The sequence below is a fragment of the Lepus europaeus genome, chromosome 8 (assembly GCF_033115175.1).
Source record: "Lepus europaeus isolate LE1 chromosome 8, mLepTim1.pri, whole genome shotgun sequence".
In the NCBI taxonomy this organism is placed as follows: Eukaryota; Metazoa; Chordata; class Mammalia; order Lagomorpha; family Leporidae; genus Lepus; species Lepus europaeus.
This window is the reverse complement of record NC_084834.1, coordinates 119,919,037-119,979,984: the sequence shown is the minus strand read 5'-3', so window position 1 is coordinate 119,979,984 and position 60,948 is coordinate 119,919,037. Positions and strand designations below refer to the sequence as shown.

The window sequence follows — 60,948 nt, the reverse complement described above, 5'->3', positions numbered from 1 at the left end:
TTCCAGACATAAACGTGCTCTCGGCTCCAAGCTTAAGGCTGACGCTCCTGACCTGCACTGCTCTCAGACATGGCTGGGAAGACTTCCGACCCGGGCCTCAGCCCTGGATTTGCATCTCCCTCATTGCCAGACAGGAACCAGTCTTGGTTGTGGCTGTGCCTGCTCTGCCCGTGGCTGTCCTGGCCACCCTGTTCCCTCTCTCTCTCTGGCAGCACAGGCAATACCCTGTGTGTGCAAGTTTTTAGTACCTGTTCGCGTGCCTGCAGCATTCCCACCTCCACCCTCCCTTTTCCCAGAAGGTGAAGTTAGCCCCCAGCCGGGGGTGCGGGCAGATGCTAACCCCTAAGCGCAGGGCAGTGCATGTGTGACGGGCTGTCCTGTTCCCAGCCTGGTTCACTGCTCATTTGTTTACAGAAGAAATGTTTGAGGTAGAGGAAAAGGAAGCCTGCCAAGGATGTATAAGGGACCTTGTAAACATCTGCACTCTCAATGACTGGTAGCGACTCGGTTTTAAAGAACTGGAAGTCTGGGCCAGAGAATAGAGAACAACTTGGCAACTACTACCAGCATCAGCCCGTGCTGGACGGGCAGGGCAGACACAGGCCAGGGCCTTTCTTGTATCCATCCTCCTGGTCTTTCTTACCAACAGATCCCTCATTTTTCTCATGTAGTGAAGTGCCCAAGTGCAAACATTCACTTTCTGGACTCCCTTGCAGCTAGGGATGGCGTGTGACCAGCCTCTGGCTGACAAATGCAGGGGGCATCCAGGAAACCTTTTCAAAGAGAAACTCTTAGAGCTTGCCCTTGGCTTGCATATTCTCTCTCTCTCTCTCACCTGAAAAGTAGACCCAATATCCAAGCATCCACCTTGCGAGCAGAGTGGGAAGATGCATGACCCTAGGTCCTTAACAATACTAGAGAGCTGCTTTAATGCCCCAGGATGCCCTAGTACTGATATCTTAATGCAGAAGCCATCAGCTGAGCAGACAAACAAAGCAAGCCGATTTGGTTAATCCATTGCACTCAAGTTACTGTGTGTGCCGTCAAACAGTCTTAGCTGATGGGCCAGTTAAGACATCCAGTGTGCAGGGATTGCAAGTGGGTATAGATCCATCACAGCGCCCTTTGCAACAGTGAAGCGCACACCCTCCTGTGTGCACGAACCACTTGGGGACCTGGGTGAAGATGCAGACTGCGGCTCAGTGGCTGCGGACTGTGGTCTGAGGATCCGCAGCTCATGCTACTGAGGCTGGGCCTGGGTCACACCTTGGGTAGCAAGCCCCTCCCATCAGCCTTCCTGCCTCTGTTTCTCTTTGAAACACTCATTACCCAGGTACAAATCCACAGAGGACTCTGTGTGTTTTCAACAAAAAGGTTAGTTTTATTTAGATTTATCATTGTAGAGACCAAAAAAAAAAAAAAGGTAGTTCATTTGACGTAGCAAAATAAATTTAACAAATGCATTTAAATAAGATAAATGGAAGCCTTTTATAGACTTTTTCTTTTTTTGCTTGTTACTTGCTTTTCCGCCAGCTGGGGCACCTGCCTTCTAACCTAGCTGGGTTCTTCCCAAGTTCACGCAGCTGCCAGCCAAGGACCTGTGTTATGGAATTTGAGTCACTCAGACAGCCCTGTGCATTCTCCCTCGATCATCCAGGTATGAAATGGAACAGAAGGAAAATGACTTAGGTAACAGATTCGGAAGAAGTATCTTCCCCTCTCTGCCATGTCGCCTTTCCAGTAGCGGGCTGCCTGCATGGCTCCAGGATGGGTGGAGAGAGCAAACACGACAACCGGGAGGTGAAGGTCACAGGAGGTGCAGGTGGGTCTCCCTGCACCGGCCACAGGACCTGCAGGGCCAAGCCACGCTCTCCATGGGGGCTCTGCACACTGCTCCCCAGCACCACTTTCTTTTCTAGTTCTGTACATGAACAAGACACCGTATTGTGTTAAACAGCAGGACAGTTAGCCAGGGGACACACAGCGCTACATTGCCAAACCAAAGCAGCCTGGTTAAGCCGGGGAGAGGGGGAGCACTCGGTCTTCATGGAGAGAGGCTGGACGCTGCCCAGGCCCCGCCGTCCACTCAGTCCGTGACGGATCTGCACTCAGAGGGGAGCCCTTCCGACCGCCGCCACTGGGCCAGGCGCTGCTTAAACCATTTCTGCAAGAGAAAAAACGTGCAAAATCGTCCGTCACACACTGAAAGCCCAGCATGGCCATTCTCCTAACAGGTAGCCCAGCTGGAAGGGAGGAGAGCAGGTCCATGGAGACTGACCTCACGGGGACACTAAGCTTTCCTGTCTCAGGACCTTGGCACATGCTATCTCCTATACTTAGCCTGCTCCATCGTCTATCTGATGGTCTCTCACCATCAGGACTCAGCTTAAACAGAACCTTCTCTGGGTCCCCATCCTTCTCCTGCTCTCTGAGCACTTTGTTCTGTCACAGAACTGGAGTATCCGCCATGAGTTGCTTACGCATTCGCTTCTTTTTCATCCCCTAGGACGTAAGATCCCCATGGGAACAGAGGCTGTTTTCACCTTGTCACCATTGCTTCCTGAGCCCCTAGCTCAAGGGCTTAGGAATGTGAGATGAGTCAATGTTTGCTGAATGAGAAAGCGGGCATCATCTGGGTGCCTCAGGCACGTCTTAGTGGCTGCTGTATTTACCCAGGGTGCGGCTCTCACTGCTCATCAGGAGCTGAGTTCTGCAAGCACCCCTCGGGGGTGGATGGAGGAGGCCAGCCCAGTCCCTGCTGCTCCGGGGCCCCTGGGTTACTCGGAACCTTGCAGCTCCGTGGTGACCCAGATGGGATGCTTTAGCCACGGGACCTTGTGAGGCTTCAAACACTCTGGTGTGCTGTGGTGCATCCTGGGTAAGTAAACAGCTTCCTCTGCTACGCTACAGAGGTGATCAGAACTGCTGGGGTCTGGACCCGTTTGATCAGGAGGCAGCTGGGAGCAGCAGCAGCCAGCGGAGGTCCACCCTGGAGGGGACGAGCCTGAGGGCTCTGTGAGAAGCTGAGACACCCCTCCCCCCACCATGTGTCTAACCTTTTTTTTTTTTTTTTTTTTGGTTAGGCAGAGTTAGACAGTGAAAGAGAGAGAGAGACAGAGAGAAAGGTCTTCCTCCCAAATGGCCACCACGGCCGGCGTGCCTATCCGGAGCCAGGTGCTTCTCCTGGTCTCCCATGCGGGTGCAGGGCCCAAGCACTTGGGCCAGCCTCCACTGCCTTCTGGAGGAGGAGCAACCGGGACAGAATTCAGCGCCCCAACCGGGACTAGAACCTGGTGCCCCAACCGGGACTAGAACCGGGGGTGCCGGCGCCACAGGCGGAGGATTAGCCTAGTGAGCCGCGGCGCCGGCCCCAACCTTTTGCCTGTTGAGATGCACTTTGAGGATGGCGGGATCTGCGTTCACAGGAGCAAGCAGGCCCTTGGCCAGGAAGCGGACGCTGAGGGCTCCGCAGCCCCAGACCCCACCAGCAGGACGCTCCACTACAAACAACGGGCTCCGAGGACTTGAAAAGTCCCTGAAACAGGGCGTGTGCCCGCACACGTGGAAAGCAACAGGTCCACAGAAGGTCTTACAGTCTCCTCTGGGTTTTCTAAAATTCGCTTCTTCTAGAGGCAAGGAGAGGAGGGGCCGGGAAGGAGGCAGAGAGAACACTTGTGTGAGACGCCCGACCTGGCATGTGGGGGCAGAGGAAAGGCTAGACCGGCCCCCCCCTGGCAAGGGCGCATGTCTGCCCAGAGGTGGCTGCAACCTCGGAACAAACAGTGGGGCCTGGGCGCCAGGTCGGGAAGAGCTCTCAGCAGAGACTGAAGGAGCTGCCTGGGCGCTGAGCACAAGCCAGGATCAGGAGAAAGGGAGGGAGCCCAGGTGTGGACCAGCTCAGAGAGACAGGCGCAGAAAGAGGCTACCAAGGAGGGCAGGGCTGCTGAGGGCGCTCACGGAGGGGCTCGCGCCTCCAACCTGCTCTGCCTGGACACCACAGCTTCCACTGTGGCCTGCCCGCCACACGGGTCACATCATCGTCTAGACGGCACCTCCGTGCTGCAGGACGGCAGCAAAAATGGGCATGGAAAGCCAGGGCAAGGGCATGCAAGCCGGGACGACCATCATGGGAGGCAGCCTGGAGACGCCTCAAAGAACTAAAACCAGATCTGCCCTACCCCAGCCATCCCACTCCTGGGACCACACCCTAAGGAAATGCAATCAGCATATGAAAGCTGGACCTGCACTTCCGGGTTAGAGCAGTGCAGCTCACAATAGCTAAGATGTGCAATCAACCCAGCCTCGCGGGCTGAGGACTGCACGTGGGAACTGTGTATGCCCACAATGCAGTACTATTCAGCCACAAAAAGAATAAAACCCTGACATCTGCAACAAAACGATACAACTGGAGATCGCTATGCTGGGTGAAATAAGCCAGACCCAGAAAGACAAATGTCACGTCCCTGGGGTGGGAGCCACCCGAGATACGGGAGGTCGCTCTTCTTCAGGTCACTGCCCCCATAAGTGAAATCTGCCATCCAGACAGCACCCCCGACGGGAAGGACCCCCTCACGGCCCTAACTCGGGCGGCTCCCACCCCAGGGTCGTGGCTGAAGGTGGCGGCTTTTCTCCCGGGCCCCACGTGTCTGTTCGGCTCACCCTGGTTCTGCCTGGAGCCAGTACGGCTCCAGTCTGGCTAATGAGGCAGCTCCACGGGCGCTTCAAGGTCTCGGAGGTCTGACTGAATAGGCTCTCCAGTGACTGAATACATGGCAGGGTTTTTAAGGGCTGACTGATTAAATCCTAGAGGGGGAGAATCTCACTTTCCATCAGGATTCATTAACAGCAAAATGGTTGAGCGGGGCCCATTCAAAGGAGCTACCCCCGTTTCTCCACTCCCGAGTGGGGGCAGAACACTGATAGGCTGTTTCCAAACGGAGCTCCAGCATGGCCCACGCTTGTGAATTTGTGTGGGGGCGGGGGTTCGAGAAAGCCTCAATGATTGTCTGCAGATAAATATTGTAAGCGTCTGCATCAGAATCCAGCAAACCAGCTGCAGCCCCGCAAAATCTTGAAAGCCCCCCCCGCCCCCCGCCCCGTGCCTTCCCTCTCACTCCCATCCAGGCCGACTCCCACCTGGCTCTGCCCCGCGTGGGAAAGACATTCAGCTCCTGCTTCTTCTAAATGAGAGGCCTCATTACCCTTGCTTGGAGATGGAGATGTATTTCCTAACAGTGAATGGATGATAATTAGAGACTGGGACAGGCAGGGGCTGGCGCGGAAGAGCGGTGTCCTTGTCCTTTTGTCTAGTGACTAACGTGTCATTCTTTGCAGGGGGAGACCTCGAATGTTCTTTATTCCACCAACACAACAGCCAACAACGAAATCCACTGGGTTCTGGGAACGAGCCCAGGACATCAAGAGGAGATAAAAAAAATACTGGAAACCTCTAAGAACCAGTGCCAGCCGCACTGGGCCTGCATTGTGTGTGTGCGCGCGTGTGTGACAGTAGAACACTCTAGATCACTGTGACCTCCCGGGAGACCGATGAAAGATGTCCTCCCCAGCCCCTCTGACCCCGACTTCAAAACAGTAAGACTCGGGCTGGGGTCTGTGAGGTGGCATGGAATTGACATAGAAGAGATACTGAGCTTGGCACTGTGGGAAAAAAATCCATCCTAGGATCCCAGCAGATACAACTTAGAGAGTCACCTCCATCACAGCAGAGAACTCTGTCCCCCGGTGGGGCCGCTGCAGAGGGGTCAGCCACGCACCCATGCCGTCCCCGCCCTGGGGCTGCTCCCCTGCTCGTTACTAAAAGTATCGCTTGTTCTAGGAAAATTAAGACGGCGGTGCATCTGCAGAGGTGCGTGATGGGAGGCCTCTGTGAGGAATACGTGGTTTGGTGAGCCCTCCTCATGGGCAGGCGCCACACAGGCAAGGAACAGAGCCAGACACTGCTCCCAAGCAGGCCCAGTAGGCCGAGGCCACCGTGGGTTTATTTAAGGGTCTCTCTCTGTAGGGCCTGCTAGGAACAGAAACAATTTTCTGATCGCCTGAAGGTTCATCCGTGGGCATTTTATCTCCCAGAAGAGACCTTTAAACCACAGATGCTGTGGGAGGAGATGAAAGCGCACATCACTCCCATCCCGCGGTACCCGGGGGCGAGGGGCAGCGGGAAGGCGGGACCGTTCCGTGGGAGTGACAGAGGGCAGGCGGCCCGGGGCGCCCAGGAAGGCTCTGGCTCAGGCCCCGCTCACATGTCTCTCTCTCAGGCACTGGGTTCCCGAAGCTTCCCTGAACAACGGGACAGGAAGACAGAGGGGCTGGCAGAGGCGAGGCCGACAGAGGGAGGAAGAAGGTGTTGGCCGTGGGACAGGAAGAGGAAGCCGGCCCTGCCACGAGGCTGACTCACCCCACACCACCTGCTGTCGGGGCTGGGGGCTCCCTGTGGTTTATCTGAGGCCCACAGAATAGGATGTTAGAAGAGGCAGGCCCATCAGTTCCTGGAGGAGCAGGTGCTCTTGCTCCTGCCCCACCTGGCTCTCCCCTTCATCTCTAATGGCAGGGGATCTCCAGGGAGGCGGAAGATAGGCAGGAATGATGGTTGTAGTGCAAAGAGGAGGTGCAAATGGGGTGTCCCTCCTCTGTGGTGTGGCACCAGCCCACCAGGGGCGCCGGTGCCAGCTGTGGGCTCTGGTGAGCTGTTTACCCTCACTGCCAAACACTGAGCTGACAGCACACGGCTGTGGCAGACGCACGACTCCACACGCGGCTGGTGCCTGGTACGAAACCCGGCAAGCCCTGATCACCGCCAAGGTCAACGTGATTACTTTGTAGCACAGGGAAGGGCAGGGAGCCTCAGGCTGAGGAGGTGCTGCACTGCAGGGGCTGGCCAGTTTGTCAAAGCTGAGCTGTCTCTGCCATCATTCCTCTTAGCAGTGTGGGGTTTAACCTGCACCTCCCCGGGGGAGCTCCAGGGAACACGAGCTGCCAGGCTTGGGTTACTGTCCCTCACCCGCCACAAAGGGCTGGTTCTGGTTGGTCAGACAAGCTCTTGCATTTGCTAAAACCAGCCATGTCTGCCTTTCTAGCCGACCTGAGTGCGAGGATTTCCTCTGGCCAAGTTCTTCAAAGGGCCTGGGGCTTCCTGGGTGAAGACTGTGGGGACTTGGGCCAGGGTCCCTCCTCCCAGGGGCCTCCACCCGGGGACCGCTCCTGCTGGAGACCGCCAGTGCTGAGCTCCCTGCTAGCGGGATCACAGGTGTGAAGTGCTTGGGGCTCCAAGGAGGATGCTAGATCCCTTCCACGTCCTTGGTCATGCTCCATCAATGGTCTTTCCACGGCCAGAGGGTAAACAGGAGTCAGGGTTTAGACATGGGTGAAAAAAAATTAAATAAAAAAGACTGAGCCCTGCACGTGGGGCCATGGTCACGGCAGGGTGGCTCTCTCCTCCGTGCAGGAATAGGCGCATCAAAAAGCAGATCCGTAAGCCAGCGCACCACGCTGGGGAAGCCAGGGGTCTACTTCCTCGGAAAACCCCCTGAAGACCCTCCAACCCTGCCCAGCCCGGGCGCTTACCAATCTGAACCGATCGGCACAGCGCCACGGTGGGGGGAGCGAGCGCCCGAGGGCCCGCGCTGCCCGCCGCAGGTTCCCGCCTCGCCTGGCCGGAGGACCGGGCGTGTGAGGGCTCCCCGGCGGCTCCGCGCCCGGCGAGGAGGGCGTGCGGAACCGGGGAACGCGAACCCGGAGGCAGGAGAGCGCCGGAGCGGGGCGCAGGGGGCGTGCGGGGGCGAGGCGGGCAGGTGCGCGGGGTCCCGGAGCGCGCGGAAGCGGGGCGCCCGGCATCGCCCCGGGCAGGGATCACGCCGGGCCGGGCGGCGACCTCACCTGCGTCTCCTCCTCCGACAGGCCGGCCTCCGCCGCGATGAGGCACAGCGTGGTGGGGTCCGGGTGCTTGTTGACCTTGTTGAAGTTGTACTCCAGGATCTCCACCTGGTCCTCCGTGGGGCCGCTCGCGGGCTCGGCAGACATGGTCCCGGCGCTGCGGGAGAGCGGCGGTGAGCACGGGGGAGGCGCGGGGCCCCGGGCGCGCCCCCACGCGGTGCGCAGCGGGGCCGCGCCGTGCCCGCCTCCCGGGGCGAACCCGCCACTGCCCCGGCCCGACCTGGGGGCGGCAAGGAGGGGAGGGGGCGGAGGCGAGTTTGAAATCTCCCGGCGATGCACAGGGCAGGGTCAAGGGCGCAGAGTGTGCTGGGTGACAGGAAGGAGTAACTCCGGATGACAGCCACTGGTCGACTTTAAAACAGCCGGAGGGGGGATCCGGACCCTCCCAACAGTAACATAATACAGGAGGGGGCTTCAAAAAGTTCACAGAAAAATAGCATTAAAATAAATGGACTTTGTTGCAAAAATAAAGAAATCCATGCATAATATGTGTCTTGCAAAAGTTCATGGAGAATGTGTATTGTGAACAAAACTATGCATGGATTTCAAATTTTCCTGCACCAACATTACATTTTTTTTTAAGATTTATATATTTGAAAGAGTTAAAAAAAAAGTCGAGAAGACAGCCTCCATCTCCTGGTTCATTCCCCACATGGCCACCATGGCCAGGGCTGGGCATGAGAAGCCGGGAGCAAGGAGCTGCTTCCAGGTCTCCCACATGGGTGTAGGAGCCCAAGCACTTGGGCCATCCTCCACTACTTTTCCCGGGCCATTAGCAGGGAGCTAGATCAGAAATGGAGCAGCCGGGACTTGAACCAGCGCCCATATGGGATGCTCAGTTGCAGGCAGTGGTTTTACCCGCTATGCCACAATGTCGGCACTCAAAATAACCTTATCTTTTAATATCATGTTTCCTGAACTTTTTGATATGCCCTCGTCCATGAGGTGATAGAATGCCCAAATTAACGCTTTTCTAATCATGTTTTGAAATGTCACACTGTACCCCATAAATATGTATAAATACTGTGCGTCTGTTACAGTTATACGCTCATTTGAAAAATAAAGCTTCCTCCTGGGAGAGGCAGCAACCCCGGGGAGACTTGAGGGGTCACTGGGGTCGGCTGCAGGTGCAGGTGCACCACCCACCCTCTGCATTCAGAGTCGGCAGTGGGTTAGAACAGGGGGCCCTGGCCAGGGAGAGCTGCGCACCCCGCACTTCCTCCAGACAAACGACCCTCAGCACAGAAGTTATCCTTCAAAGTCCGAGAAATGGGGGCAGCACTGCGCATGTCTTTCACAGAGAGGCCGACAGGCCGGCAGAGGAACCATCACGTGAGGCAGGGAACTGGGTCTCGGGATAAATGTCCACCTGCAGGGCTTGTGTAGGCCACTCTGTAACCCCCTCCTCCAGACCTCAACCCCCCTCTTCCTACCTAAGCAGGAACCCCAGGCCTGCAGCCACCAGGCCAACAGCTCCCCTCCCCCTGCCCCACCTAGTCTGTGTGCCTCTAAGTGAGGGCTCAAGAGGAAGCCACAACGCAACCAAGGAGGATCAAACCCGACTGTCTTTTCAAACCTCAGACTTCAACTGCAGTTGCACTAAAACTTAACTCTGAAGTCACCAAGTGGGCCCACCACAAGCTTCCCGGTGAGGATGCACGGAGAGAAAGCTAAAGTCTTTAAGCTAGTCTCGGCTGTGCAGTGGGTCCAGGCCAAGAGGGGACATCACATTGGTTGGTGGCTGTAATGACCGCAACCTCATTCCGCCCAGTCCTGGGTGGGTTTGATGTGGCTGGGCCTGGGCTGAGCCGCTCCACCGTTCACCTGTGGACCGGACTCAGGGCTGCCACACCTTTGCTGCTGCGAGCTGCACCTTCCACTCCCTGCACACATGTCTTCGCCTTTCCTCTGGGTCATGAGAAAGGACTTTCAGGCAGGAGAGAGCCGGGCTCAAGTCCCTTGGCCGTGTCCCCTTGAGACCCTGTGTTTTAGCAAGTGCTGTGCCCCCAGCCTGCAATCTGTCGCTGTGACCCCTGGCTCGGCAGGTGCTAAGAAGGAAAGCAACGAGCCAATCAGAACTGCCGTCTACTGTGGGCAACCCCAGTGTCTTTGACATAGAACTTGAGAGCTGGAAGGACAGGCAGGGGCATGGCCTCTCCAAGGCACACCCACAGCTGCTCACTTTCCTAAAAGAACATGGCAGAAGGGAGACGGCTGCCTTTGCTTTTATCTCCTTGCCCTGCAAAAGTTCCATCAGATTCATACTTAACACAGCTTTGCTGCCTCCTCCATGAAAACTTCTATACAATTCTCAGTCATGAAAACTTCTATACAATTCTCAGACCTCTGTAAATAGATTAAAAAAAAAGATTTATTTCTTTGTTTGCAAGTCAGAGTTAGAGAGAGAGGGAGAGAGAGATTTTTCATCTGTTGGTTCTCTCCCCAGATGGCTGCAGCAGCCGGGGCTTGGCTAGGCTGAAGCCAGGAGCCAGGAGCTTCTTCCAGGTTTCCCGTGTGGATGGCAGGGGCCCAGGTACCAGGCCATTAGCAGGGAGTCAGATTGGAAATGGGGCCGCTGGGACTCCAACCAGTGCCCATACGGGGTGCTGGCATTGCAGGCGGTGGCTCTCCTGCTGTGCCACAACGCTGGCCCCCAGACACTGATTTCTACACTGGACTCAGACTTCAGGACTGCTACGCATATCCTTTCCCACCCTTTCCCCCATTCATTGCTAAGACAAAACCAAAGGGCTGCTACGGTTCTTGCAGTCGTGTTTTACTTTATTAGATTTCTGCAGCTCCCTGTCGCAGGACTTTGCATGTGGTTTCATGGGCAAGTCCTGGTTCACTGTCAAGGCCTCTTTGGGTTACGTGGCTGCAGGCCATTGGTCTTGGCCGCTAGGGAGGTCTGGGGGAGGGGGAGTATGTGCAAGCACCTGTGTCTTTAAGGTGCTCCAGACAAACTCATGTGATCTCTGGAAACCAGGGTGAAAGATCTCGGCATCCGATGTGTCTGTTACTCCTGTACCAGGCCTGGCCTCTGTTTTCTCAGCCCTCTTGGGTTGGCAAATGTTTGCTGTTACTTTGTTTCTTTTCTCTTTCCTGAAGGAGTGCCTCACTCCAACTCCCCGGGGGGGAACCTTGACCTTAACTTCTCAGCTGTTTCCAGTAAGGAAGGCCTTGTCTTCAGCAATGTCTCTTAAGGTGGCCTAAACAATTTCAGATGAAAAGAACTGGACACATTCTATGGCTGCTTAAACTTGACTCCCAGCAGGAGTTTTACTGTTGTGGTCACACACAGTTTCTGAAACATTTCAAACAGTGCTGTCCCGTGCTTGTGTTTTCTTTTTGTGGTTGTGGGCAGCCACTGTTTTCCGTAGATTTGATGAAAACTGCTGGCTTTGATCTAAATTAATGCCAGTGCCCGAGTAGACGGCTGGGTCAACTCACAGCCTTACTTCTGTCCTCTGCATTTGATTGGAAAGTGTCTACCTGTGTAACTGGCTCGCAGAGAGAGTTGTCAAGTGGTAACAGTTTCCAACTTTTTGGTAACCAAAAAACTGCCTTGGGCTCACATTCCCCGTCTTCTCCTCCCTCTCCCAGCCACTCTGGCCTCTTTGAAATGCCAACTGCCACAGAATCAAGAGAAAAAGGCTGTCAGAGCAGGGGCTCCCCATAAAGAGTCCCCAAAGGGGAAAGGACTGGCCTCAGGGGACAAGGGGAGCCTGCTCCCCACTGCCTTGAGTCTGTGCTGTTTTTATGTTCCCTAGGATTTCCCTGGAAGCAACAGGCTCTTGAAGCATTTTGTATTTTCCCAAGTGAGTGAAAGGATGTGTAGCCCTGCCCCGGGAGACTGGGATGGAATCTTCCAGCTCATCAGTAAGAGCTCCCCTCAGGGGCTAGGAGCTGGGACGCCACTTCTTAGGAATTGGCCGGTTTCTGTCCCTCCAGGCTAGCACAAGGCCTGGTAGGAGGGATGGAGAGACAGAGGGAGAGAAAGAGAGGGAGGGAGGGAGGGGGAGAGAGGAGAGAGTGAGTTGCCACATGGAGGTTGGTGTCCTTAAGCTACAAGCAGTGCTTCTCAAGCTGGCCTGAGTCTTGGCATGAGCTGAAGGACGTCCAAGCCCACTACAGACCTCCCAACTCACAGCCACATTCCTAGAGCCCCAGGATGGGAGAGACACAAAGAGCATTTCCGCTCTTACAGGGTTTTGCCGTTTTACCATTGAAATCAACTCTAAATGTTCCAAAACTCTATGCCTGATGTCATGTATCATTTTAACTTTTAAGCAGGTAGCAGGGGGAGGTAACTGTAAAGAAATCAGCTTGGAAAAGTTCATAGTGAAATGAGCACTCTCAAGGCCTGCGATGCAGCTGGGGATTGAATCCAGGCACTCTGATAAGGGGTGTGGGAATCCCAACTGACATCTCACCCACTAGGCTAAATACCTGCCCTTCCTTTGCTTTTAATTTTATTATTTTTAATTTATTTCTTAATTTGAGAGACAGAATTACAGAGAGAGAGAGAGAGACAGAGAGAAAGAAATCTTCCATCTGTTGGTCCACTCCCCAATACAACAGTCAGGGCTAGGTCAGATGAGACCAAGAGCCCAAACCTCTATTTGCATCTCCCACATGGGTGGCAGGGGCTCAAGAAATTGGGCCATCGTCCACTGCTTTCCCTGCACCGTTAGCTGGGAGCTGGATCAAAAGGGGAGCAGCCAGGACTTTCACTGGTGCCTATATGAGAAGCCAGCATCACAAGCGGTAGCGTAATGCACTGGGCCACAACACTGGTCCCCCTTCCTTTGCTTTTTAAATCAGTTCTAGCATACATGCATGGATCCCTAGAAGAACAGACGTTTTTAAAGTTTTGCTTTTGATTTGTGTGACAATGTTTCCATCCTGCCTAGAATTCCCCGTTGTTGTTTTTTTTTTTTTTTTTTTCACTCAATGATGTTTCCAAGAATCACCCATGCTCCTCGTGTTAAGTTGCTTCTTCCTCAGTGCTGAATTCATTCGGTGACTGCACACTCCTAATGGCCACCTTTTCACGCCGCTCCAGTCGGGTGGCTTTGGCGTGTTGCGTGTGTGACCTCTGCCTCCTAGGACTTCTCTAGGGTGTAGACGAGCGGACTTAAGAGCAGTGTGCTGTTTAGCTTTCCAACACGCTGGCGACTTGTCCCCAAAGTTGTGGAACACACCACCTTCATCCTGGCTGTGCACAGCACTTCTCTGCACCACGGTCTCATCGACATGTTGTCAGACTGCGTGGTTTTGGCCAAAGCTTTGTGTAGTCTTTTTCAGCCGCAAACGGTATCCAAGCCTTCCTGAAGCTATTTGTGCTTCCAGCTGGCATGCCTTCTTGGGGTTAAAAGGTTCCACATGTTTACTGTTTACTGTGTTTAAAAGTATTTCCTGCTCAGGCCAGATGGGGACTTGAGGTATTTTTTGAGAGTTTGGGTCCTGTCTCCGGGCCAGTTCCGTTACTTCCATTGGTCACCAAGCACAATATCCCTGCCCCCCAACAACAAAAAAAAGTATGAAAAACTAATCACTAAGACCTTTTGTGTGTGTGCCATCTAAAAAAAATTACTATGTTCACTTACACAGAGCTTCTGGTAGTTTGAACTTGATTTTGCACTTGAAAGGATGTGTTAACTGAACCAATTATTGCTCTTAAATGAAAACCACAGAGACAGATTTAAAACGAAAGAAGAGAGGGACAGAGAGTGCGGTAGGGAGAGACCATTAGGCCGTGGGTGTAAGGTGGGATCTGTGTGATCTTGGATAATGTGCTCATTCGTTTAGACTGCAGAATCACTGTCACAAGAGTGCTGAGCCCCTGTCCAACAGCAGGTTGACAGTAGTTACTGTCATCTCTCCTAATCCTCTCTCGAAACTGGAATGGAATTAGTCCTGTTTTACAGTCAAGAAGTTGACTAATCAGGCCGGTGTTTTTGGCACAGCAGGTTAAGCCCTGGCCTGTAGTGCTAACTTCTCATATGGGCACTGGTTCATGTGCTGGCTGCTCCACTTCCAATTCAGCTCCCTGCTAGTGCACCTGGGAAAAGCAGCAGAGGATGGCCTAAGTGCTTGGGTCCTTGCACCCACGTAGGAGATCTGGATGAAGCTCCCAGCTTCAGCCTGCGCCAACCTGTGCCATTTGGGGAATTAACCAGTGGATGAAAGATCTCTGTCTCTCCCCCACCTCTCTGTATTACTCTGCCTTTCAAATTAAATAAAAATAAATCTTAAAAAAAAAAAAAGTTAGCTACTTGTCTGTGGTGCCAGAGGAATACTGAGAATTCTGTTTTTCATTCTGATTATTGCGTTAAGGCAGTTCATGATTTCATGAGCATCAAGATCCATCGGTGCCTCCAAATGTATCTCCTTGTGTCCTGTAGACGTCAGAGTCTCGGGTATCATGGAGTCACCTGCTGGGATCTTTGCCAGCCACTGTAGGGGAGGGTGGAGGCTGGGGGCAGCCGTTCCCAGTGTGAGCCAAATCACTGCAGACCTACTGTGGTCTCTACCGCCCTCCTCCCTCAGCCCCCGGGACGGTGTTCTTGCACATGTCCATGTATTGCTTTAAAAAGCTCTAGCGTCTAGCTCACTTCAGGCAATTGACAGCATGGAATCAAGTCTTGTTCTGGCTCCCTTTTACAGATGAAGAAATGAAGGCGCAGAAAACTTGGGTGATTATTCAAGTTTGTCCTGCAAGCTCTGAGCTGGTAACCTTTGACCCAGTGTATCAGCCCCAGGGACATCCAGAACCCGGACAAGCAAGCATGTTGCTCTCCTAGGACACACTGTCCTTCATCTCAGGAGAAAGGAAGTCCAAGACGCCAACTAGTGTTGAACTCAGGCATTACAACTGGTTGCCAGGGACTGTACATCCCCGGGCCCTCCTCTTCCTGGGAGTCCTGCCAGGCAAATGTGTCCTAAGGCTCAGTGTTCTGTTTTACCCCTGCTGCGGAACTGCTCATCTCCCAGGAGTCCACATGTGTCTTCAACTAGGAAGAGTTTCCTTTTACATCTTGGGTTCCACGTGTCTACCATGTGCTTTGAAACGTGCGCAGTGCAGTTGCTAACTCACTCTGCTCTGCCCCAGGTCCCCCTCTTTGGCTTAGCTTGCCTCTGGCTTGAAAATACCCCCTGCTGAAGAAAGCCAGCAGAGTTCAGAGCAAAATGGATCAGCATCGGTGTAGTAAAAAGATGGAACAGCTAAGAGCCCTGGGTCCTAATCATCTGAAAGTTCCCTTTGCTGAGTCTCCATCTGTCCAGTAAAGAGCTGCGATACTGCACGCCACTGCCCAGCGTGAGGCCCTGTGGTGAAGTCCCCGTGACCCGACAGGGCAGGTGTCTCCGAACTGTGAGATGCTGGCCTGGGGGAGGTCGTATAGTCCTTTCTTTGGCTATGAGCCAGGCTCTCAGAGGCATCTCCGGTGAGAAAGTAAGTTTCACTGTTTCTGGGTTACGACCGCTGTTTTTATCTTCCTGGAGGGCAGGAGCACAGCGGTTGAGCTTAAAACCTTAACCAAAAAGCCAGACACTGAGCACAGTGCTTTATCAGGAAATGCGCCCCTGGAGGATCGGCAGGGAGCCAGCATGTGGGGAGGGCAGGCCCATCGTAGTAGCTCTTCCGTAGTGTGTGCTGGTTGGGATGGAGTCCTCGGTACTACCCCTAAAATGATAACTATTTCTCTGTTCACCCTCAGCACCACTCCCGGCTATTGCTTTCCTCGCATCCGCTACTGGTGGCACGGAAGACGGGCAGCGAGGAGGTTAACAGTAAGGAACTACAGCTTTTCCAGACTGCCCTGGGCTGTGAGAATAACCAAATGGAACTCATTTGAAATGATCCGTGTGTGGCCCTGTCCTCCAGGCCCAATCGTAGGCTCTCCTTCGAGGAGCGTGGACGTCTCGCCAGTGTTCCTTAGGAGCGTCTGGCACTTGAGAGTGGAACGGAACTCAGCCAATGGCATTTGGCTGGCTTGATTTGAGATAAAACTTAGGATGAGGCTGGTCTGTGTTTTTAACAACCAGGGCTAGCCAGAACGTAAAGCTGGAAAAAATAACTTTCTAGCCTTTTGGTATTTGTTCATCCTCACTGTCCCAGCAATGATGCCTGTTGCTGAATCACATAAGGAATGCTCACCCAATTTATTATAATACCAAGGGCATATTTACTGAGCAATTACTATGTGATGGGCATTAAGTGCTGTTGCTGCATCCATTCCGGTGATCATCAGAGGAACAACACCACTATGTGACTGTCACTTTTCCTATCTATGCAGGTAGAAGCTGATACAGACAGAAATGTAAACACCTTTTCCAAGGAGGTATAGGAGACTCTCCTCAGATCACAGTCCAGTAAGTGATGGAGACATGGGTCAAAGCCAGAGTCTGACTTATACAGCCACATCCTTAACCACGACCACCTCGCTCCTCTGTGTACTGAGTAGCTACAGAACCAGAAGATCCTTGATGGCTGATGGTGGGAAATGGGACAGCAGAGCTGAGTGGTGTCATGAAGGACAGGGGTGAGGCAGTGCCTGTGTCAGCTGGGGCTCCCTGTGGCCTGGGGTTAGTGTGGGGGCCATGCTGCTCTCCCCATGGCGTGTTTCTCAACACTGGTGACTGGACATGGCTCTGACCCGGCTGCATGGATCCACCAGTGATACCAGCAGTACCACCAGGCACACACTCTTCTTCCCTCCACACACTCTTCTTATTTGGTGGAGATGCAACTGGAAGGTGGCCCCCTGGGGATAATGTAGAGAACAAACAGGTAGAAGTCGCAGCAGCCAACTGTGACAGAAAGGTGGCTTCAGCCAGACCCGCTGGAGTGTGGTGGCTGCTGCTACCATGGAATCCTAGCCAAATAAATTTCTTCTGAAAGATTTATTTTTATATATTTGAAAGGTGGAGAGACAGAGATGGGGTAGGGAGTAGAAAAACAAGAGAGAGATCCTTCATCCACTGGTTCAATCCCCCAATGCCCACAGAGCCAAGGCTGGGCCAGGACAAACCCAGGAGCCAGGAACTCCGTGTGGGTTTCCCCACAAGAGCGGCGGGGGCCCAAACACTTGGGCCATCATCCTCTGTTTTCCCAGGCACATCAGCAGAGAGCTGGACCAGAAGTGGAGTAGCCAGAACTTGAACTAGTACTTTGAGAGGGGATGGCAGCGTCACAAACAGTTGCTTAACTCGTGGTGCCATAACACTAGCCCCGGTGTACCAAGTATTGTTGAATTGATTAAGGAACCTCCTGGAACTGTTGTTGGACCAAGTCTCTCGGGGATTCAGATTTTTGTCAGCCATGTTCAGAAAATAGGAAGAAGTCGTGAAGACCTACGGGAGGGGAGGGTGTCTGTGACTGATTCCCAACTGTGAGCAAATCATCAGTTACCCTGGACACAAAATTCTTCACGTACACGCTGGGTTCTCTTACCAAAGGCCCAGCTCCTGTTCTAATCTTGCAAGAGGAAATGCAGGAAGGCAGTGGAAGATAAGGCCTTTAGCCCCTTCCTTGAGTTGCTCTGTCTTCTTGGGAATAAACCAAGGAGAGCAATCCCACTCCCACCATCTCCTAACGGGAGGTTCCCGCCGTTGTTAACAGTCTCTCTCTATGAGGACTGTGATGAATCCAGAGCACATTTTCTCTACAAAGAACACTATCAGCTGCGGATGGGAGCCCAGGCTAACCCACGGGGGCTATCACTAAAACCTACGTGTTTGGTCATTGGAAAAAAAAAATCCTAGTAAAATGTAATAAGAAATCACCTCCTTATTTGGTAAACATTCAAGAAGGAGCAGTTTTAGCTAAAGTCAGACCGAGAGAAGCAAAGTTTGGTGCAGAGAGGGGAGGGGCTTCAAGGAACACGTGAGGATTTTAGAAAGTTCTAGCACAGCGGATACATCCCACGTTGTCAGGACAGTCCCTCAAACACTGCTGGGTGCCCAGTGAAAGCCGCCTGAATTCTACTTTCACTTCAAGAAGGAGGACTTTTGCCTGGATATGCAAGCATAATTGGAGCTGTACCTGTGTCACAGCTGAAATCAAGACAGGCAATGAAGAACGGGAATGTGGACAGTGGACGTGAGCCATGGGTTGTCCAAGACGTGATGCATGATACTGCTAAGTGTGAACAATCAGAAAAGCCAGCAGTCACTTCGCATCTTCCTCTCCACATCCTTCTATCCAAGGTGCCAGGAAAAAGGGGAAAGGGAGGGGCCTCACGTTCCCTAAAGCAGCCACCAGGTGGCACTGTCAGACGAGAGCAGTTTAGTTGCAGGCCAGAGCTCTTTGCATTGGGAAGAGAGCAAAGCAGAAATGGGTCCCTTTGAGCATCCCTGACGGATGGGTGCTGGGACGCCTCCCATACCAAAATCTGCAGAGGCCCAAGTTCCTTAGATAAAGTGTTGTTGCACAGAACCCACATGGTCCTCCCTGGATTACTCACAGCTCCTAACACAGTGTAAGTGCTCTGGGAGTGGTTGTTACCCTGCACTAATAGGGAAACATGACAAGGAAAAAAACTCCTATGTGTTCACTACAAAAGCAGTTTTTTTTTTTAAAGGTATTTATGAGTAGCTTCCAAATGTCAGGTTTGTTTTATTATTGTTGTTATTATTAAATGTGTACTTATATTTGTTTGAAAGGCAGAGCTACAGGGGAGGGGAGAGAGGGAGAGATACCTTCCATCCACTGGTTCATTCCCCAATCACCCACAGAAGCCAGAGGCTTGGGCCTCCATCTGGGTCTCCCACATGAGCAGCAAGGACTCGAGTGCTTTGAGCCATCCTCTGCTGCCTCCCACGGTGTGCATTAGCTGGAAGCCGGATAGGAAGCAGGACTTGACCCAGGCACTCTGATATGGAATATGGATATCCCAAGGGATGGCTTAACTCACTACACCATGGTCCCCACCCCTACAAGCGCAATTTTTTTCTTCTGAATATTTTGGTCTGAGGTTGGTTAAATCCAAACACGCGAAAACCAGGAGTATCGAGGGCTGCCTATACAGTATTAGTCACAGGGACTGTTGTATACCTGAAATAGATAAATTGTACATGGGGGTACATTTTTTATCCTCTTTAGGGCTGAAAATATTAAACTTGAGGAGTAATGGAAAGACCTTGGGCGAGGAGCCAGAGCCAGATTTCCATTTTAACCACCCTCCCTCTTAATTTTCACGTGATCTTGGCATGTCCTTGAGCTTATTTGAAACTCAGTTCTCTTCTCTGCAAAATGTGGCTAAGAACTTGCTTTCTGGCCTGTGTACCCCAGCTACAATCCAACGAGACAGTCCTCTCGACATGGCTTAGAAGAGTGTAAGCCGACACACACAGCTCCAGAGATGTTACAGTTGTTCCTTGATCCAGAAAGGAGAAGAGGTTGGGTCCCGTGAGCTCCTAGGAAATTCAGCAGAGCAGCCAGGGTCTTACCTCACTGTGTTCTTCCTCAGCCACAGTTTTCTAGTGCCAATGGCTTGGGAAAGGCCACTCCACACACCTGTTCTGGCTTCTGCCCCCGGTTTGCTGAACACTGTGTGCTGAGTGCCTGCTTCAAAGGGTAGCTGTGGAGCCCATGAAACATTTCAAACCAAAGTGCTTCTCAATTTTCAGCCTGTCTGTCAAATTCATGCAACCCTGTAACTCATCACCCACCTCGAGGCACGGAAGACCAGGAGGGAAGCTGGCCTTTGGCCTACCTGTTAAGATGATGGTTGGGACACCTGCGTCCCATATGGGAGTTCAAGCCCTGGCTCCACTCCCAATTCCAGCTTCCTGCTAATTCACACCCTGGGAGGCAGCAGGGGAGCATCCAAGTGACTGGGTCCCTGCCACCCTCGTGGGAGACCCAGACTGAGATCCTGGTTCCCAGCTTCCACCTGGCTCAGCCCTGGTTGCTACAGGTGTTTGGTTAGTAAACCACTAGATGAGAGCTGGCTCTCTCTCTCTCTCTCTCTTTCTGCTTTCCTCTCATATTAAAAACAACAACAACTGGGTTGGCGCCGTGGCTCGACAGGCTAATCCTCCGCCTTGCGGCGCTGGCACACCGGGTTCTAGTCCTGGTTGGGGTGCCGGATTCTGTCCCGGTTGCCCCTCTTCCAGGCCAGCTCTCTGCTGTGGCCCAGGAGTGCAGTGGAGGATGGCCCAAGTGCTTGGGCCCTGCACCCATGGGAGAACAGGAGAAGCACCTGGCTCCTACCTTCGGATCAGTGCGGTGCACCGGCTGCGGCGGCCATTGGAGGGTGAACCAACGGCAAAAAGGAAGACTTTTCTCAGCCGGCGCCGCGGCTCACTAGGCTAATCCTCCACCTTGCGGCGCCGGCACACCGGGTTCTAGTCCCAGTTGGGGCACCGATCCTGTCCCGGTTGCCCCTCTTCCAGGCCAGCTCTCTGCTGTGGTCAGGGAGTACAGTGGAGGTTGGCCCAAGTGCTTGGGCCCTGCACCCCATGGGAGACCAGGAGAAGCACCTGGCTCCTGCCATCGGATCAGCGCTATGCGCCGGCCGCAGCGCGCTACCGCGGCGGCCATTGGAGGGTGAACCAACGGCAAAAGGAAGACCTTTCTCTCTGTCTCTCTTTCTACTGTCCACTCTGCCTGTCAAAAAAAAAAAAAAAAAAAAAAGGAAGACCTTTCTCTCTGTCTCTCTCTCTCTCACTATCCACTCTGCCTGTCAAAACAAAAAAAAAAAAAAAAAAAAAAAAGAAAGAAAGAAAGAAAAAGAAACCAGTATAAAAACAACAACAACAACAACAATACTTGAATTAAAAGAATTATTTTAAGAGCAGAAAAGAGGGACCAGTGTGGTGGCGCAGTGGATTAAGCCACAACCTGCAATGCTGACATCGCATATGATGGTTTGGGTCCCGGCTGCTCCACTTCCAAACCAGCTCCCTACCCTACAAATGTGCCTGGGAAAGCAGCCCCTGCCACCCACATGGGAGACCCCGATGAAGTTGCTGGCTTCAGAAGCCGGGCGCAGCCCTGGCGGTTGCAGGCATCTGCGGATGAAACTAGCAGATGGGTGGTCTCTCTCTTCCTGTATGCCTCAGTCTTTCTGTCTTTCTTTCAATAAGTAAATAACTTTCGAAAAGGAAGGGCAGACGGGCGCTCTCAGTAATCACACCACGACACAGCCATATCTCAGAAGCGCCCAGGGCCACCGGGACATCTGGTCCCCTTCTTATCTGTAAACCAACATTTCTCACTGAGGCGTGCTGCTGTGCACCAGCGAGAGGCGCAGGTCTGCGGGATCTTGGAGGACGGGACGTCCTGCTAACCACAGGGCTGAGCCGGAGGTGACTCTTCGCTCCTCAGAGAGCTCACTGTGGCAGCTCTGTGGTTAAGGAGGAGAGGAGGCACTCCAGCCGCGAGCTTCCTGACCTTTCGCTCTGACTGTGGTCTGAATACGTAGGTAGAACACTCTGTGGCGGGATGAGTCACGCTTGGGCCGCTGCCCGCTCCGGGGATTGTTGCTGGTCCTGCTGATGCTTGGCAAGTGCGAGTGTCCACGCGGACATCTCAGAGTTCAGTGCTGTGGCCAGACAGAAACGGGGAACAAAAGCGGGCTGTCCAGAGATTTCTATGGGCACAGATTTCCATGCGCTCAGAGCTTTTCAAGCCAGATGATACAGAGGGAGTGAGCTTTGTGAAGGAAACTGAATGATCAAACCTCATTTTTGAAAATGGTGCAGTAATACACCAAGAAGTTAGACAAACAGATTCCTGCTAACCAGGGAAAATTTTCAGTATTTTCTAAAGTGATTCATTAAACCTGAAGAGAAATTTGCATTCCTAATCTTGGAAGCAAATACCAAAGAGATCAATTTAAGAAGTAGCTTGTGGAGAGGAAAAAAAGATAGACCAAGTAAGTCAAAATAGCAGCTAATCAGGATTCTTTTGTTTGTTTTTGCAGTATGCTATGAATTGCGGTTGCCTATTTAACTTCCCAATTATGTTTTGTTTAGGAGCACATTAGTTAGACCCATGGCGGGCAGGGTAGCGAGATGTATTCAGAGCATGGAAGACAGGGACTCAAAAACTTGAATGGGGCTGTGGGCAATAATCAGCGTGGCAAAGAGTCTAACACGGATACGCCACACATGGATACCTCCCACTCAAGGATACAAAGCTGCCATATTGGCTCTGCAGCCATCCGGCCACTCAACAATGCTAAAAATTAAAGCTGCTTTTGGAAAAATGCTCTCATTCTCAACGCCTGTCTCTCTGAAGGGCTGTCCATTTGTAATTCCGTGGCCATGATACTGAGATTTATTTTTTTGAAAATATAAGCTGGCAGGGCCAGCGCTGTGGTATAGTGGGTAAAGCTGCCACCTGCAGTGCCAACATCCCATATGAGCGCCGGTTCGAGTCCTGGCTGTTCCACTTCCAACCCAGCTCTCTGCTATAGCCTGGAAAAGCAGTGGAAGATGGCCCAAGTCCTTGGGCCCCTGCACTCACGTGGGAGCACCCAGAGCTCCTGGCTCCTGGCTTCGGATCAGTGCAGCTCCAGCCATTGCAACCAGTGGGGAGTGAACCAACAGATGGAAGACACCTCTCTCTCTGCCTCTCCTTCTCTCTCTGTGTAACTCTGGCTTTCAACTAACTAAATAAATCTTTAAAAAATAAAAAAGAAAACACATGCTGGCTTTTACAGCATTTTTGTCTGAGTCCAGATTACCTGGTCAGAATCAGTGGTTAGGGACCTGTGTGGTGGGCAGCAAGCTATCCAGGTGTGTGCCCCTTCAGAGGCCACCGCACCTGCCCAGTGCAAGCAGACACAACCTCCCAGGTGGTCTGTGCATTCTAGAAAGCCCAGGAAACACTCTTTGAGTGAGCAGAATTATCACTCTGCACAAATATACTTTAATCAATTATTATTTTTTATGGCCCCGGCTACCTTTCTTATTTTATGGCTATACTTAGGTAATGGATGGTGACACACAGCTGGCACTTTGTAGGGAACTAGATTGTGCCTAAGTCCAGATAGCCATGCTGTTGGTTGCTATGATACGCAATGATAGGGGCCTATTTTTTTCCCCCAAATGAGTTGCTTTTATGAACAGGTGTTCAGCTAATGGGACAAACTGAGGGTGTGCACCTGCAGGTCATTCACCAACATCACAAAATAATTGAAGAGGACAGATCAGGGGGCAAACTCTGAACCCACAGTTCTCTTCTCCCAGCATTGGACACCATGCTGCAGAGAGACCGGATGCAGATTCAAAAATCCGTCCAGCTCTGCCACGTACTCTGCAAGCGTGCCTTTGAACAACTCACAATTGCTTTGGACCTCCGCTTCCTCTTCTACCATTGGAGCTGTCCACTCACTCCACCTGTCTCACAGGGCTGGGGGATTCAACAAGATGGATTACATTTCTGAAGAGTGTCATAAACACCCTTTGGCCACAGAGCACCACTGTGAAGATTCTAACCAGCCTCGCCAATGACTCAATGTCCAATGTTGCACAACTGAATGATGTCGGATTTCACAGTCATTACAACAGCAAAACATTTTAGAAACTTCACTCAACCCCACATGTAGTCCAATTTCTTAGAAGGTTCCATTTGCTTTGTCCAGGTAATCAATGACCATGATGAAGAACTGAAATGTTTCTAGAATGGATTAGCCCAAGTTTAAGAAAATGACATTGAGAAGGGGAGATTACTGAAGATCATGCTCCTTAAATTCCAGAAAACTATTTCAGCCACTCAAGCTCATATTAGGAGCACTACTAAGGTGGGTGGGTATTTAGCCTAGTGGTTAGAGGCGCACCGCCCACATCAGAGTCCCCGGGCTCCATGCTCAGTAGCTGGCGCCCAATTCCAGCTTCCTGCGAATGCAGATGTTCAGAGACAGCAGATGGCTCAAGTAATTGGGGTCCTGCCACCTGGGGGGAGACTTGGACTGAATTTCTAGCTTTTGGCTTTGGTTGCCTGGACTATTGCTGGTATTTGGGGAGTAAACCAGCAGGTGGAGAATCTCTCTCTCTCTCTCTCTCTATGTCAAATAAGTGAAAAAAAAATTTTTTTAAAAAAGAGAGGGGGCCAGCACTGTGGCGTAGTGAGTAAAGCCACCGCCCCCAGTGCTGGCATCCCATATGGGCACCAGTTCAAGTACCCACTGCTCCACTTCTGATCCATCTCTCTGATGTGGCCTGGGAAAGCAGTGGAAGATGGCCCAAGTGCTTGGGCCCCTGCACCTTCGTGGGAGACTTGGAGGAAGCTCCTGGATCCTGGCTTTGGATTGGCACAGTTCCAGCCATTGTGGCCAATTAGGGAGTGAACCAGTGGATGGAAGACCTCTCTCTCTGCCTCTTTCTCTCTCTCTCTCTCTCTCTCTGCCTCTCCTTCTGTGTGTAACTCTGACTTTCAAATAAATAAATAAATCTTAAAAAGAGAGAGAACTACATACCAAGGAACTCAGAGAAGCTCCTTTTTTTTTATTTTTTTAAAGGCAGAGTGGACAGTGAGAGAGAGAGACAGAGAGAAAGGTCTTCCTTTTTCCATTGGTTCAACCCTCAATGGCCGCCGCAGCCAGTGCAGCGCGCTGATCCGAAGCCAGGAGCCAGGTGCTTCTCCTGGTCTCCCATGGGGTGCAGGGCCCAAGCACTTGGGCCATCCTCTACTGCACTCCCGGGCCACAGCAGAGAGCTGGCCTGGAAGAGGGGCAACCAGGACAGAATCTGACGCCCCGACCAGGACTATAACCCCGGTGTGCTGGCGCCGCAGGCGGAGGATTAGCCTATTGAGCCACGGCGCCGGCCTGAGAGAAGCTTCTCAACGTCTGGAACACTAGAGCAGAGCTTGTGTCGCTTGTCTGCATGTCTCAAGGATGGTTCCATGTCTGCATGGTGCTTGAGAAGCACCGCTGAGCCTGCCCCTTTCCTCCCCCTTGTTGTCCACCAAGCAGATCTGCGGGGTGGGAGGGTGTTCATGTGAGGGTAGTCATGACAGCACCATTGCTGAGAACTGTGGCAGGAGAGATGCCCACTAGGAAAGACCTTGCTAAGCGAAGAGGCCATCTAAACAACAGACTGTTAATATGACTAATCACAAATAATGCATGAAAAATATCACCAGCACACATCCGCCTGAAAAACACACCATTAAGAGAGAGGAAAAGAGGGAGATCCAACACCTAAGAGGAATACGTTAACCCAACCTAAGCCCAGAGACCAAACAAGGGAAACGGAAAGACTTCAACAACCACGAGACCGACAGCCTGCTCCATCTTTCCGAGCTGGCCTGGGTCATTATTTCCAAGGTGCTTTTGCACAGCAAGGCAACACCTCCCAGCTCCCTTACTGTCTTCCTCCTGCAGCCCATGCCAGGCCCCGGGCTTGGTGCTCTCCCTTCAAGGGCAGGGTCAGTCGCTGGCATTGACCTCCTTCCCTGGCCCAAGGTGAGTACCATCAGGTCCGCTGGCTGCTCCCTGTAGGTCTGACTGTATGACTGGCTGGTCCTCTGAGTTCTACTCTAGTTCCCAGAGCCTCCCTTCTTCAATGGCGGGCCCTGCCCGGGGCTCACTGAGCTTATCAGAGTGGGAGATACCCCCTGCTTCATAAATCCCAGATCCACCTGTCTCCCAAAGGATGCCATTCTTCCCAGAAAAGATGTGAAGAGTTCTTGATAAAGTGATAGGTACTCCCCACATTAGTTATTGTATAATTGATAGATAGATGATAGATACATACATAGGGATAGATTTTACCCCTGGGCACCAGGTGGCTAGAAAGTTAGACTGGCCGAGGGGCGTACTAAGGAAGACTGTTTATGTACATTTCCTTAGGGAGAAGCCATGCAGGAAGGAAATGGAATACATTAACAAGGACTAGACTGTCTAAGCAGATCTGCCAGGGCCATAAGAACTCTGAGAAATTTCCGCCGTGCTCCGTGTAGATCCATTGGCTAGAACCACTGTTGTTAGTTTCCTGCCTGGTGCACATTGAGAGATGACAACAGATCCATGTCTGCTGTGGAGTCTCTGTTTGTTCTGTTTTGTTTTGATGTACAAAGACAGAGTAGTTCCTTTGTGAAACACCTGGCAGAGTTTTCATGTTGGGTCCCCTTCTATCCAAACCAGAAGAAAATTTCAAGAAATGACATGAGGATTACAAGTACAAATGAACTTTTCTACTTTCAAATGAGATCTATGGCCACCCCGACATGGCCACATGCTAACAAGAGCCTGGAGCAAACATCGGAGTAAGTCAACCTGTGACGGGTCACAACACAGTCTTGAAAAAATGTCCAAAGCCACTTCCCACTGAGTGAAGATGAAAAAAAAGAGGGAAAATGGTCAAAGTCATCCAAGGAAGGAAAGAATTCTGTTACAAAGAACAATTTTATCAGCAGTACAAACTTATCACTTAGGTTAAAAAAATTTATTGCACAGTGGCGTGACCATAGATAATGATAATGTACTGTTAAGTAAATAAATTTTAAAAAGCTAGAATGGGGTACAGTGCTGTGTCACCATAGGTCAAGCCACCGCCTATGATGCCAGCATCCGATATGGGCACATCTGATCCAGCTCCCTGCTAATGGCCTGGGAAAAGCAGAAGATGGCCAAGTGTTTGGGACCCTGCAACCCCTGTGGGAGTCCCGGATGAAGCTCCTGGTTCCTGGCTTCATCCTGGCCCAGCTCTGGGCGTTGCAGCCCAGCTGATGAAAGATCTCTCTCTCTCCCTCTCCTCCCTCTCTCTCTCCCTACCTTTCTCCCTCTCTCTCTCTCTCTGTAGCCCTTTCAGATAAATAAATAAATATTTTTCTAAAAAAGCTAGATGAAAGGGTTTTGCATGTTTTTGCCATAAAGAAATAATAAATATTTGTGGCAATAGACATATCTACCTGTATATGAACATTATGCCCTGTATACAAGTATTGAAACATCACATGGTACCCCACAAATAAGTACGGTTTTTTCTGTATTTGTTAAACATTTTTTAAATGAATAAATAAAATTTTTTACAAATGTGATGAGACTGAATGGCAGGAAGAGCATTTGACGTCCAGCAGCGCCATGAAACCGGTGTTGGCAGCTGCCTGATGCCAACCTCATCCTTTGCACAGAGGCCCCGCCCTCCAGGGTCCAGGATGGAGCTCCCCTCCCCTCCTGGCCGCAGTGCTCATCGTGTGCCCTCTACCTGCCCTGCTGTCCAGTGTTGTGCCCTCTGCGGAGGCAGGACGCTCTGGAGAGCCTTGGCAATCACAGACTATGGAGTGGGACGGAAAGGCGGTTGTGGGCCCAGAGCCCCAGGCACTAGTGGGCCCTCGCCCGGCAGGACTGGGAGCCCTGATCAACAGGGCTGGGCAAGCCAGTCTGCCAGGGCCCACCTCCTGCCCCGGACAAGGAACCAGCAGGCGCTGTTTAAAAGGCACCGAGCAGCCTTTCTTGACATTTTCTCTCATGGAGGGCCCATCAGGTGAATTTCCACCCTTCAGAAAACAAATGAAATGTACCCCCATCCAGTGAGTAGGAATGCAGTTAACAAAGAACGGACATGGCCGGCGCCGCGGCTCACTAGGCTAATCCTCCCGGGTTCTAGTCCCGGTCGGGGCACCGGATTCTGGCCCAGTTGCTCCTCTTCCAGGCCAGCTCTCTGCTATGGCCCAGGAAAGCAGTGGAGGATGGCCCAAGTGCTTGGGCCCTGCACCCGCATGGGAAACCTGGAGGAAGCACTTGGTTCCTGGCTTTGGATTGGCGCAGCACGCCGGCTGTAGCAGCCATTTGGGGGGTGAACCAACGGAAGGAAGACCTGTCTCTCTGTCTCTCTCTCTCTCTAATTCTGCCTGTCAAAAACAAAACAAAACAAAAAAACAAAGAATGGACTCCATCAGAAAACAACCTATCGGGGTCCATGGTTGGTAACCATTGCCCATGGGATACAACTTGAAGAATTTAACTGCAAACCCATGCTCTTGATATATTTCTCCCCAGCAAGCTGCCGGGAATACTGACTAGCAGGGATTATATATTTTTACCTAAGTCTTTGATTTTCCCGATCCCCCCCATTTTAAAGTTCAAATGGTAATTATATTTACAAAACATTTCAAAGAACTCTCAGATCTGTTGTCTTGCTAGAGCCTATTTAATATACTTGGGAGGGCCATAAATCATTAAGCTATTATGCCTATTAGCACCATAACTTTAATTAGCTTTCTAGAGATGGCAAAGCAAAGCTTTGGGAGAACACAATCCCGGAAATGGCACATGTGGATGGAAGCAGCGATGGGAAGCCATCCAACACAAGGCCAGCTGGCCAGGGCAGAGCTGGGAAGGCACTGTGGGGGCATGGCCACCCCTGCATGGCCCCCACACAGGTACGAGCAGGTGGAGGTTAGAGAGAGAGCCAGGAAAGCCGGAAGTCACAAAAACAAAAGTCACCCACTCACGCTATTGCCCAGGAAATCCTAGTGAAAGGCCCTGTCGTGTAGCCCAGACTCATCCCAATGCTGAGAAGCCGTGTGATTTTCTGAATGAACAACTTGGCTAGCCATCCCCAGGGGGAAGGAGCCTAGCGCTTCCGTTGAGATACTTTGCAACAACTATAATCCTCTTGCTTACACCCGGGAACAAAAGAAAGCTTTTGTTTCAAAATCTCCCTTCTCACTGTTCCATCTCACGTGTTAGCACAGTCCTTAAATAACGCACCTCCGAGGCTCTGAGTCATCCCTCCGCTCGCAGCCCTGGAGCACGGCTCCGTTCCAGGGACTCGCTGGAAGGCGCTGGACGCACCTCCCGGGAAACGGAGCTGGATGTGTGTTTCAGAGGACCAGGATCAGCCTCCTCCTCTGGGCTCCTCCTGCTGCTCTCCCTGGGCCTCCCAGCCTCGCCCCACCCTGGGAGAGTGGCCACATGGCCTGGAGCTGTCCTGCCCTCTGCCTGCCCCTCACCGCCTGGCTGTCCTCATCCACCAAGGGAAGCGTTTGGGTTTCACTGGCTGGCATCCCTGGGTACACATCAGAGCCACCTGGGGAGCTCTCAACACGGGATTCCTGTCTAATTGGGCTGGGGGGGAGCCCAGGCACGAAGGTGTGTTACACCAGTTCTCCAGGTCCAATAACCACCGGGCGAGCCGTGCTCAGAGGGAAAAGTCCATGATCCCGCCCCTCTGGTGCTGTGCTGTATTTACCGAATTTGTTTTTTCCCAAAAATGCATTTTCACCTTTAGTATACGGCATAAGCTGATTTTGACACATGCTTTAAACTAGTAAAAAGTACTATATTGTTAAAGTATGTTGGAGGGCGTAACTGGCCTCTAATACTGCATGCGTTAGAGGACGATTTGACAAGTTTTCACCGACAGGAAACGACCATCGCGGTCACGATGGGGAGCAGACCCGTGGCCCCCAGAAGCTCCCCTTGCCCCCTGGCAACCCCCGTTCTCCAGGCAAACCCTGACCTGCCGCCTCCTGCCACCGAGCAGTCTGCATTTCCCATCAATGCAGTCATACAGTGTGCACCGTGTCTTGCCTGGCTGCTGCCTCATTGCATCTCTGGACTTCAGATTTCAAACTCTTTGGAAACAGAAGCCGCCCTTCCTGTGTTTTCTCTTCTTCCCAGCCCCTAGTTTATCTGCTCAGATAATCCCTTCAGCCATCACTCGCTTGGTGGACCAGAGACCTTCAGGAATTTCTAAGGGAGAGTCTGTGGCCGCGTTACGGGTGGTTAATGGGTCACTCCCATCCCCTCTCTGTGGGTCCCTCTCTCTCTCTCTGCAGCTCTAGCCCAGTTAAAGCTAACACTTGCGTTAAAGCAGGGGTCTTGAATGAGGGACCAGCAAGTCTAAGGAGCCCAGCAATGAGCATCAGGATGGGAGGGGGGGGCAGCAGGGGATGGGATGAGCCCCTGGGAGAGGTAAGCCTTGGTGTCACCAGACTCTGCATCTTACTAACGGGATTCTTGAGCCAAAGCGGCAGCCACGGAATCAGCCCTGTGCCCTTGTCTTCCTGCTGCCCCGTATGCATTTACCATGCGATGTCTACTTCCAGACCTGCTGCCCTCGGCTCCTCCCTTCCCCCCCCCCCCCAGTACCTCTGTTTTGCTCTCCACCTGCTCTGTCATCCATAACCCCCACTAGGTGAGCACGCTGCAGGGCTGTCTGCGTCAGGGGGACTTCCTGAGACCCCTCGGTCCCCTCTCACCGGAGCCCCGTGGTGTGCGGTGCCTCGCTCTGTGCCGTTCCATGGCTCTGGCTCCACTTCCCTCCACAGGTCACCCTGAACACCTGCACCCTGTTGTGCTCACAGATCACAAACCCACAGAGCGCAGGGCACCTCCCGGGAAACGAGACCGGTGTTTTTCGCGGCTGGGTAAATCAGGCTCACCGGGAAGCACAAGCAACAAGAAATCTTACTGCAAATTCACAACCCAGCCTCCTCTATCCAGAAATGCCGCCTTCTCCCCCCCAGCACAAGACACATCTCTGTAGATTAAGGCAAACACCAGCTTCTAGAGGAAGCGGGCAGTCACCCCTCGGCTGGTTTCCAAGAGCCTTTCAGACATCGGGAGGGAGAAGGAAAGGCACCACGGGGCTCCCACGGACGTCAGCGCCACGCACCTTGGCTTGCAGGGGTCTGAGCCCTGCGCTTTGGGGTGATGGCTAGGCTTTCGGCTCTCGCTGCTCCCTCTCCCCTCCACCGCTCTCCACCTGAGGAGCAAATACAGAAACCGCAGGGTACTCACGTGCAGGCGGCCAGGGCGCGGGCGGTGCAGGCGCGCGGGCCGGCCGTGGAGGCTTAAATAGCCCGGGCGGGCTGCGGGCGCGCGCTCGGGCAGGGCCCCGCGGAACCCGCCGCGTGGGCGGGCGGGAGGCGGCCGGCTGGGCGGGCGCCCGGTTCTTCAGGTTTGAGACGCGGGCGGCGACTCCCGGCAGTCTCGGCCCCGCCTTCTCGGTCCTGTGCTCCTCCCGTGGGTGGGAAGCCAGGTGCCCCGGGTGCTGCCCCGCGCGGGTGCTGCCTGGGTCTCCGGGGCGGCTGATGGCGCAGTTCTGCGGGCTCCTGGCACCGGCCAGCTGCCCCGCGAACGAAAAGTTGTTTCTTTCGGACCCTGAATGTACAAGTCAGGGACGGAGAGGCCTGGGCCACGATAGGATTCCAGGTTTCCTTGCAAACTGCTTCCGTCCCCCCCCCCCGCCCCGCCCCCGCATCTGTCTTTCCCTCTCTCCCTCCCTTCGCTAATGAAATTCCTATCTAAGAGCTAAGAGATGCCCCGTGGGAGCTCAGAGAAAAGCCGGCCTGGGAGCCGGGCTGTGGGAAAAGGCACAGGCTGAGAGCGCGCGCGCGGGCGCCGTGGGCGTGCGGACCCGGCCGCGGGTGGATTCTTTCTTTTGGGAGCGGAACGCGGCAGTCGAGTCAGGGACACTGACCCCGGGGCGGCGGGTGTGATTTTGCCGAGGTGAAGGGGGGGGGCCCAGGGTGTGGTGAGCTCATGAACGGGAGCATCTGGGTGCACCTGCCGGCCCCACGCCCGCACGCACGCACTGGTGAGTGCCACCCAGGCACCCAGGCCCTGCGCTTGTCACTTCACAGCAGAAACCAAAGGCCCACTTGATTCTCCGGGGAAAGAGAGGCGGGCTGTCACCCGGGGTCCTTCGTCCCCCCTTGCTGGTGGTCGTAACACACGCGGGAGGAAGCGGGCCAGTCCGCCCTGGTTACCCAAGGAATCCTTTGGCTTCCTGTCTGGTCCCTGCCGAACCCCTGACTGTTCTACCGCCAGATCAGGATTCTGCGCCCAGATTTCTGGATACTGAGGGTGACTTAGAACGGAGAGCGACCACGCCAGGCTCTATGTAAGCACCCCAGAGCGCACCTGTTATTTCATCCTCGCAACAGCCCTATTACTTCACTTTCTGTTATCCTATTACAGATGAGGAAACTGATACTCAGGAAGATTAAGTAACTCTCCCAAGGCCATGGTAGTGACGGAAATGGAATTCGAATCCAGATCTGTCCCGAGTCCGGTTTATACTCAGGACCGACATTTGGAAAGTTGTTTACTTGTTTGTTACTTGTCTTCCTGAATGTGGTTTGCTTGATCACACTTACCTGGTCTTACCTCGTTCAGCCTTCTAACCCCCGCACCGTGTCAGGTGCGCAGCAGGTGCCTAATAAACATATATGTGCTAAGGCTGTTTTTTAAATTCCTTTGAAGATATACAACACAGCAGGCTGAGGGTTTGGAATCAGCAGTTTTAGCTTGGATCAGACACATTCTTTTGCTCTTGCAAAATGTATTGGCTTCAAGCTGTCTCTATACGGCATATCATGGAGTTGAAACTAAAAGTGGCTGAAACCATGAAGTGGTTTTGAAATCACTTAAGAACTTGTCAGGTATGTGCTTTTGGTTGGTCAGCAGCACAGCAATGTCCCAAGAATCCTGGCTTCTTCTACCTTTTATTTTGTAGCTCTCGGTGTGCTAACACTTTCTCCTCATGGTTACAAAGTGGCTGCAGTGGCTCTATCATCATATCCTTAAAACACCCAAAGACAGGTTGGAAGGGGGTTGAGCTTTCTCCTACGTATCCCTCTATGTTAGAGAAGAAAACATCTCTCAGAAGCCACTAGCAGACTTCCACTTATTTCTCCTTGCTGAGAACTGAGTCAAATGGCTACCACACTGGCTATGTCCATCATTTGTAAAGAGGAGCAGGAATCCCGCTGATGGTGGCTCATCTCCGGGACCCCGTATGAACTGCTCTGATATCTGAACAAAGTCAGTTGACAGAGGAGATGTAGAAAAGTGCTATGAACTGTTGTGCCAATCCAGGAAACCCCTTAAATGAGAACCTAAACTGCTCTGGCGCTTGGGCACCAGGCCTGGTCACGGGGATTGGGCTTCACTGTTATCAGTTCTTCCTTTCTGTGGTTTTGGGGTTTTTTTGTTTTGTTTTATTTTGTTTTTTGTTTTATTTACCTGAAAGGCGGTGAGAGAGAGAGAAATCTTCCATCTGCTCGTTCACTCCCCAAATAATCAGGGCTTGGCCAAGGCAAAGTTAGGAGCCAGGAACCCCATGTGGGCCTCCCACATGGGTGGCAGGGGCCGAAACCACCTTCCTCTCTCTTCCCAGCTGCATCAGCAGGGAGCTGGATCAGAAGTGAAGCATCCGAAACTCAAACTGGCGCCCATATGGCATGTGGCGTCATCGACAGTGGCTTAACCCGATGCACTTACAACACTCCTTCTCCTCCCTTTTTTTAAATAAGGAAAGTTTGTTTGGCTCAAGAGAATTAGAAGTATTTCAACAACCTATAAATAAGTAACTAGCTGCAGTGATTATTTTCCCCCTAAAGATTTAGATCCTAGGGCCGGCACTGTGGTGCAGCGGGTTAAAGCCCTGGCCTGAAGCCCCAGCATCCCATATGGGCACCAGTTCTAGTCCTGGCTGCAACACTTCCCATCCAGCTCTCTGCTATGGCCTAGGAAAGCAGTAGAAGATGGTCCAAGTCCTTGGGCCCCTGCACCCGCATGGGAGATCCAAAAGAAGCTCCTGGCTCCTGATCAGCGCAGCTCTTGGCCATTGTGGCCATTTGAGGAGTGAAACAGCAGATAGAAGACCTCTCTCTCTGTCTCTACCTCTCTCTGTAACTCTTTCAAATTTTCAAATAAATAAAAATAAATCTTTAAAAAAAAAAAAGAGTGCCTGGGTTTGAGTCTCAGCTCTGCTTCTGGTTCCAGCTTCCTGCTGATGGGCACCTTAGAGGCAACAGAAAATGGCTGTAGAACTTGGGTCTCCACCACCGACTTAGGAGACCCAGGTCCAGGTTCCTGGCTTAAGCCTGACCAGGTCTGGATATTGCAGGCATTTGTGAAGTGAACCAGTAGATCAGAGATAAATAATTTTTAAAGGATTTATTTATTTATTTTGAAAGAGTAACAGAGAGGGAGGGAGAGACAGATCTTCCATCTCCTGGTTCACTCTGCAATGGCCAGCATTGGGCCAAGCCAAAGCTAAGAGCCAGGAGCTTCATCTGGGTCTCCCACATGGGTAGCAGAACCCAAACACTTGGGCCATCCTCTTCTGCTTTTCCCAGGCCATCAGCAGGAAGCTGGTTCGGAAGTAGAGCAGTCGGGACTCGAACTAGTGCCCGTGTGGGGTGCTGGTGCCATAGCTGGTGGTGGCTTTACTTCCTATACCACAATGCCAGCCACTAAAATAAGTCAATTTTTTAAAAAGACTCATTTTCCCGCTCTTGCTCTTGTCCATTGTATTTCATTGCAATTCCACCATCCTATGTGCTTACCTCCATCCTGCCTGTGAGTTTCAGCTTCTACCTGGACTATGCACACTGCAGACACACGCTGGAAGTCTTTCTCGTGCGCTTCCTTTTCTCCTGGTGGCCCACAGACTTCAAATGAACATCTGCAAGTATGTACTTCTTTTCCTTCTATTTGCTGCTCTAGACATTTTCCTTGCCATGCACATGGGGAACTCTTCTCTGCACTGTCACAGGTCCAGAAAATTAGGAGGAAGAAGGAGGTGAACTAGAGGTTAGGCTCCACAGGGAAGAACAACATCCGGGAGATGGCAGATGCTCACTCAGGGTTTGCTGAGTTCTTCCAAGAATGGTGGAAGGAACAGTGTGGAGGCTGGCTTGCTTATTTTTACCAGTGATTAACAGCTTATCCCCTCAACATTTTCCCACCTGCATCTTAACCACATGCTTTGCTACCTCCAACGGTGTTGGTGACTCACTTTTTGAAATTGCATTTTTTTTTCAGTCCTCTCTGGCTATTCCTTAATGTTTTTTCTATGATTCTTCTTCTTCTCACTCCCTAAATTGTTGTGCTTCACCCGGAGCGTCATCACTTGCTCTCTGTATGCCTTACTATATACACATAACTTTCTTTAGCAGCGTAACGATTCTTTTTATACCAGAATAAGTGACTTTAATAAATTATATGAGCAATCAAATATCTAATAAAGGACTTGTATCTAGAATATAAAAGACTTAAAATTCCATATTTAAAAAGACAACCCAATTTAAAAATGGGCAAAGTATGTGAACAGGCATTTCCACAAAGAGTGTGGGCTTCTGGATCACACAGACTTGAGTTCAAGTTGCGCTACTTCCACTTACCTGCTTGCTGTGTGGACCATGGCAACTTACACAACTTCTGTCAATCTCAGTTTCCTCGTCTCTAAAACAGGAGTCATGACACTCATCTTGTTGTAAGGACTAGAGACAATATATCGAAGCATTTAGCATAATGCCTGTAACATAGCACGTGCTCAGTAACTGGTAGCTACTGCTAATAGCGACAAGAAATCAAGTCCTCCTAGCTTTAATCTTCCTTGTGCAAAGTAGTTAAGCCAACAGTGCTCCTGCAGCTGGGGCACTGACACCATGCAGTGGGGACGCTATTCTCTTCCTGCCACAGGATGGAGCTCACTGGAGTGCAGAAGGCCCACTGGCGAATAAGGGGCATGAGGAACCATGCCACGGTGCAGAGAGAAGCCGCGCCTTAAGAAAATTCTCACTTTGGTACATAAACTGACCAAGGGCCCAAACCGACGTGGACAGACGCAGACGAGGAAGAGGGGTAGCCGGCCGGCAGAGGCGAACTTGCTGGACGTCCCGGGCCCCCAGACCTCTGCAGCCGGTGGGGGAGGTCCGGCTGAGCCTGGAGCAGTGTGGGAAGTGGAGGAAGATCCGCACAGGGCCGCGGCCCTGGGCCACCAAGAGGGTGAGGAAGGGCCCTTCCCGCCAGGGCTCAGGTCATCCTCTGGGCGAGCTGTGTAGACGTTGCCGGAAGCGTGGATTCCGCCGCCGCCTGCCTCGCTGCCAGGTCAGTGGGTGGCGGGGAGCCAGGGCAAGGTCCTTCCACGTCTGTGGCGGGAAGGAGGCGGCCCTCGCCTCAGCACCAGGGCTTCGGGCTAGGGCGGGAGGAAGCAGCGCGGCGCCATTTTCCACGCGGGCGGCGAAGGCGGGGGAGACGCGCAGGGCTCGACGGGAGAGACGCGCGGGGCACGACGGGAGTGACAGAACGCCGCCGACATGGCGGCCCCCGGCCTGACGGAGCCCCCAGGAGCCAGCGTGCTGCCTGCGCGTGGCCGACGTGAGTGTGGCCTCGGGATGCTGGGTGGGGAGAAACTGAGCCCTCCACTGCCTCCACTCGCGGCTCTCTCCCCAGCAACCTGGCACTCCGCCAGGGCCCTGCAGGCCTAGCTCCTGGAACCAGGGGGAAGCACCTGGCACTAGTGTGTGTGGGTGCGTGTATGTGTGCGTGTGTGTGTGCGTGCGTGCGTGCGTGTGTGTGCAGCTCTTGACCACGTGCCTGGGCAGTGCCTGGCTTTGCTCTGCAGACCAGAGAGATGTCTGGAAACAGCAAGGCAGAGAGGCAAGGAGGGAGGGAGGGATTCCGATCTTCTCTTTTGGAAAAAAAACAAAAAACACCCCGCGCTGGTCAGATGTTGTTAAGCAGTTCCGTGCAGTTCTGCTGTGTGCCTCCTCCATGGTCATCGCAGGCCCCAGCCGTGCTGCGGGTGGTGACTTAAGGATTGGTATCCTTTGGCTCCTGGTGTGGCCTGTTACATAAACGACCGTGCACACACCTGCTTCTGGCTTTCACCAGTCGGCTCCTGGACTAGTCTTTCCAGTGGACTCTGACTAACCCGCAACAGGGCCTGGTGGCCTGGGCTGATCTTGCAAAGCTCACACCCTTGGCTTTGTTCTCTGACTCAGAGGGAAATGGGTTCTGCCTTCTCAGAGCTCCAGTGGATGCCCCACCCGTCCCAGAGCCAAATCTCAGGCTGAGGACAATTTTGGGTGGTGTCAGGGTTCAGAGCAGAGGCTTCGGAGACAGCCTGGACTTGGCTCACATCTAGTGTAACCCACCTTGCTGGTTCTCCCAGAAGTGTCTTGATTTGGGCGCTGTGCATCCCACATCCAGGAAACCCCCCAGGCCCAGTAAGCCAGAACACTGGTCACCTCCTCGTATCTGTCTCACTTCCTAGCAGCGGTTTAACCTCACCTGAGCCTTAGGTTCACCGTGTGCCAAATGAAAAAATGAATGCATTCCTATCCAGTGTGTGGAGTGGGGGCGACACGCAGCCAAAGGCTGTTCAGGAAGACAGTAGAAGATTGAGGGGTCCCAGTTGCATCCTATCTCTGTGTGAAGAAGGAGCCTATGCCTTCTCTCCCCGGTCTGTTTGGATTCTTCCACGGGGAGGTAAGTGGGCGGCACTTGAGCGCTCTGCAACACCCTTCGGAAAAGCCTACAAGGCCCAGCTGATGCAGATGGCGGGATTAAGGGCTCCCCCGGCCCTGTGATGATCTGATTGAGTGTAAATGGCAGAGCAGCCGCCTGCCCGCCAAAGTCACTTTCAGCAGCCGGCATTTAGGAGTCACCAATCAGGGATTATGAAGCCTTGGCTTTTCAGCTGCTTTGTCGCCCCTCAGCCATTGTCTGCAGAGACTCTTAACTAATAGCTGTGTTCTGCAGGACTGTTTGCCAGGAACTGCTGTTCCACGCTAGAAAAGGAAAAGGCGGCAGTGTTTCCTAAGGACTCCCTTGCAAGGCATTTGCAGTGCAGGGAATTGCCCCGGCATCCAGAGCCCTGGCAGTGGAGGCTGGGGGCTGTCTTGGAGACCAGAAGCAGCAGGCAAGAACTTCGGTAACAAGAGAGAGGCAGGGGGATTGTGTATTCAAATGCCTGCATAGAAGGAGGCCTAATCAAAGATACCATGGAAAACAAGCTGCAAGCACATAGGAAGGTTTTAAGAGAGTCAGGCTTTTTCTGAACGGAAGGACGCGGCTGGGGAAAGTGGTCTGCATGTTTGAGCTGAGCTAGCCGGAGTGAGCCGCCAAAGGCTGGGGGTTGCTCCAAGTGCAAACGCCTTCACCCTCCTGGCCAGCCTGCCTGCCCTCCTCACAAAGGAAGCAAGTATTGTTAGAATTAGCGCCAGCTTTTCCCTGAAAATAAAAGTCTTTAGAAGTTGGGAAACTTAACGTGTAAGAGGCTGGCACCATTCCTGCCTGTGGCAGTTACTGGCACCGTTTGGCATAATGAGAACATCTTCAGAAGTGAAGCTAAAAAAAGGGCTCTCTGATCTGGAATTTACTGATTTACATAAACTTTCATGTGAAGTTGATTTTGTTTTTTAAAAAGATGTATGCATTTATTTGCAAGAATTACAGAGAGAGAAGGAGAAAGAGCTTCCATTCATGAGTTTATTCCCGAAGTGGCCACAATGGCCAGGTCTGGGCCAAGCCAAAGCCAGGAGCCAGGAGCTTCATCTGGGTCTCCCAAGGGGGTTCAGGGACCCAAACTCTTGGGTAATCTCCCTTCTGCTGCTTTTCTAGGTGCATTAGTGGGGAGCTGGATTGGAAGTAGAGCATTCAGGACTCAAAACAGCGCCCATATAGGATGCCAGTGTCACAGGTGGCAGTTCAACCCACTGTGCCACAACACTGGCCCTGATGTTGATATTCTGATTGATGGGACAGAATGCCTAGGCAAACAGCACTCATGGCTGTTAGTGGTACACAAAATTGCCCACCCATCTCTGGGAAAATCTTCAAAGCAGATATTTCTAGGTTACCAACTCATCTTTTCTCCTGGGCTTTGTGCCCTTTCCTAAAGAAAATTAAATTATGGAAGTTAATTTAAAAGTATAAAAATGATTTTCATAGTAATGCATTAAGGCATGTCCATATCCACCCCAATACTTAGGAACTGGAATGATCAGCAGCCATTCTGTTACTTCTGTGGGTCAGGAATTCAGAGAGGGTTCAGTGGGGAGATTCTGGTTTGTGGTGTATCCCTCAAGTGGTTGAACTAAGACAGTGTTGGGGCCGGAACCACAGCGGAGCTGGAGCACCTGCAGCCTTTCACAGAGCCTGAAGGTCTCTCCCCATGGTCTCCACGGGAGCTGATTGAGCTTCCTCACAATGTGGCGGCTTTAGAGCAATTACATTTTCTACTGGAGTATTTCATTCCCAAAGCAGCAGACCTGGCCTCTGAAGTCATGTTGTCTCACTTTGCCTATGTTTTGTTGGGTACAAGTGAGTCACAACCCCACCTAGATTCAAAGGGAGTGGAATTCAACATAACTTCTTAATAATAAGTGGCAAAGTTATAGAAGGATAGTGGGAGATGGGAGATAATATTGTGGCCATCTTTTAATACAACATGCCATCTAGTATAAGTAACTGATGATCATAATCTTTTAAGGAAATACATTTATTTATTGAAATATTTATATTTAAGAAGTACATATTAACCTAAGAAAGTATTGAAGTTAGTAGAAAATGTATTGAAGAACTGTGTTAGCTGCCTTCAATCCCTTTTTCTCTGTGTCACCTCTGATTGTTTAGGATGGAACTACAGGTGTAGTGGTGCTGTATTAGGTACCTAGGGCTACCATGACAAAGTACCACGAATGGGTGACGTGAGCAATAGAAGTTGTCACCTCACAGTTATGGAGGCCAGAGTTGTGAAATCAAGATGTCAGCAGGGCTGCTCCATGTCTCTCCCCCAGCTTCTGGTGGTTCGCTGGCCATCTGTGTTCCTTGTTTTGTAGAAGCATCGCCCTAGCCTCAGCCTTCCTCTGCTTGTGCTAAGGACACCCAAGCACATTGGTCTAGGGTGCAGCCTGCTTAGCTATTGCATCTGCAGTGACCCTACTTCCAAATAAGGCCACATTTTTAGTTACTGGGGGTTAAGGCTTCAACACAGGAATTTTGGGGCCACAGTTTGGCCTGTGACATGTCTCATTTTCTGAAGGAAGAAGTCTTTTTATGATATGAGAGTGGGAGTGGGAGAGCAGGACCCAAAATCAGGTAAAATTTCCAAATTTTATATCTGTCTTCTCTTCCCATGGCCTTTGTCATTCTCTCTAACCTCCTAACCACCTTCTGTAAATTTTATTTTATTTTTTAAGATTTATTTGATTATTTGAAAGAGTTACACAGAGAGAGAGAGAGAGAGAGAGAGAAGTCTTCCATTTGATGGTTCACTCCCCATTGGCCGCAATGGCCGGAGCTGGGCCAATCCGAAGCCAGGAGCCAGGAGCTTCTTCCGGGTCTCCCACGTGCGTGCAGGGGCCCAAGAACTTGGGCCACCTTCTACTGCTTTCCCAGGCCACAGCAGAGAGCTGGATTGGTAGTGGAGCAGCCGGGTCTCAAACTGGCACCCATATGGGATGCTGCACTGCAGATGGCGGCCTTATGTGCTACACCACAGCACCGGCCCCTGTAAATTTTAAATAAAGCTTTTCATTCAGGCTATAATGTCATCAGAGTATTTCAGAATCAAATGGTCTTTTATTAAAATGCAACTACCCAGTGTTGGTTATGGGGCCTCATTCCCCAAATTTCCATAGTCCTAACCCCCCAGTTATCTGTCTTCAAGCTGCACAGAATTTTTCAAAAACTTTCTTCTCCTTATAACCTGTGCTCACCTGTGCAGCAACCAAGTTCATGAAAGAGGCTTCAAGGGCAATTTGGGACCTGGAGAGTGTCCCTATGGAGAAACCGTAGTGTGTGGGCATTGTAAGATTTAATTCCTCATTTAAAGTGGAAAAAAAAAAAAAAGAGGCAGGTGCAGTCAACTGCCTCATTAAGGAAGCCACATGCCTCTGGCTTTCCTGCCCCAGCACTTGCTCCAATGCTTTCAGAATACCACCCGATCATTACCCAGCCAGTCCCACTACATCTTTGTGACGGGAGAATTCTGGCCATTGTTAGTAAAGGAAATGGAAGCAAACAGCTCCAAGGTGCCCTGTGCCAGGCACGGTGACACATCGGGAGCAGCCCCGGGACTGACCTTTGTGCTGTGAAGCCCAGGGACAGGCCTGTGGCCGTATCCCTTTCTCCTCTTCTCAGAAGCCAGATGTCCACTGTTAGGGACCAAACAGGACTTGGCTCCCCAAACTCACGCATACATTTGAGCCTCAAAGTCTTAGGTTAGCAGTTAATGGATTAATGCTAAGGGCTGCTGGATTAGGGTAGAGATTTGATCTAATTATGACATCTAAGTGGTGGGAGCAGTGGGAGGTCTTTAGGTCACTGGGGCCTTGCCCTTGGAAAGCAGTTCTCCCAGGAGAGAGCCTGCCTCCTGGGTCACCATGGGATCCTTCTGTGCACCTGCTGTGGTGCATGGCCAGCCTCCACCAGACACCAGACTGATGGGGCCATGTGAGCTTGGACTCTTGAACCTCCAAACTATACGTGGAATAAAACCTCTTCCCCCCTAAGTTGCTCCCCTTATCTATTTTAGTTAAAGTAACAAGCACCTGACTCCTACACCCACTTTCCCCTCTGTTCCGCAGTCACTGAGGGAGCTTCCTCAGAGGTGGGAGTGAGCAGATGCCTGGTGCACAGGTCCTCCCCAGCAGATACCTCCTGGGAGCAGCCTCGTCACCAGTGTCCAGAAAACCCCCTGGAAACCCCCAGAACCCGAAGTCTGTAGTTGAGCATCCCGGTGCTATCTCTTTAGTGCAAATGGGTACTGGGATCTCAGAAATGCAGGCCTATGAGCAGTAACGGAAAAGACATGGAAGGTGTTCTTTCTAGGCCCAAAACACTGCAATGTTATTGGTCACAGAATTTATCAGAAGCTAGCTCCCTGGGGCTGGCATTGCGGCACAGTGGGTTAAGTCACCACCTGCAGTTCCAGCATCCCACATAAGCTCTGGTTCCCGTCTCAGCTGCTCCACTTTGGACCAGCTCCCTTGATGCACCTGGGAAGGCAGTGGATGATGGCCCAAGTGCTTGGGCCCTTGGCACCCATGTGGGAGGCCCAGATGGAGTTCCTGGCTCCTGGCTTCAGCCTTGCCCAACCCCTGCTATTTAGAGAATGAATGAGCAGATGTAAGATTTCCCTCTCTTTTTCGCTCTCTGTCTCTCCTTCTTTCTCTGCCTTTCAAATAAATAAATAAATAAATATTTAAAAAGAAAAGTAAAAAAGGAAGCACCCTGAAATTCTGAGTTCTGGTCTTACGCCAATAAACATTAATAGCAACCAGTACGGACTTTGCTCAGTTTTAGGAAGGAGTCCTGTACAACATACATGGCTGCTTCCCCAGAAAGTTTGGGAAACTCCACAAAGTCCACTGGCATTTATAACATTCTCGCTTCTTCTCTGATGAGCTCTAATTGGCCCATCCTTCCTATACTCACTAGAGGGAAATTGATAGCAAATTATCTTATCTGAAGCCCACCAGGTCAGCATTTTACTCCTGGGCAGGCCACTGTAGCAAAAACATCCTCCACATCCCGTTCCAAGCAAGCCCTCTCTGTTTCTTTCCTTACCCCCTTTAAAGCTGGCGTGCTCTCCACCCCCCAGGAGCATAGCTGGAGATGTAAGTTTCACTGTGCCTGTGTGACACTCATGTGGGGTGGCACAGGAGGGGGCCGCTTTCATTTTTCCATCAATGTGCAGTCTTGGGCCCACACACCTGCACTCTAAGCATTTAGGCTATTTTATAATCAGTGCTGGGAAACTCACCCTCTTTCTTTTCATCTTGGCTACTAGGAATCTCAGAGTCAAATTTACTGCTCAGTGTGACTGTGTTCAGGCTGCTCTACCAGAGTATCATAACCGGGTGACTTAGACTTTTAGTTCTCTCCTTCTGGAGGTTGGGAAGTTCAAGATCAGGGTGCCTGGATATCCAGTGTGTGATGAGGGCCCACTTCCTGGTGGGTGGGCAACTGTCTTCTCTTGGTGTCCCCACATGGCAGGAAGGAGAGGCTGGAGTGCTCCCTGGGGCCCCGTGGGTGAGACACCAATCCCACACCTCCCAAAGGCCCCAGCTCCTAACACCACCAACACTGGAGGTTAAGGTGATGATGTTGGGGGAGGGGCAGAGACATTCAGTCCATAACAAAAACCTTTATGTACACGACTGTTACTGTTTACCTATATTTTAATGGCTTTATGTTAAAGTCATTATGTTAAAGGTTTTTGGTTTTAACTATAAGCTACCTCAATTTTTTTTTTAAAATAACTTAGGCATGGCATTAGTAATAAAATGTAGTTGAAAAATCAACATTGCATCCAACACTGAAACTATCCATAGAAAGTGTAGTTTGGGGGCCAGCATTGTAGCTCAGCAGAGTGAGCCACCGCCTGCAAGGCTGGCATCCCATATGAGCACTGGTTTGAGTCCCAGCTGCTCCACTTCTGATCCAGATCCCTGCTAATGCTCCTGAGAAGGCAGTCGAAGATGATGCAAGTGCTGGGGTCCCTGCCACGTATGTGGGAAACTTGGATGGAGCTCTGGGCACATGGAGCTCCAGGCTCCTGGCTTGGGTCTGGTCCAGCCCCAGCCTTTGCAGCCATTTGGGGATTGAACCAGTCCCTCTCTATGTCACTCTGCCTTTCAGATAAATAGATAAATCTTCTAAAAGATCATACATGGATTTCAATTTTTTGCACCAAAACTAATTTATCTTTTCATTTTGAATTTCTTGAAGTTCCCTTGATGCCATGATGGTGCAAAGCAGCCACAAGACAATATGACTGAGTTCCCAAAACCTTTATTTGCAAAAAAGAGGCAGTGGGCCGGTATGCCCTGTGGGCTGTAGTTGGTCCAGAGTGAAGACATCACTGGCTTCCTTCTGTGGTGGTCAATTTTGTGTGTCAACCGAACTGAGCCACGGAGTACCCAGATACCTGACCCAGCACTTTTCTGGGTATTTATGTGAGTCTAACGTTCCAATCCGTGGACTTCTAGTAAAGCAGAGGGCCCTTCCTAACGTGGACAGGACTCACCCAATCAGTTGAGAGCCTGAACAGGGGCCGGCACTGTGGTGAATCCCCTGCCTGCGGCACCGGCATCCTATATGGGTGCCGGTTCTAGTCCTGGCTACTCCTCTTCCAATCTAGCTCTCTGCTGTGGCCTGGGAAAACAGTGGAAGATGGCCCAAGTGCTTGGGTCCCTGTACCCACATAGGAGACCTGGAAGAAGCTCCTGGCTCCTGACTTTGGTCTGGCCCAGTTCTGGCCATTGTGGCCATTTGGGGAGTGAACCAGTGGATCTCTCCCTCTCACTGTCTGTAACTCTACCTCTCAAATAAATAAATTAAATTAAATTAAAAAAAAAGAAAGCCTGAATAGATTAAAAAAAAAAAAAAAAGACTGGCCTCTCCCATGCAACAGAGGATTCTCTGGCAGACAGTCCTGAGACATCACCAGCAGCACTGGCTCTCCTGGTTCTATAGCAGATGGCCCTCAGACTAGAAATAGGCTCTCCAGCCTGCTGCTCCGCCCTGCAGAGTCTTAACTTGCTGATCTTCATAGTTATGAGAGCCAATTCTTTATATGAGTGTGTATGTACAGTAGTTGGTTTTTGACTTAAATTTTTCAACTTTATGATGGTGCCAAAATACCTGCATTCATTGAAAACTGTACCTGGAATTTTGACTGTTGGTCTTTTAGCAGCCTGGCAGTGTACCACATGACCCATCATGGTGATGCTGTCAGCAGGTGCAGCCCCATGGTCATGAGCAGTGCTACCCACACTCTACAGAGCACTGCACTGTTGAGCTGGGATGTGCAGTAGTTAGGTAGACTCAATGCACTTTCCCTCATGACATTTGCAACTTGTGATGGGTTGACCAAGACCCAACCCCAAATTGGCTCGGTCAAGGAGCATCTATACCTGCATATCAATTGGGTGTGTTTCCCCAGATAGCCCTGCTGAACACAATATCACTCCCTGCTGCCCCTGTGGCAAGATGCGAACTTAATCCTAACTTGCATGATTCCTGTCACTCTGGTGATAGGAAATAGCAACACTTCTCCCCAGTAGCCATGAGGAAATTCATGCCCAGTATTCTGAAAAAGTTCTATTAAGAAGGAATGGCTTAATTTAAGTCTTTCCCACAACAGTTAATTTTTTCTTTAGAGAAAGTAGGAAGAAATGGGATAGAAGAACATAAGACAGAGAAAAAGCACAAATAGAAGTTTAGGCATTTGGTGCCACAGCGTACTCACTGCTTGGGATACCCACAGCCATAGTAGAGTCCCTAGGTTTGAGTCCCGCCTCCACTTCTGACCCAGCTTCCTGCTAATGTGTACCCTGGTAGGCAACAGGTGATGGCTCAAGTATTTGAGCCCTTGTGGATAGCAGATGGAGTCCCTGGTTCCTGACTTGGGCCTGGCCCAGCCCTGGCTATTACAGGCATTTTGGAAGTGAACCAACAGATGAAAGATTCTCTCTCTCTCTCTCTCTCTCTCTCTCTCTCTGCCTTTCAAATAAGTAAGTAATTTTAAAAAAATAGATCCTAAATCGGGACGGTGTTGTAAAACAACATCACACTTGGGAACTCTGAGCAGATGCCACTGCTCACACTCTGGAACTCTGTGCACAGTCGGCACAGTTTCTTCAGAGAATCACATAGCTGGCATCAGAAATGGATGTTTCCAGCAACATAGAGCTTAAGTCCAGCCTCGGGTCAGAAACCCGAGTGGAGCTGGCTGTGGGTGTTTGTTGTTGTTGTCATGACTTAGCAATTTGCATTACATCATGACCTAGATCTATGCTTTGTGTATCTATACCTCAGAGGTCAAGGGACAGGAAAAAGAACAAGTAAGCAAGGAGATCATCAAACAAGTAGCTGTCACCCCTCATCCCCCCCTCCTTCTTGCTTGCTGGAGGAACTTGTCATCCTACAGAGCTGAGAATCCCAGCTCTCCGTATTTTGAACTCCCCTTGAGGCTACAGCATAGATATGAGACTGGTTTTGTCCAGTGGACCTACAAAATCTGCTAAGCATCTTATGGGAACTCCTTCCACACTGGGTATAATCTTGTTGGTGTGCGAGGGCTGCAATACCTGCAGTGTTCTTGTTGATGTGGGAGAAATATGGTGGAAGCAGAGCCAAGAGATGGCAAATACCTCAATCCTTGATGGCATCATCAACCCAGCCCCTATGGCTGGATGCATCCAGACTCATCCCTGTGTGGAATAGTAAGTGTCCTTGTTGTCTGACCAGGTGTGGATAGTCTGTTACTTGCAGCCAGAAGCATCTTAGCATTCTAAGCTCTAATGCCCTACTTTCATAGGTCACCCTAGTCAAAATCAAGACATCTCACCCTTGCTGGCATGGTGCTGCCCCAGGTTCTTACTGGAGATAGACTAGGGAAAGTGTGCTACGTCCACTTGATGGAAGACAGCACAGATAGGAGGTCTGAGTATGAAACCTGGCCTCGCCTGTATGACCTTGGCCAAATTACTTAACTCCTTTGTGCCTTGGTATCCTTGCCTATTAAAAGAGAAAAATAATCTTCCTCCCTCTTGGGACTCTCCCACTTGTATGCAGACTCACTGAGCTAATGCGTGGAAAATACTTAGAAGAGTGCCTGGCCCATACCACAATATCAAAAAACTCACAGTCATTTTAATATCATTGTCCCCTTCTGTGGGTTTCCAAGGCTGCTTGCTGTCACGCTGTCCACCCGCATCTTTCTTAGCCAAGCTCTCCTGGGAATGGCCGACATGTGGAACAGACAGGCCCAGCCCAGGCCTCCTGCCAGTGTGTGTTCCACAGAGCAGCAGCAAAGAGGTCTGACTAACAGGAAGTAGCAAGCATTTTTGGCTGGAAATACCATATGGAAACCAAAATTCCCTCCCACTCCAAAACTCCCACTTCTGGATGTCTTTTATCCCTGGGACAGAGATGGAGGTAGCAAGAATTCCTTGCCTCTGGGGTGCGCCTTCCAAGGAGGCCTGAGCCCCAAGAGTGCCCTTCCTACAGCTATGGCCCTGGGGAATGAGCAGGGGACTCCCCAGATCGCCATAGGTCACTGTCATTTGTGACATCACTGCCTGCCGTTTCTTCCCCTCTGTTGCTCTTTTGCTGGGTCAAGCATCTCTTGTTGCCTCTTCTCTTGGGAGACCCTCCCCCACCACCCATCCCACCCCATGCTCTCTGTGCTGCCAACCCTCAGGGGCAGCAGGGGCCAGTCCAGCTGCTCATGGCTGCCCTGTGCTTGCCCAGGTGTCCCAGCTGTCAGCCAGTGTTTCTGTCTCATCTGTAGAAGCCCCGTGGCAGCTTCCAAAACCCTGTGGCCCAAGTTATTCCATCTTCACCAAAATCTCACGTGGTGCATCGTTTGAGTCCAAACCAGACTCCTCGAGGCTTGTTCCTTTCCTGGCGAGATGAAGGAACACTGTCCAGCACTGGCAGGCCACAGGAGAACAGGATGGATATGGTCGAGGAAGGGAGGGGGGGTGCAGTGTGGAGGCCCCTTCTGCACCGGAGGTGATGAAAAGGCCTCCTGATGGAAGTGGAGGAGGGGCAGGTGCTGTGGTGTAGTACGTTAATCCTCCGCCCATAATCCATATGGGCAGCCGGTTCTAGTCCCAGCTGTTCCTCTTCTGATCCAGCTCTCTGCTGTGGCCTGGGAAAGTGGTGGAAGATCGCGTAAGTGCTTGGGCCCCTGCACGTGCATGGGAGACCAGGAAGAAGCTCCTGGCTTTGGATTGACCCAGTTCCGGCCATCATTGCCATTTGGGGAGTGAACCAGGGGATGGAAGACCTTTCTCTCTGTCTCTCCCTGTCACTGTCTGTATATCTACCTGACAAATAAATAAAATCTTAAAAAAAAAAAAAGTGGGGGAGGAGACGCTCTCCTGGAGTGAATTTTGGGAAGAGAACTTGAACACAGTCCCCTCTCAGCCAGGTCAGGGACTTGGCTTCCATCACAAAAGATCACAGGTAGGTGGGCCTAAACAACAGAAATGGTTGCGGCTCTGGAGCCTGGAAGGCCAAGGTCAAGGCGCTGGTCTGTTGTGTCTGGTGAAGGTTCCCTTCCTAATTCATTCACGGCTGTCCTCGCAGGTCCTCGCATGGTGGAAGGAGCTGGGCAGCTCCCTGTGGTCCCCTTTTAAGGGCACTAATCCTATTCATGAGGGCTCCAGCCACATGACCTAATTGCCTCCCCAAGCCCCCACCTGCTATATCTACCACTTTGTAGAACAAGGGCGAGCCCTCCCAGGGACACATGGACCAGCTTGGGGTCTGCTGTAGCAGCACCGAACAGCACAGGTGTGAGCTGAGATGGGTGGACCTTTTTGTATTACCATCATTTACTTCGGATGAAGAGTACGATATTTTGAAAATATAATGAAAATAAGTTAAAGAAAGCGATATCAAGATAAAGCCATGAACATAGACAGATGAATGACCGACACGCTATGGCATGTGTGAACCTTTAAAATATTCTTCCGAGTGACACGGAGCAGACACGGAGGATGTGTGCTGTGAGATTCCACACACACGGGACAGCCAAGACAGAGGCTGCCGGGGGCCGCGGGGGAGGGGCGTGGGAAGTGACTGCCTGTGGGGATGACAAAGATGTTCCGGAGCTAGCTAACGGGGACGATCGCACCAGCTTCCACATGTACCAGGTGCCTGTGAATGGCACGCTTTAAGGGTCATCGTGCCGACTTTGATGTTAGGTGTATTGTGTCTCACACACACACACACACAGCTGAGATCAGGCAGCAGGCACCAGTGTTCCTTTAGTACAGTTTCTTCCCGCCACGCTCTGCCTCATCCATCCCGAACACAGCTCCAGCGCCGTCTCCCAGCAGGCTCCTTGCTGGATCCACAGACCTCGGCCGTGCTTCTGCAGGAGGGATCCGTGTGTCACATTTGCAGCTCTGAACTAGGTGGCCTCGCGGTTTCCCTCCAGCACCGAGAGGCTCCGAGTTACGGGTCCTCTGCAGGACACACACTCTGCTATTACAGATGTGCCCGAATGACACGGAAGAAGCAAGGACTCGCAACCACTGGGCCCACACTCACATCTCCACTCGGTCCATGTGCCTGCAACATGACACTGGGCCTGAGGATCCCTGTGCATCCGGCCCGCCCAGCAGTGAACAGGCAGTGATGGCAGTCGCCCTCCCAGGGGGCTACAGGAATCAGTGATGCTTCTAAGGGTTGCCCTATTGCTGGGGAAACGCCCCCTGCCCAGAAGCAGTAGCTATGTAGGCACCACTGGCTTGGTGAGCGCTCTCCAGCCCAGAGAGATGCCAAGGCCCCAACAGGCCCTCACACGAACTGAGAACCTGCGAGGCATGCTCCCGCAGTTAAGAAAAGCCCAAGGAAGAGTTAAACTCGGTCTGGGCCAACCAGGATTTCTGCAGATTGGGGCCAAAATGGACGCTTAAGCCCACGTAAAAATCGAAACCACACCACCATGGCATCTCGCCAAGAACAAAGCAACAGAATTGTGACACACACTGCTTTTTACTCAAAGGAGTTATAACCACACAGCCCTCTTGGCAAAGACCTGCTCTGACTTAGTGCGCAAAGCAAAAGAAAAAGAAAAAAACGGGAGTCAGCGGCAGCCTCGTGGAGACAGGCAAAGTGCATCCATGAAAGGGGCTGGGAGGCGGATGATGCCGTCTGCTGCTGTGGCCTCTCCCAGGGGCTCTGCAAAACCCCCCAGATCTTCGCTGACCATTTCTGTTTCTTTTTAAGGATTTATTTATTTGAAAGAGTTATAAAGACACAGAGAGAAAGGTCTTCCATTCACTGATTTACTCCCCAGATGGCTGCAATGGCCAGAGCTACACCAATCCAAAGCCAGAAGTCAGGAGCTTCTTCCAGATCGCCCATGTGGGTGCAGAGGCCCAAGCAGTTGGGCCATCCTTCACTGCTTTCCCAGGCCATAGCAAAGAGCTGGACCAGAAGTGGGGCAGCTGGGACTCGAACCGGCACCCATATGGGACGCCGGCATTGCAAGCCATGGCTTTATCTGCTGTGCCACAGTGCCGCTGCCCCTTCACTGATCATTTCACAGTGGGCTCTCTCATTTCCAGGACTTCCCTTACCTTGAGCCAACAGGTGTGTCCTGCCTCCAGCTCTCATCTTGGTTTGAGTCCCCCGGGAGCTGGAGAGAAGCACTGGGTGCGTGTGGCTTCCTACAGAGGGCTCACCGGGAGCAGGGGTGACGGAGCAGGGGCGTGGTGTCAAGGAGAAGGGTGTGAGGGGCTGGTGCTGTGGCATAGCAGGTAAAGTCACTGCCTACAGTGCCGGCATCCCATATGGGCACCAGTTCAAGTCCCTGCTGCTCCACTTCCAACTCAGCTCTGCTAACAGCCTGAGAAAGCAGTGGAAGATGGACCAAGTGCTTGGGCTCCTGCACCCATGTGGGAGACCCAGATGAAGCTCCTGGTTCTTGGCTTTGGCTTAGCACAGCCCTGGCTACTGTGGCCATCTGGGGAGTGAACCAGTGGCTGGAAGATTCTCTCTCTCTCTCTCTCTAACTCTGCTTTTCAAAATAAATAAATAAAATATTTTTTTAAATATAGCTGGGCATGTTCTCAAGGAGAGAATGGTCCAGAAGTCTTCCCAGAAGCGTTACTGAAAGGGGTGAGGGTGTGGGGAGGGGAGGAATCTGTCCACTTGCTTCCATCCCCTGGAGGCTGAAAGTTGCCCTGTGTGTGGTGTGTGTGGGAAGGCTGAAGGACAGGAGCCCTCACACTGGGTACTCTGTCAGGGAGAGTGACATCAGCTCACGTAGGACGACTGCACTGCAGCCACCGCTGGTTTTCAGAGCTGGGCCCCGGGAAAATGACGTTGTAATAGGGCAGGAAACCAAGGCTGCTTGTCTAGAGGGCATGCGTGCAAACACAAAGATGGGCGGTGGCCTGAGCTGCAAGCAGAAGGGAATTCCCTCTGGGTTGGCCAAGCCTGGAGTGAGATCGTCTCGCATGACCAATCACCAGGATCCCCGAGTAGAGGGCGGTGAGAAGTTCACCTGTAGAGTTTGCTTTCAGGGGAGTCCGCCTTGGTCATGAAGCTGCAGGCATGCTGTGAGTATTTCAGTGGGGGATGGGCACACCGGCTCACCGAGTTATCATGGACGTTATGTGTCCCATGTTCAGCGACAGGTGGAGACTTAGCATTATAAGGAGGAGGATTTTGGCTTTTACGTCTGAGAGGTGAAGGTGAGGGTACAATCGATGGCTGCAGGGGCTCAGACTTCTCACGGCAGCCACAGCTCAGCTGAGACGGTGAGGTCCTGTGTTGTCTTGGGTGAGGTGGGGGTAGGGACTGGTAATGACTTTGTCCCAGTGCTGGCCCATGGTCCAGCCTTGCACCTGGGTTGTGGCTGTGGTCATGTCACCCTTCAGTCCACTTGGATGCTGTAGCCCTGGAGAGCAGAGCAACCCATTTCAGACCCGTGTGAGGGGAGGATGAACCGTTGGAATTGTTAGGGCCCTTGGATGTCACGGTTTCTTTCCCACTGTGCACGTCCTAGCAGCAAGTTACTCAATCAAAACTCATGTCCCCCAGCACAAGCAGGATTAGGAGAGGGATACTCAGTCCTCCAGTACTGCAAAGAGTACTGCAGTGCAGGTATGACCAAGCACCAGCATGGGCAGGAGGGAGTCCACAGATAGGCCAGGAGACCTCTTGCCCTCATCTCCTAGCTGAGTGTCCTGTGGCAGTGGACAGGCCAAACCCTCAACAGATTTTGCCATGGATGAATCCTGTTCCTATGTCTCTTTTCCTTGTGTTTCACTCTGTGTTTTGTAACTAGCATCAAGTCTCTCCCCCTCCCCCGCTCTACTTGCTGTCACTCTGATTGACTGAGAATCAGCAACAAGACCCCTGCGTGTCAGGGGTAACTGGTCTGGGCACAGTTCTCCCACGTCCTCCCCAGTTTAGGGATTGCCAGCTCCCTCTGGGAGCTACCACAATAGAGGCCCATGATCGTGTTAGGAGTTAGCACACTCGTGGTGCATTGTGGGTCTGGGAAATCGCCCCTCTTCAGCCTGCTGGTTCTCCTCCAGGCCGCTGGTCTGGACCCAGACTCTATGCCGTGCCCAGAGGTGGGGTTTGAGCTGAGCGGAGCACAATGCTGAGGCAACTCTGTTCCCACGCTTCTGGCCTACAACCTATGAGATGAGAACCCACCCAGCAAGGTGCCTTCCTTCCATGAGGGAATGAAAAATGGAGAAGAAAAGCATCTGTGTGTGTGCAAACTGATGAAATCTTTACTTAATAGATACTAAATCGATCTTCTGTATACAAAGATAATTGAAAATGATTCTTGATATGAATGGAATGGGAGAGGGAACACAGATGGGAAGGGTATGGGTGGGAGGGAAGTTATGGGGGGAGGGAAAGCCATTGTAATCCATAAACTGTACTTTGGAAATTTATATTTACTAAATAAAAGTTTAAAAAAGAAAAGCAGCTGGGGGGCTTCGGTGGGAACTTGGGGGTCCCTGAAAGTGTGAGGGGTGATGGTGCATCCCGGAGGGTGAACCCTTTTGTGCTATGCACATCCACACGTATTATTTTCTTTAATCTTCTCAGCCACTCCCAAGAGGTAGACAGTGGTATCTCCATTTAAGATGATTGGCTGATTCTAGGTTAGAGCAAATAAGTGGATACATTGTGGGACACAGAAGTCCGATGTCACTTGGAGGCAGTGGAGTGGGCACGTCTGCAGAGTACAGCTTGAGTTATCACCACCCAAATCCATTTGTAAATATTTGCATTACCCTCAAAGGCTTCCTTGTGTTCCCTCCCTGTCAGAACTCTCCAAAGACAAACACAATTCTGACTTCCAACACCACAGACTGTTAATTTTCCCAGACCTCGAACTTCACATAAATGGAGCCCTACAATTTGAATTTAGCTTTTTTTTTTTTTTTTGGACAGGCAGAGTGGACAGTGAGAGAGAGAGACAGAGAGAAAGGTCTTCCTTTGCCGTTGGTTCACCCTCCAACGGCCACTGCGGCTGGCGCACCGAGCTGATCTGAAGCCAGGAGCCAGGTGCTTCTCCTGGTCTCCCATGGGGTGCAGGGCCCAAGCACTTGGGCCATCCTCCACTGCACTCCTGGGCCACAGCAGAGAGCTGGACTGGAAGAGGAGCAACCGGGAGAGAATCTGGTGCCCCAACCAGGACTAGAACCCAGTGTGCCGGCGCCGCAGGTGGAAGATTAGCCTAGTGAGCCATGGCACCGGCCCCAGCAGGCTAATTTTAAAGTTGATCCTTTTCTGTGGCCCATGATGATTATTATAAATATCCAAATGGCCCTCAGCAGGAAAAAGTTCCCCACCCATGGGAGAGGGGGGGGACGAGGAAGGCACCTGCCAGCATGCACAGGTGAGCAAAGACAGAGGAGAAGAGAGCTTGGGCAGAGCAGGCGGAGAGCTGGCCTCACGCGCGCAGAGGCCATCTCTTGGGAGGAGCAGGGCTTGTGGCAGAGTTGGACAGAAGGGGCCAAGTTCAGGAGCTTTGAAGTCAAGGTGTGGCCCTGAGATCCGGACAGTGAGGAGTGGGGTGTTACCAAGTGTGTACAGCTCGAGTGGGATGGTCCATCTCCTCCTATTGCTCACTGTGATGAGTGCGGTGAGCATTCCTTCAACAGAGCCAGTGAGTTTATTTGGTTCTCAACTGAGGAAATCAGTCTTCCTATGCTGGGGAGAAAACCAGATGTGTTGGCTTGAGACATGGAATATCTGCCTCCTGTCTGGTACAGGCATTTGGAGAGCTTTTCAAGGTACTGTGTTTGACTTGATGTGGCTTACACCACAGGATCTGACTTCGCTACATTAAAAGATTGGTGGCAGGTGTCTCTCAATGAGACGATGAGCACAAGACTAGCTCCACGTCCCCTGGCCTCTAGAGCATCCCACATCTGGGTGCATTTTCCTCTCCAGGCCCACACGAGTCATTTGTCTACTAATTTCCTGTGACAACACGGGTCACAAAGTGGGTAGGACGAGACATGAATTCCACCTGAAGGGGCCAAAGAAACACTGGAGCTGAGTCTTGAGGGATGACTTGAAGTTCACCTCATAGACAAGGTTGGGGGAGGGCCTTCCAGGCAAAAGAGAGAGCTGGCCACTGTCTGTCCAGACCTGCAAGTCACGTGGCTAGAACATAGAGTTTGTGTGTACAGAGGTAGCTAGAGAGGGGTCGGTTCATGAAGGGCTGCAAGTGCCATGTTAATAAAAGCACACTGTATCCTATGGGCAATGCGAGCCTTCTAACCATGGCCTTGGAGCCAGGTCAATATCGTTCAGCACTGAGAAACATCACACTGGCACCAGAGTGGAGGAGGAAGCAAGAGGCGCCGAGCAGAGCCAGGGAAGTCAACGTGAAGGCTGTTCTGACAGACCAGATAGAAGACACGAGCTTAAAATGAGCCCACGGCAGACCTGGTGGCGTACCGGGCCTGGGCATCTAGGAGGCAAATCCTGCGAGACTTGGTGAGATGGGAGGAGGTCGGGAAAGGGCAGGAGGCAGGAATCTGGCCTACCCCCACCTTCTGTCTTAGGATGGGAAATACTGGAGAAATGGGAGGTTTGGGCAAGGCAGGAGAGGGAAGAGATGGCGGAACCGAGTTTCAGTTTGCCCATTCTGAGCTGGAAGTGTCTGTGGTCCATGTTAGCCGTGCGGACAGTGGACAGTGGGATATCCGGTCTGGCACTCAGAATTCTAAACTGCAGGAGTGGATTTTGGATCCTCAGTAGTGACTGAGGAATCCTGGAGCCTGGAGTCTCCCAGATGCACCCTGTAAAGGGAGGAGAAAAGAGGAGCAAGGACAACACCATGGAGAATACCAGCCCTTAAGGGGTCTGTGATCAGTCACCCCTTGAAGGAGATGGGGGGCAGTTGGGAAGATGGGGGTGTGGGTGGTCAGCCGGTGGCCCAGACGCGTGCTTCCCAGATCAGAGTTCCTGGGCTCAGCTCCCACCTCTGGCTCCTGACTCCAGCTTCCTGCTCCTGCAGGCCGTGGGAAGCAGAGTGATGGCTCAAGTAGTCGGGTTCTTGCCACCCCCTTGGGAGACCTGGGTTGAGTTGCCAGCTCCTGGTTCCCGCCCCAGCCCAGCCTCAGTCACTGTAGAGCATTTGGGGAGTAAACCAGCATGTAGGAGCTCTCTCTGACTCTTTCTTACCCCTCTGCCTCGCAAATAAATTAATTAAAGGGGAAAGAAAAGAAGGCAACCAACCCAGAATAAACTATGAACTGTGTAAGGGGCCTTTCTACTTTTTTCTAGTGTATCCACACGATCTAGAAAAATGTCTGGCTCATAGTTGTGGCATGAATAAATAAGCAAGCAAAGAGTCTGGTGTCATAAAGATAAGCAGGCATTTCCAGAAGGTACACACTCATGTGCTGTGGGAGGCCTGGGACACAAGATGAGAACTGAGTGTTCCCAGACTGACATGCACTTGAAACAGGAGGTATGAGAACAGGTTCCATCACCTCCGCCCCAGGGCTCAGCCTGAGTTTCTCTCCTCCCCTCATGCACCGGGAGTGTGGATTCTCCAGCACAGACTGTAGGATGTTCCTTCCACAGTGGCTTCCACCCCAAGCCCTTGCACACTCCACCGGACATCCTGGAGCTGGACCCCTGCCCTTCACTCCGTGCCCAGGTTTCTATCTTGGTACGTGGGTGTAGAGTTATCTATTGCCGGTGACAAACTGCTTCTTAAAAACAACACACATTTATTATTGCACACCTTCTGGGGCCAGGAGTCAGGCAGGGTGTAGCTGGGATCTCCACTTCAGGGTCTTTCACAGGCTGTAATCAATCATTCAACTGAGGCCGGACCCATTCCTACTCACTCAGTGGTTGTTGGAAAGATTGGTTCCACTTCAGCTGTTGGACCCTGGGTCTCAATTTCTCTTGTTGGATTGAAGACCTCTATTCCTTGTGGGTTCTTGGATCCAGGGCCACAATTCCTTATGGACTTTTGACCACAAGTTTCCCTCTGTTCTCTGCCATTTAGGCCTCTACAATATGGAAGCTGGACCTACCAAAGCTGGCAGGAGAGAGGGCATAACCGAATCATGGATGTGAGATCATCATTGCCATGTGAGTTTCACACAGGTCACCAGGCCCAGCCCACACTCGAGGGAAGTGGATCCCATAAGAGTGTGAGTACTGAGAAGTGGGAATCACGGGTGGCCCTTTGAGAAGTCATCCCATCGCAACTACCTCGAACTTCCTACTTTCCCAAAACTTAGGACCTCCTCTGCTGAGTTTAATTCTTCACTGACAGTTGTCTTCGCCATCTTGGTTGAACCAAGGCAGAAAAAAAAAATCTCATGACCTTGAGTTTTCCTGTATGAATAATAGCTAATGATTATATAGTGCTAATTATGTGCCAGGCTTCGCGTGAGCTTTGGATAAGCATTTTACGTATTCACTCATTGAATCCTCACAACTTCTCTCTGCAGTGGACACTCCTGTTAGCTCATTTTGCAAACAAGGCAACTGAGTCACAGAGCAGCAAGTGCCTTGGTCGAAGGCAACATAGCTATTATGTTAGTGAGGTCTTCACCCCTACAACTAAAATACCAGACAAGGGCTACTTAGGAGGAAGGGTAGTTCAGCTTACAGTTTGGGAGGTTCACAGTCCAAGATCGGGTGGCCCCAGTAGTTCAGGCATGTGGTGAGGCTGGCAAGCCAGGAAGCAGGGAACCTCCATTCACCCATACCCACCTGTCTTAGTACAGTCACCATGATTCCACTGCAGCTGCCTCATCCAATCTGATCATTTCCCAAAGGCCCCAGCTTCAGACATCACAACTGGATTAAGTCTCTACTCAGAATCCATTCACTGTCAATATAAAACTTTGGGGACCAAACCCCTAACACAGAGGCCTTTGGGGGACACCCAAACTAACATCCAAGCTTTGGTGATTATTAACTGTGGTACAGTGGGGTTTGAGATCTAGGAGCTTGATGCCAGGAGCCTGAGTTGAAGCCACCACTTGCGATGCCAGCATCCCACATGGGAGGCTGGTTCCAGTCCTGGTTGCTCTGCTTCTGATCCAGCAAATGCCCCTGGGAAAGCAGCAGAAGATGGCCTAAATACTTGGGCATGTGGAAGACCCAGATGGAATTCCTGGCTCCTGGCTTTGGCCTGGCCCTGCCCTAGCTGTTTTGACCACTTGGGGAGTGGATCAGCAAATGAAAGATCCCTCTCTCTCTCTCTCTCTCTCTTTCTCTCTCAGATCACTCTGCTTTTCCAATAAAATAAATCTAAAAACAAACAAACAAGCAAACCGGAGTTTGATTCCAGAATGCATCTTGTCAACCATTATGCTACTCTGTAGCCCACATATAAACTGGGACATAATGTTGACTGATCTGGCATGGTGTGACATTAAAACGAACCTTGAAGACATAGTTGAGCAGCCAAAGCAACATTCTAACATCTATCTAGCATCAAATGGGGTTCAATCCATATCTTAGAGCAGTGCGTTTGAATCTCAGAGCCTCTCATTTGCCAACTCTGCCCTGCGAGTGTCCCCGACCCCTAGTCCTGTTTTTTAATTTATTTTTCTCCCTACTTCTCTGTTAGCTCCTGAACGTAGATTGACTCTGTCTTCCGGCTTTAGTATTTAATAGTCTGCCAGCTGAGGCCCCTGCCTGAGTTGTGTGTACCAAAGGGTCATCGTGGAACTGCCCCAAGCAAGAATTTTATCCTTTTTCCTCCTGCTCTCTAGTGTGACTTCTCTCTCCCTCTTTTTGTATCATAAGAAAAACAGAACCAGTGTATCGGTCAGGTTTCTGTTGCCAAAACTAAATACCTGAGGCTAGGATCAGGCAGCCCCATCCATCTGCCCTCTGGTGAGGGCCCCACTGACTTGCTTACTGCATGGCAGATGGTGTCATGGTAGGAGCAGACAGGAGGCCAGAGAGACTCAGGTCCAGACTTACTCTTCTTTTTTTAATTTTAATTAAAAAAAAATTATCTGAAAGCAGAGTTACAGAGAGAGGGAGAGACAGAGAAATCTTCCATTCCCTGATTCACTCCCCAGGAGGCTACAACGGCCAGGGCTTTGCCAGGAACCTGGAACTCCATCTGAGTCTCACGTGGGTGCAGGAGCCCTTGGGCCATTTTCCTCTGTTTCCCAAGCGCATCAGCAGAGAGCTGGATCAGAAGTGGAGCAGCTGGGACAAGATGCCCCTATGGGATGCCAGCGTCACAGGCAGTGGCTCAACCTGCCAGCCAGACTTGCTGCTCTTATAGCAACTGCTCCTGGGAATCACCCAGAACTACATTAATCCCTTCAGGGGGGACACCCCCAGTCTCACATGGGGCTCCACCTCTGACAGCTTCGCCTGCCTCAGCACCGTGGGGACCAAGCCCATGGACCTCCGGGCACCCACTCAAGCCAATCGAACCCAGAGCAACAGCAAAGACAGAGCTCCTTTTAGAGAGAAGGGGAGAGGGAGAAGCTAAGCAAACCAGGAGAGACTCTAGCTGGAGGGGCTGGGGAAGAAAGCACCACTGGATGGGAACACACGCGTTCATGAACCTTGTCCCATCCCAAGAGATGCGTGATTGTGGTGCTATGCTATGTCCTCGTGGTCACAGACGAGGACGCTGGGTTCTTTATCCAGAAGAGTACCTGCTCCTTGTTGCTTCTGTTGGGCTGGCCCAACAGAAGGGAGGGCCTGGGGCATGGCAGGCAGCTTCGTTCTCGGCTCTGGCTCTTCGTGGTGTTTCCTCTGACACAGCACATAGCGAACCACGGAGAACGAGGGGCGCTTCTGGCTCTCCAAGCCCCCAGCAGCACTCTCAGGGTCCTTGCTTTGCTTTGCTTCCGGGCCCGGGGGTCTGTTCACGGGAAAGTTGCTCTCTGTTCTGACTCAGGGCAGCTCAGGTAGCCACACCTCATGTTCACTGCAACATGATTCTTAAATCCTGATTTAACTGATTCTTAAATCCCACGGTAGCCATACCCCGTGACCTCTTACCTGTTCCTACTGCCCACACTCTCGGTCATCATTTCTTCCTTCGTCTACTTCACCTGTCTCCCAAGTCAGGCCCCCGCTCCTGTCTCTCTCTACCGCAATCCATTCCGCACGCCACTACCAGTGTAACGTCCCCAACTGCCAATCTGATCACGCCACTTGCATGCTCGAAATCCCTCACTTGTTCCCATTTCCCTACGCGTCCCTCACCTAGACCTTGAAGGCCTCTTCCTGACGTATTCTTCTCGTGGATCATGGAGTCCTTCTAAAATTGGTGACTCAAGGCTGGTGCTGTGGCGTAGCGGGTAAAGCCACCACCTGCAGTGTCTGCATCCCATATGGATGTCAGTTCGAGACCCGGCTGCTCCACTTCTGATCCAGCTCTCTGCTATGGCCTGGGAAAGCAGTAGAGGATGGCCCAAGTCCTTAGGCCCCTGCGCCCGTGTGGGAGACCCAGAAGAAGCTCCTGGCTTCAGATCAGCCCAGCTCCAGCTGTTGTGGCCATTTGGGGAATGAACTAGCGGAAAGAAGACCTCTCTCTCTCTCTCTCTCTCTCTCTCTCTCTCTGCCTCTGCCTCTCTGCAATTCTACCTTTCAAATAAATAAATAAATCTTTAAAAATAAATAATAAAATTGGCGACTCATGGATCGCCAAGCACTCCACACTTCTCTGCCTCCATGCCTCGTAGTCCTGTCATTCCCCTGCCTGGGAAACCTTCCATTTTTCCTCTGCTCCTCTCCTTTTACCCAACAAATTCAAGACCCCCTGAGAAGCTGCCTCCTCTGAGAAGCGTGTCCAGCTATCACCGCTGAGCGTGGTTGCTGCCTGCTTTGTTTCCCACATTATTCATCTGATCCTCTCGCCACAGAATTTTTCTTACTACGGCATCCATTGTCTCCCCTTTACTAGCAAATGCGTTCTTTGAGAGAAGGGATGTTTTGAATTTCTTAGTGTCCAGCAAACAAATGCATGTTACATGTTCAATAAGTAGTAGCTGATTTGAAATGAAATGTATCGGGCTGATCTCTCTCTCTTTTGTCATCTAATTTATCGGTTCACATCTTTGGCTAGAATAGGTGGAGATGGTGCAAGACACATTCCTTTGAAGAGGGAGGGTATGAGGGAAAAGCACAGGCAAGGCCCTTGACCTGGGCACTCACGGTCATGTGCATTCCACAGCTGGAATGTCACCAGAGCATTTAGTCTCTGGGTGTTACCTCGTGAGCACCGCCTTGAGCCAGCCTGACCTCATGCTCCTCAACCCTGTCACCTGCCACTGTCACAGGGCATGTCAAACAGGAAAGACAGTCACATCCGTTCACATCCACCCACTCAACGTCTCTGTCAAACGCTGGGGATACGAGCCAGACGTGGTGGGCCGGGATTCGGCGCAGTGAGATGTCCGCTGGGATGCCTGCATCCATACCCAAGCCCCTGGGTTCAAGCCCTAACTCTGCATTCAATTTCCGTGTCCTGCTAACGTGTAGCCTAGGAAGCAGCAGGTGACATCTCAGGTATGGGTCCCTGCCATCTACGTGGGAGGCTTGGATTCAGTGTGTGCTGCCGGCTTCTGCCTGGCCCAGCTTTGTTGTTGCAAGCATTTGGGGAGTGAACCAGTGGATGGGGTGTATATATATATACACCCCATCATGTGTGTATATATATATATATATATATATATATATATATATTTGCTCTCTCGCACGCGTGCGCGCATATGGTCTCACTCTCTCTCTCCCCCTTTCAAATAAATACAAACTTCTCAAATCTTAAAAAAGCAGAAGAAGGCTAGATGTGGCTCTGGCACCTCTGGCATATAATTCCAGTAAGGGGAGCTCCAGGACACCTGTGTTATCGCATTCCTCATGAGCATTCCCACCACTGCCCTGATATTACAGATGGGAAAATGAGGCTTCAAAGAATTTCAGTGTTTGTCCTGGATTAGCAGGTTGGGGAGCTAGGGTTTAAACCTAGGGTTTTACAAGGCTATTTCAAACAAAAACAGAACAAAAAACTAAGCTTATTTTGATGCAAAAAAAAAAAAAAAAAAAAAACCAACAACTTTAAATCCATACACATAGAGAGCCTTCCAAAAGTTCATGGGAAAATGTGTACTATGAAGAAACTATGCAAAAATTTCAAAGTTGTTTGCACCCAAATAAACTTATCTTTTCATTCCGTGTCACGGGAGCTCTTCGTAGTACTCTAGGAAGACTTGAGTCTGTTCTTAGAAGCACTAACTCTGCCTTCTCTGTGGGTGTTTTCTTC

General features: G+C 51.5%; 1 protein-coding gene across 2 annotated transcripts; it reads right to left on the bottom strand.

Moving 5' to 3' along the window:
* Window positions 1-1,436: 1,436 nt before the first annotated feature.
* HOPX (HOP homeobox) lies at window positions 1,437-30,680 on the bottom strand. 2 transcript variants are annotated; one of them, XM_062199291.1, is made up of 3 exons: window positions 30,660-30,680; window positions 7,894-8,047; window positions 1,437-2,164 (listed from the first exon to the last, which is right to left on the bottom strand). In XM_062199291.1, exons 2-3 carry the CDS (start codon window positions 8,035-8,037, stop codon window positions 2,087-2,089), a joined length of 222 nt encoding a protein of 73 aa, XP_062055275.1. In that variant the 5' UTR covers window positions 8,038-8,047; window positions 30,660-30,680; the 3' UTR covers window positions 1,437-2,086. The 2 variants fall into 2 exon arrangements, with proteins under 2 accessions (XP_062055275.1, XP_062055274.1); XM_062199290.1 differs by lacking the exon at window positions 30,660-30,680 and adding an exon at window positions 30,535-30,569.
* Window positions 30,681-60,948: the final 30,268 nt, after the last annotated feature.

Excerpts from the sequence above, each read along its gene's own strand:
- HOPX (XM_062199291.1), bottom strand. The coding sequence starts at position 8,037 with ATGTCTGCCGAGCCCGCGAGCGGCCCCACGGAGGACCAGGTGGAGATC. Across the intron at positions 2,165-7,893 it reads TGTCGGAGGAGGAGACGCAG|AAATGGTTTAAGCAGCGCCT; the intron begins GTGAGGTCGCCG and ends TTTCTCTTGCAG.